This window comes from Suncus etruscus, chromosome 7, assembly GCF_024139225.1.
Source record: "Suncus etruscus isolate mSunEtr1 chromosome 7, mSunEtr1.pri.cur, whole genome shotgun sequence".
Classification (NCBI taxonomy): Eukaryota; Metazoa; Chordata; class Mammalia; order Eulipotyphla; family Soricidae; genus Suncus; species Suncus etruscus.
This window is the reverse complement of record NC_064854.1, coordinates 58,526,096-58,596,362: the sequence shown is the minus strand read 5'-3', so window position 1 is coordinate 58,596,362 and position 70,267 is coordinate 58,526,096. Positions and strand designations below refer to the sequence as shown.

The 70,267-nt window shown below is 49.7% G+C and overlaps 3 protein-coding genes across 3 annotated transcripts in view; all 3 read right to left on the bottom strand.

The window, feature by feature from the left end:
• Positions 1–26,216: 26,216 nt before the first annotated feature.
• On the bottom strand, positions 26,217–40,284 carry TBX19 (T-box transcription factor 19; the record flags this gene model as incomplete). Its single annotated transcript, XM_049777595.1, has 8 exons — positions 26,217–26,493; positions 27,982–28,117; positions 29,920–30,099; positions 31,391–31,452; positions 32,069–32,130; positions 33,551–33,685; positions 35,548–35,812; positions 40,079–40,284. Coding segments are annotated over 8 exons (1,323 nt in total), but the record flags the coding sequence as incomplete, so codon positions are not given.
• An 8,028-nt stretch (positions 40,285–48,312) lies between these two features.
• On the bottom strand, positions 48,313–59,103 carry SFT2D2 (SFT2 domain containing 2). Its single transcript, XM_049776612.1, has 8 exons — positions 59,000–59,103; positions 55,099–55,185; positions 54,921–55,006; positions 53,592–53,673; positions 52,648–52,683; positions 52,513–52,571; positions 51,007–51,036; positions 48,313–48,611 (listed from the first exon to the last, which is right to left on the bottom strand). Exons 1-8 carry the CDS (start codon positions 59,060–59,062, stop codon positions 48,572–48,574), a joined length of 483 nt encoding a protein of 160 aa, XP_049632569.1. The 5' UTR covers positions 59,063–59,103; the 3' UTR covers positions 48,313–48,571.
• Positions 59,104–62,841: 3,738 nt separating this feature from the next.
• TIPRL (TOR signaling pathway regulator) overlaps positions 62,842–70,267 on the bottom strand; it is an 11,715-nt gene continuing 4,289 nt past the window's right edge. The window contains exons 3-7 of the mRNA XM_049776581.1: positions 69,984–70,083; positions 69,624–69,755; positions 65,704–65,799; positions 63,850–63,912; positions 62,842–63,156 (exon numbers count right to left, since the gene is read on the bottom strand). Of these exons, the coding sequence (XP_049632538.1) occupies positions 63,013–63,156; positions 63,850–63,912; positions 65,704–65,799; positions 69,624–69,755; positions 69,984–70,083 (535 nt within the window). The 3' untranslated portion in view covers positions 62,842–63,012. The remainder of the gene's footprint in view (positions 63,157–63,849; positions 63,913–65,703; positions 65,800–69,623; positions 69,756–69,983; positions 70,084–70,267) is intronic.

Below are 70,267 nucleotides of genomic sequence, written 5' to 3'. Positions count from 1 at the left end.
AGGATGTTTTCAATGCCTCCAAAACACTCCCCCCACACTGTTCCTAACTTCCATATATGGGTGGCTCCGTCCCCAGAAATTATGGGGTCCCATATTCTGCCTGAATTCCTGTGATTTTTCTCACCAGTGCCACACTACCCAAATGGCTAGCCATAGGGTTCCCAGGGCCTGGATTATTCTGGATTAAATCTGCACAAAACCCTGGATTTAAAAATGAGACTGCCAATGAACCAAATGCAGGGAGAGCACTTGCCTTGCAAGCAGTCAACCCAAGTTCAATCCCCTGCATCTCATTTGGTTCCTTGAGACTATCCAGGAGTGATTCCCGCTGGGTGTGACCCAAAAACAAACAAACAAAAAAACAAACAAACAAAAAAAAACAAGCCCTAATATAGCCTTTGGTTGTGCATCACCCTGAAACTTTCCCCCCCATATGCAGAGATACACTCACATACAGACACAAACTTACAACACCTGCTCACAAATATGCTGTACCCATTTACACATACCTGAGCAGACACATACAATCACTCACATATATAGGCCAATATGTACACGGAGGTTCACATACAAATAGACACTCACATCTCATATACATTCACATATAAACATATATGCACTGGCATGCACACACACACACATGTTCACACACAGCCCTGTGCTTCCCTGCCCTGGGTGCATTGCCTCGTCCTCAGAGGCATGGTGTGGTCGCCTGAAAGTTATATTTCGTCACTGCGGGTGAGAAGGACTTTCAAGCCCCATGGGGTTCACACTCAGTCTCACACTAACCCCTCTGGTTCCGGGGGGCTACGCTGAGTCACAGGAAATAACTTTCTCCAGTCCCTGTGAGTCCTGAGGGCTGGGGGGAGGCAGGACCAAGGGGCTGATTTTTCTCCCTCGTCATGGAGCAGAATGTCAAAGGGCCCCTATCGGGGCAGGGTCCTGCTCTCAAGAGTGGAAGGAGGGGAAACATGACATATCAAGGTGGGGCATTAGAAGGGACACTGGACAGAGATGTGAGTCTGGCTTCCGTCTCCATGCCCAGCACTTAAACCTTCAGGATTATCCCAGTAGGGCCTAAAGGGCAGAAGGGCCCAAAATTTGACTTTTTGGTGGCCTATGAGGAGGGGCCGAGAAAAGTCAGAGCACTGGATTCCTGAGCATGAGGGAGACCAACTTGGCATACTAGTATCCAGGCAATCTGGACCCTGAGATTGCGGGGGGACTTGCCAGGCCTGCAAAAGATCCCTATGGGTCTTTGCAGGCAGAGCAGAAGCCAGAGTCACCCCCCAACTCTAGCCCCTCTTCCTTATGTTGCCATTTCCTCCCTCCTGGCTCCTTTGCTCCAGTTTGTTCCATTCCAACTCTGGGGGAAGGACCGTGGAACAAACAGAACTGAAGGCTGGGGTAAGTGGGGTGCATTGGGATCCATCAAACAAGATGTTTAGGAAGGCAATAAAGGAGGAGTACACACACACACACACACACACACACACACACACACACACACGGGCAACAGTCCACACACACAGGCTCCACCAGAAAGGAAACAGCCACGAAGAATCAGCCAGCAAGTACCTGTCTGCAGTGTCTCTCACCTATCCTTGTGTGTGAAGTAGAAGCTAGGGAGGGGGACAGGTGAAAGAAGGTCCTAGAAAGTGGAAGGAGCCAGGCCACGAGTCGGCTAAACCCCCAAGACTCTGACGAGTGGATAACATGGGGTATCTAGTTTCGGGTCCCCAAAACAGCTGCTCCCACTAAGTGGATGTGCCTAAACAGGGTTGCTGGATGTGAGTTTCGACTTCACAGGCTGTCTAAGACAGGAACCTTCACTCTGACTGGTCTAGATGGGCAGGCTCCTCGCTGCTAGAACCTCAGAGGATCTTGGCGCCCCCACCCTGTCCGGGAGAAATGGGAGTTGGCAGAGGCAGACCCATGGATTTAGGGCTACACCAGGCAGGAGCTAAGCATCACTACTCCAGTGACGCTATTAATACCCGTACTAATGTACTCAGGAGCCACAGTTTTGAGGCTGATAAACACCTTCCCTCCATGTCAGGAGAAGGAAAATCTCGCTTTGCTTTCGAAAGACTGAGATCATCCCCTGCTCTTCATCCCAACCCTTAACCTCCCTTTCCTCTTGCCTGTGGCTCGAAGCCGGGGGGGGGGGGGGGGGGGGCTAACAGGAAGAAGCCATGTCACACCATACGGAAAACTTGTGGTTGCACCCCTCCAGAGCTGTGGAGGGCAGTGGTGGCTCAAGGGGAAGTGGTTCCAATGATGGGGGAGAGAGGGAAAGCAGAGGGTTTAAGCACTATGCAGCCTCTAACTTTCTCAGCCTCCCGCCTCCTACTCACAAACTGCTCTGTGCACAAGACCTCAGGGTGGGCTGGTGCTCTTGGGCTGATGGGGTTCAACCATCATCCCAGATGCCCTCCTGTGGTGACTGTAGTGTGGTGCTCAGTCCTGCAGCCACAGCCCAGGGTGCTCATGGGGAGCACTGCCTCCAAACCCCCCTGGACACCCTCCCACCCTCCTTAACTCTCCTGGCAGTTCCCAAGCTTCAGGAGAGGGAGAAGCTGCTCCCACCAGGGACCCCCTAGAATCAGCCCCCCAGCCCCCAAGTTCACAAAATGGACACATTTGGTGACTTAGGTATCCAGCCAGGCTGGTCTCCAAAGTCCATGACAGCTGGAACAAGGGGCTGAACACACACAGGCCACACACATGCATTTATGATGCACACACAAACAACATGCAGATATGCATGCAAGGCCACATGTGTATAATGCAGCCACACATGCACATAATGCAGATGTGCATGCACATGTACATGCAGTGCAGATCCACATGCAGGGCAGAGCCATTCATGCATGCACACACAGACACAGAAGATTCAGAGTCAGACACGCATGTAAAAATACACTGCAGATTCACCTACAGAATTAAATATACATGCACACACATTAGAGACTCACAACAGTCATATATGCATACATACACTGCAGACTCAGGACAGATCCATATGTGAGCACACTTTTCTAGTACCCCAGAGAAGACAGAAACTCATCAACATGCTTCTTGGCAAAGTTAGCATGTGGGTATTTGCTCCTGGCCTGGCACAGAACCAAAGAGCCTGGCATAGCACAGGGGCCTTGTGGGGCCTGGATTTATACCTCATTGAACTTACACCAACTCTTCCTCAGGTGCCCCCAAAAGGGGGATCTCAGAGAACCCCAGACAATCATGGGTGGCTGCAATCCAATGCAGAAGAGGGCACCTCGACACTCATAGCCCTCTCTGTGAACCCCACAGAGCAAACAGGGGACCCTCCTCACCTTCACATCAGCTAGAAGGGAGAAAGTGTCAATAAACACAAACAGACCTACTAGGAGGTGGTAGGAAGCCTTGCATGTCTGAAAACCCCAGTTTAAGCAGTACCACCTAGAGGAAATAACTGTAAACCAGCTCCTCTGGGCATAGGCAGGGCCTTGCCTGGGGCACCTGCAATGTCGGAGCCTTTTTGGATCTGCAGAAAGACTACTGAAGTTTTGTGCAAAGGACCTGACAGTGACTAGCCATTTTTCAGGAGGGGCAACCCAGATTGGACCATCTGCATATGGGGCCAGAGTCCAGCTCCAGCAGGAAAAGGCCGGCGGCCCGAGGCTGCAGAGCAACAAACTCTACTTTTCCTACCCAGCTCCCTATAATTATCTTTCCTGACACCCATCTGCTGCCCCCAGTCAGGAATGTCACAGACAAGAAGCAAAGAGGCAGAGGGGGTAGGTTTGTAGAAAAGATCTGGAGACAGAATCAGCCAGGGCTGGTTTTCGTTATATTTTGGGAGGAGGGCACCCAGAAATGCTCAGAGATTACCAGAGCATACCCAAAAATGCTCAAAGGTTACTCCTGTCTCTGCACTCAGGAATCACCTCTGGTAGTGCTCAGGGACCCTATGGAATGCTGGAGATCAAACGAAGGTCAGGCCACAACGCAAGGCAAATGCCCTCCCTACTGTGCTTTCTGTCAGGCCCCAGGGTCAGGGTGGTCTGGGGGGACTCCAAGACCTTCCCAGCATAATTGCCAAGCCCTGTGGTCTCCAGCCCCCACCCAGAAAAACAAGGAGGTGTGAGAAGGGGACCCTGCATCCTTCACTGAACCCCTTTCTATGAAAGCCCAGCCCTTAAAAAGCCCCAAAAGGGTCAGAGGAGAGAATGAGGGGGAGTCAGGAAAGTGACATTTGCAACAGACCCAAAGGCCTGGACCACAGAGCAGAAAATAGAGGTGCTGGTAGGAGAATGAGGGGCCCTGCAGCCTTCATAGCTCCCTCAGACCTCACTGCTGCCTGTTCAAGTGGTCCACACATGGCTGCACCCAGGAAAGTGGGGGGGGGGGGTTTACTGGACCCCCGCTGTTCTTGCTGGCCTAGCTGGGCAAGTGAAGCAGGAGGGGGGCCCTGCCCATACCACACACACAAACACACACCATCGGCAGGGTTGAGGCAGACAGGAACAAAAGCAGGGGAGCAGAAGGCACAAGAAAATTATTTTGCTCAGGTTAGCCTGGCCCTACCCTTAACATGAACAGAAAGTGGTTTATTTGCACGGTGACCAGGGAGGGGTGGCAAGAGGGTTAGAAATGCCCCAAGGACCCAGGCTTTTCTGGGTCTGTTGGGTTGAGGTTTCCAGACACGAAACTCCCTTAATTTAAAAAATTTTTTTTTTTTTTTTTTGTGGTTTTTTGGGTTCACACCCGGCAGTGCTCAGGGGTTATTCCTGGCTCCAGGCTCAGAAATTGCTCCTGGCAGGCACAGGGGACCATATGGGACGCCGGGATTCGAACTGATGACCTCCTGCATGAAAGGCAAACGCCTTACCTCCATGCTATCTCTCCTGCCCCCTAAAAAAATTTTTAATAAATTCTTTAACTGAATCAACATGATACAATTACAAAAGTGTTTCATGATTGAGTTTTAGTCATATAGTGTCCAACACCCTTCACTAGTGCATATTTCTTTCCTATCAGCATCCCTAGTTTCCCTCTCATCCTTCCCCCTGCCAGCTCCTAAGGCAGACATTTCTCTCTCTCACTCTCTCTCCTTTTCTCTCTCTCTCTCCTTCTCTCTCTCTCTCTTTTTCTCTCCCTCTCTCTCACTCTTTCTCTCTTTCTTTATAGACACTGGTTTACAATATTGTTACTGAATGGGGTATTAATACAATATCACTTTCCCTCTTTTCAGCACCCAGTTCTTGTCCAGACTGATCATTTGGAACTCTCATTGTCAATAGTGGTCCTTTCTCTGTCCTAACTGTACTTCTTATTCTTTGTGGCAAAGCTTCCTACCATTTACTAGTCCTCCTGGCCCTCGTCTCTGGATACAATATGAATATTCCTCAAAAAAAAAAAGTGAGCTTCCATATGACCCAGCAGTCCTGCTCCAGAATTATCCTAGGAGCCCCAAAAATGCAATGCAGAAAAGCCCTCTGCACTCTTGTGTTCATTGCAGCATTATTCACAATAGCCATAATCTTGAAGCAACTAAGTGCCTGAAACAGGCAAGTGGATAAAGAAATTGTGGTATATATACACTAATAGAACATTATGCAGTAGTTAGGTAAAATGAAGTCATGAAATTCACTTACTTGTGCATGGATATGAGCGAAATGAGTCAAAGGGGAGAGGGTAAATCTAGAATGATCACACTCATTTTGTGAGATATAAAAAAAAATATGGTATTAATATCCTTGATTTAAATTTTAAACAAAGTGGACCTTAGGCATAATCCAGCAGGTAGGGCACTTGCCTTGCATGCAGTCAACCCAGATTCAATCCTCAGCATTGCATAGGATTCCCCCAGCCTACCAGGGCATGATCCTTAAGCAGAGAGCCAGGAGTAAGCCCTGAGCACTGCCAGGTGAAACCCAAGCCCCTTCCCCTCAAAAAAAAAAAAGTCATCAAACCTAAATGACCTAATTAACCATGTAGACTAAGAGAGGCAAGTGAGACCCATTATCCCACAAAAGCCAAAAATGGGAAGCTCCAAGTTTTGCTCTATTTTCTGGGTCCACCAAGAAATTCTGAATTTTCTCATTTGCACGGAGACATGTGGAGAGGCAAGGAGAGCACTAAAGAAGGTCTGGGGCACCACCAAATGCCCACCACTCCCCAATCTCCTTGACTCCAGCCCCTCAAACTCCACGACTCAGTCGACCCAGTATAGAAGGTAAGATGAGGACTGGGCAGGCCAATGAGTGCGGATTCTCCACCAGAGAAGAATGAACCAACGGATCCCTCCTCTGAGTTTATTTTCCCTCCCAATAAGATGTTTCTCTCTAGCCCCTTGCATGTCCCCTTTTGTCTGACTTAACCCTCCCTCAGTGCTTGGCTGAGGTTGGGCTTCTCTGCCCTTACCACAATAACCGCCCTGGAGTGGCTCAGAGGGTGTGGGAGCAAGCAGAAGGCATCAGATAAAGGAAGCAACTAAAATCACAGATGGGACAGATGTGCCATCCTCCAAGACCTAGTCGACCCAGACAGCATCACCTTGATTTACAAGTCCTTCCAGCGCTGCCTTCAATAAAAAACATGGCCCTCCAATGGCAGCAAAACACTCTGTGAATCTCCCTCCCATTTGTCATGTGTGTCCCCTCACCCCACCCCCAGCAGTTGTAGGAGTTGAGTGCAGCAAGAACCTGATTTCACAGAGCCAGAGAGAGGCCAAGTGATTTCTCAAGGTGATTTCACCAAGTAATTTTTCAAATCGCTATGAGTGATTTGGGGTGGGAGTTGGAGGGCAAGGGGGGGCTCTAGTCTGTTTCCCTGCAATTCGTCATTGTATTCAAAGCAACAAAAATCCCCCACCAGCTTAGAGGCCCCAGTGTGCATACCCCCAACCAGTGCAGAGGTATTTGTATGCAAAGTATATGCAAATAGAAGGTATATATAAATTGTGTATGCAAATCACAAAGCAGCACATCTTGTCTTTTCTTACTCAGCATGAAGCTCCCAACTCCAGCAGAAAAATTATGTCCAGACGGATGCGTTACGAAATGGCACACACTGGCATCCTGACAGATCTAGATTTATTACACATTTGAAAGGGGAGGGAGAGACCATTTGGCTGCAGCCTTAGAAATAACCCTTGAGGGGGCCAGAGAGATAGCATGGAGGCAGGGCATTTGCCTCCATGCAGAAGGACAGTGGTTCAAATCCTGACATCCCCGATTTCTGAGCACAGAGCCAGGAGTAACCCCTGAGTGCAGCTGGATGTGATTACCCCCCCCCAAAAAAAAATAACTCTTGAGGACTAGAGAAGTGGTTATGGGGCATAGCACAGGCCTTGCAAGGAAAGAGGCCCTGCCTTCCATCCCTGGCACTGTCTGAGACCAAGAGTACTGGCAAGGTAGACCTTATAAAAAATATTTTTGAGAGGCGGAGCGATGGCACAAGTGATAAGGCATCTTATCACTGCCTTGCCAGCGCTAGCCTAGGATGAACCACTGGTTCGATCTCCCGGCATCCCATATGGTCCTCCAAACCAGGAGCGATTTCTGAGCTCATGGCCAGGAGTAACCCCTGAGCATCACAGGTTGTGACCTAAAAACAAAAAATAAAAACGTTTTGGATGCTGGAGTGATAGCACAGAGGTAGGGTGTTTGGCCTTGCATGCTGCTGATCTGGAACAGACCTGGGTTCTATCACTAGTATTCCCATATGTTCCCCCGAGCCTGCCAGGAGTGATTTCTGAGTGAAGTCAGGAGTAACCCGAGTGCCACCTGGTGTGGCCCAAAAACCAAAAAATAAAAGTTTTTGCTTTTGTGTGGTGAGTGTGTGTGTGTGTGTGTGTGTGCGGTTTTTGGGTCACACCCGCAGTGCTCAGGGGAAAACTCCTGGCTCCATGCTCAGAAATTGCTCCTGGCAGGCACGGGGGACCATATGGGAAGCCGGATTCGAACTGATGACCTTCTGCATGAAAGGGCAAACGCCTTACCTCCATGCTATCTCTCCGGCCCCCCAAAAAAAAAAAGTTTTTGTAGGGGCTGGACTGATAACACCGTGGAGAGGGTGCCTGTCTAACACACTGCAGACCAGATTTCATCTCCAGTATTCCATAGGGTCCCCTGAGCCTGCCAGGAGTAATTTCTGAGTGAAGAGCCAGGAGTAACTCTTGAGCACTGCCACGTGTGGAAGAAGGAGGAGGAAGAGGAAGAGGAGGAGGAGAACAAGAAGAAGGAGGAGGAGAAGGAGAAGGAGGAGGAGAAGGAGGAGGAACAGGAGGAGGAGGAACAGGAGGAGGAGGAAGAGGAAGAGGAGGAGGAGAAGAAAAAGAAGAAGGAGGAGGAGAAGGAGGAGGAGGAGGAGAAAGAGAAGGAGGAACAGGAGGAACAGGAGGAGAAAGAAGAGGAAGAGAAGGAGGAGAAGAAGAAGGAGGAGGAGAAAAGGAGGAGAGGAGAGGAGGAGGAACAGGAGAATGAGGAACAGGAGGAGGAAGAGGAACAGGAGGAGGAGGAAAAGGTGAATAAGAAGAAAGAAGGGGTGGAGGAAGAGGAGGAGGAGAAAGTGGAAAGAGGGGAGGAGGAGGAGGAGAAGAAGAAGAAGAAGAAGAAGAAGAAGAAGAGAAGAAGAAGAAAGAAGAAGAAGAAGAAGAAGAAGAAGAAGAAGAGGAGGAGGAGGGGAGGAGGAGAAAAGAGAAGGAGGGGCCTGGAGAGATAGCTCAGCGGCGTTTGCCTTGCAAGCAGCCGATCCAGGACCTAAGGTGGTTGGTTCGAATCCCGGTGTCCCATATGGTCCCCTGTGCCTGCCAGGAGCTATTTCTGAGCAGACAGCCAGGAGTAACCCCTGAGCACTGCCGGGTGTGGCCCAAAAACCAAAAAAAAAAAAAAAAAAAGAAAAGAGAAGGAGGAGAAAGTTGTAGTAGTAGTAGTAGTAGTAGTAGTAGTAGTAGTAGTAGTAGTAGTAGTAGTAGTAGTAGTAGTAGTAAGGGGCTAATTTACATTCTCAGCCCTGGATTCCTGCTGGATCTGTGGGTCTGAGGGCTCTGAAGCCCCAAACCCTATTTGGAACAAGAGCTTAGAAAGATTGTGTGGTGCTTGCTAAAGAGGGTTGGCAAGAAGTAGGGCTGGAGTCCAGAACCTTCTCTAAGTCTGTCAGACAATAGGATGTTCCTGGCATGCTGAGTGGATGGAGTCAGGCCACAAGCCTCCCTGACTCCCACATATACCTCCCCCATTTTATCCTGCCTGGGGTAACCCAATCAAATCCCCAAACCCGGAAAAATCCTCTTGCCACACACACCCATTCTTTCTTCTAGAATTTTTTCTGCATTCAGCAGCAGTCTTAGCATCCCAAAGTCATGCACCTAAGTGAGGAGTCCACCTTGCCCCATGACTGCATACCATACCACCACTCCACATCACATTGTGGAAAAACAGCTCTGTTCACATAGAAGGGTTTTTGGGTGCTTTCCCCAGCTCCCCAGCTCTTCTAGGACCCAGAAATAACAAACCCACCAGATGTACAACTGGTCACTGTGGAGCAACAAGCAACCACAGGGCTTCCGGGTACTGGGCACTACTGAAAGGCTCCCTTCCGAGAATTGGCCGGGCAGCACCGAACCACCATTTCCTGCTCAATAGACCAAAGGACCAACATGGTTGGGCAGTACCTGAAGATGCCATGACGTGGGACTGGAGTCCACCTATCTACAAGAAGCATGCAAGAGCCAGAGTTTGGAGCTTTCCAGTGGGAGCCATGACAAGTATGTGACCGGCCTGGTGCTGGATGCTGGGGAAAACCCAGATAAGTCCATTCTCACTGGACTCTGGCCAGGAGGCTTCCATGGACTTAGGACTCGTGGAAGAATGAGTAGGGTGTGAGGGGGCCCATGTGAGGCTTGGTGAATCCAAAAGAAACATCCACTGATCCAACCCACTCAACAACAATTTCTCCTTTTGGGTCACACTCAGCAGTGCTCAGGGACAACTGAGGTGCTCAGGTGACTCCTGGCTCTCCACTCAGGGAAACATATGCAGTGCCAGGGATCAAACCTGTGTTTGTTGTGTGTAAGCCAAGTGCCCTACTGTACTATCAGTACTATATTGATAGTATATATATATATATATATATGTAAGCCAAGTGCCCTACTGTACTATCAGTACTATATTGATAGTATATATATATACATATATATATATATATATATATATATATATATATATACTATCAATACTGTCCTATCCAGGCTCCTCTAAATTTATTTTTTTGGGAGTCTACACCTGGTGATGTTCAGGGGTTCCTCCTTACTCTTCACTCAGGGATCACTCCTGGTGGTCTTGGGGAGTATATTGGGTGTCAGGGGTCTAACCATCCTAGGTTCAACCTAGGGTCAACCACATGCAAAGCAAGCACCTTCCATGCTGTACTAGCTCTCTGGCCCTTCTGAATTCTATTTTTAAAAGTTAGTTCTTCAGTCTTACTTAGTAGAAAATGCAACCCCAAACCCAAATTGTTGTGTGAGGGTACAAGGTAAGAGTTAGTTTTTCTGCAAAATTGACTTGCTGGCTTCTCTGTCCTGCCTGGGTTTATCCTTCCAGGGAAGAGTTAGTGATAAGAGTAGAGAAGGCCCCACCCAGACCGCAGAGAAAGTTAATCTTCCTCACTGTCTGCTCAGAGAAAGAGAAAGTGCTGCAAGGGCCTGTTGGCTTAGAAAGGGGGGGGGGGGAGGTTCGGCTGCGGGGTTCCTCACCACCCGGCCACTTCCGGGCCCACAGGAAATGGAGCTCAGGCGACAGCCTGCTACAGTGTTGGCAAGAGGGCCTCTGCATCGCATGCCCTATGCCTCGGGTTCCATCCCAGCAAGAAGAAACAATACGGGAGGAAGTGGGGTGTTCGGCTGGCAGTCCCTCCACATTGAGCCAACCAGGCCATGCTCAGTGCACAAATGGAGGGAGATGATGTTGAGCTTGGTAGCAAGAGTCCACTGTAGGGTGGAGAGGCAGCAGGCCCCCTGGCTGCCACTTTGGTAGCAGAACCCTGGCTCAATTAGCTTCCCAACGCCACGGACCCCATCACTGACCATATGGTTCTGCTTCCCCCCCTCACCCCAGCTTCCACTCCCTGACTTTCCAATTTCCCAATCCCCCCCCACCCCATGGTTCCTGGCACCCTCAGAACCACCCCTGCCTCTGAGACACCAGCAGGACTCAGAGCTCAGCAACTTCCTCCCCTCTGTTCCTGCTGTTCTAGGAGGTAGCCACACACCTCTGTGGACTCAGAAAAGACCACATGGAGACTAGTGTCCCCTGGGGTCGCTAGCACAATTACAGCCCACTGCTCCAGAGGGATCAGTTCCCCCTTACTTTCCCCCATGCACCCCAGTATGGATGGGGCAAGCACACACAGGTACTCAGTGCAGGCAGACAGACAGAAGGGAGAACTGCTGCAGAGAGGACAGACACTCTGGTCCCCCGCCCGAAAATACAGCATAGGCTCTGTTCCAGTCCCCGTTGGCCCCCCACATCTGCCTGGGGAATGAGAACTGCAGAGAATCCGCAGGCCTGAGTGAGTGGCTCCTGCCAAGTCCCGCCCACTGCAGAACCAGGCTGAAGAGCTAAGGCCATTACTCCCTGTCTGCACCAGCTGGCCCCCCAAATCCCAGTCCTGCATAGAATCAGCCACATTTCTTCCAGCTTCCTCCTCAGGACAATCTGGGGCATAGTCAAGACAAATCCTGCACTTCTGAATCTGCAGAGCAGCCCCCTTAAACTCAGGCACCAAACACCCCAGAGCAGGGCGTGCTGTTTGGGTATTGGTGCCCTGAGTCTCGGAGAACGGACCTGGTGACCCAGAAGAAAATTCATTGACCCTCGGGTTGGAGCCTGCCAATCTGCCTCCCCTTTTCAGAGCTGCTTCCCTGATCTCCATGAATTGCCTCCCAGGATCTAGTCCATGAGGGCCCCCTCCATCAAGGCCTGAGTCCATCCTCCTCAGAAGCAACAACTTGCTGGGGACACAGCTTCCCAGGCACCCATCAGCCTGGTTCCGCAGTGATGATAGGCCCCAGGTTCTCTTTCCAAGGAATCTGAAGAAAAATTGGTATTTTGGGGTGGTATAGGAGTGAAAAATCCCACGCTGGACCAAAGCTGCCACTTTCCACCAAAGAAGATGGCCCAGGCACCTCAGGAACTAGGAGTAATTCTCCAGCATAGCTAGGTGACCCCTCACCCCCAAGGAAACCCCCCCATCTGCAGTGAGTTGGAGAGTCAAGACAGCATTGCTCAAGCTCGCACAAAGTGGGCTCAATACCCACAAAGGGGCACTGAAAACTGGAGACAATGCTGTTCTCACAAGGGGAGCATCCTTCCCCCCTCCTATCCCTGTGCTTGGCTGAGTCATTAAAATGTGAGTACTGGAGATTCAGTTGCAAGGGGACAGACCGAGAGAAGGACTGGGGAGCTGGCTAGGAATCTGCATTTCTGAGGGCCTGGAGGGGGTCCTAAATTAGATCTAAGCCAAGTTGGAGAAGGGTCCCTCCCCAGTCTGCAAATCCTCTGAGCCAGCCTCCATTGGTCTCCTAGCAACATGCATCAAAGACCAGAACCTACCTGCCAGGCTAGGCAGTTTTGAAAATTCTCTCTTCTGGCGAGCAGAGAGAGCTTGCTTTCTAAATTCTGTAGGAGGAACAGATTGCTTTAGAGGGGAAAAAAAAAAACAAAAAACAAAAAACAAAAAGATCATTTGGGCCCCAACAGAATAGGAGGAGAAGGCAGTTAGGGGCCCTAAACTGAGCAGCATAGAACGGTAGATGGAGTGACCTTGGGAAACTCAGGGTACCCAGAGGATTCTTGCAGGCATCCAGCACTGAGGGAGAGTAAGGGAGAAGAACTCTACTACAGAGCTCTGCTACTCTGGAGCAGCAGAAGGCACCTCCATAGACTCCTGGGGTTTTGGGATACGCAGAGGTCAAGGACTAGGGCAGAGAGATAGGACAGATGAGCGATAGGACAGCTGGCAGGGTGTTTGCCCTGCATGTTGTCTCCCAGGCCTGATACCCAACACACCACCATATGGGTTCCTGAGTAACTCCAGGAGCAAATCCTACCCAGAGCATAGCTGTGTGACCCAAAACAACAAAAGACAGGGCAAAAGCCACAGTCTCCTGCACCTATTTTATTTCCATGTCTGTTTCACTCCTGGTCTATTTCACTTCCATGTCTATTTTATTTCTATATCATTTCTGTGTCTATTTCAGTCCTGGTCTATTTCATATCCGTGTCTATTACTCCAGGTCTATCTCATTTCTGTATCTATTTAATTTCCATGTTTATTTCACGCCTGGGTGTATTTCACTTCTGGCCATGTTGTTTCTGGGTCCTCTTGCATACGTGGTCTCGAGTCCATAAGTGAAAGCAGCCCTGCCCACCCCAGGGGTTTTTGTATGCCCGAGTACACAGACCCTTCTTCTGGCACCTAGACTTCTCAGTCCCCTGTATAAATGAGTGCCAGGCTGCAAAGCAATAGGATAATAGGGAAGATGCTTGCCTGGTACGTAGCTGAGTCAGGTTCGATTCCTGTCACACCATTTGGTACCAAGTTCCACCAGTGTGATATCAAGTGATACAGCGCTTCAGGCTTATGTCATGACTGAGTATATCTATGCTCTGAATCAATCTTCAGTCAAGAGTACCCTAAACTATTTCACACTCTCAAGTCCCAGCATGGTCCTCCCCTAATTTTATTTATGTATTTGGGTTTTTTGTTGTTGTTTTTTGGGGGGAGGGTCACACCCTGCAGCGCTCAGGGGTTACTCCTGGCTTTATGCTCAGAAATCGCCCCTGAAAGGCACGGGGGACTATATGGGATGCCGGGATTCGAACCACCGTCCTTCTGCATGGAAGGCAAATGCCTTACCTCCATACTCTCTCTCCAGTCCCATATTTATGTATTTGTTTATTTAGCTTTTGGGGCAACACCCAGCGATGTTCAGGGGTGACTCCTGGCTCTACACTCAGGATCTGCACCACCCCTGGCAGTGCGCTGGAGACACTATGGGATGCCAGAGATCAAACCCAAATTGGTCATTTGCAAGGCAAGTGTCCTCCCCACTGTCATATCGATCTGGCCTCCCCTCCCCAAAATTTTTAATAGTAAAATCAAGGGGTGGGAAATCATTGCAGGGAACTCTAACAGAAGAGTTGATTAGCTTGTTTGATGGGAAGGAGGGATGAGGCCCCTAAGTGATGCTCAGGAAACCTAAGAACTCCCCCCTATTACTCAGATTATAAGGCCAATGGTCACACATGAGGGCCAGCCATAAGGTACACATCTGCTCAGACACTGTTTGGAAGGGAAATCCTGCATGAAATCACCCCCAGAAGTGTTCTGGGGGGTGAGCTGTGAGGAGAGGAGACAGTCTCAGGAGGTATTTGGTGCAAGGACCAAACAGTTTGGTGCAAGGTATACAATGTCACCCGGTACTACAGACCAGCAGGTGCTGTTGCTTCATGTCCCAGAGAAGAGAAAAATGTGGACAGAAGGTCCACAGAAGGGAAACGGGATAACAGAGGGATCCCCATCCAAACCAAGAGATCAATATTCCTGGACAGCCTTCCTGGAGAGAGGCGAGCATCGTGGGTCATTTCTGAGCCAGACCTTGACCTTGTTCACAGTAAAACAGAGACAAGGAATGTCTTGATATCTGCTCTCCTGAGACTTCCTCACAGGGGCTGGAGACCACTGCTGGTGCTCAGGGACCCCATAGTGCCAGGGCCCAGTGCATGCCAGCCGTGGACTCCAATTCTTCGCACATCATCCTCCAACCCTGCTGAATTGTTTTAAATCTAGAAAAAAAATTGTAAATGAAAGACACACTTAGCACAACATTCCCAGAAAAAGTGCTATTGTATTCGCTGAGGACAACTTAAAACGCAGCATTCAGAAGACAGGCCAATGGTTAATGTCATTTTTTGCTGCGTCTTGCTACTTCATTCCTTCTGGAGTGTCTGTTCCAAAGAGACTGTTTTGTTTTTACTTCACACCTGAAAGTGAAATTTTTGCTCCTCGACAAATCAAGTTACTGAGAAAGATGATAGAGATGACAAGAGCACCACCCATGTCCCAAGGAAGAGAAAGTGGAGGGTGGGTGGTGAGTGTTGGGGGAGAGAGATTGAGGCGGGGAGGAAGGTGGGGGAGAGAGGAAGAATAGGGAGGTGAGTAGTGTGATGGGGAGGGCAGGAGGAGGGAGAGGGAAAGAGAGAAGGGAGGAGAGGGGGAGGAGAGAAGAAGGGGAAGAGGGTGGGGAGAAAGTAGAAAGAAGACAGGGGAGGGAGTAAAGGAGGAGAGGAAGTGAGAAGCGGGGAAGAGGGAGAACAGAGGAGGAGGAAATGGAGGGAGAAGAGGGAAGGATAGGGAAGGATGGAGGAGGAGGAAGGGGAAAGGGAGAGGAGGAAGGAGGGAGGAGGAGGAAGGGCGAGAGGAAGGGGAAGAGAGAAGGGAGGAGCAGGAAGCTTCACACCCCTAAGGGATCCAGTAGCTGAGTCCCAGGCTCGCTCCCAGGGCTCTGTCTGAGCCTGGTAGCCGCCTCCCCCTTGCAAGCACTTCCAGCGGGAGGCGCTGTCTGAACAGTCTCGTGTGCATGGGCCTGCGGGTTGGGGGGCAGATCTGATCACTCCACACCCCTCTGGGCCTTTTTAGAGGCTGGAAAAACGCTTTCGACCAGCACCAGCGAGAGTGGGGTGGAGGGTCAAAAGGGGTTCCACACAGGCGTCCATCCCTGTATCCATGGAAGAGACCCCGTTCTGGGACCTTATCCTGTGGCCTCGAAAAGCTTCGAAAGCTTCACCCCCAAAGCCGGGGAAGACTGTGGGGGTGAGTTGGGGGCGCAGCAAGTTGAGACAGATGTTAGTCCGCCCCCCTCCCAGCAGAGAAGAGAAGGGGTGACTTCCAACGTCTCAGATTTCACGTGACTATTCAAAGCCCCTCTCGCGAAACGGACTCCGCTGAAACGCCAGAGGACGTTTGGGGGGCACAGGCTTCTGCTCCCCTTCAAGCGTGTACACAAGGGCAGGACACAGATGAGACAGCCTGGTCTATCCCCAGCCAAGCCCTATTTGTGGGGTCCCTAGGGCACAAGGGGGCTATGGGGGGTGTTTGTGAGGTCAAGGGTGGGAGGGACCCCGGGAGGTGGGTGTGGGGAAAGCTGCAGCCCGGGGAGGGAGACTAAGGGGGTGCGGGCTGGAGCGGGTGGAAAATTCCTGCTGTCTCACCGATATGCCGCATGACGCAGGCTGGTTGCCGAGGCAACGGCATTTTCCTCCCACTGCTGATCGATCTCCTCAGCACCCGCGTCCTATAGTGGACGGAGGGGCGCAGCGCCTCGCATTGGATGGAACAGGGAACAGAGCATCCTATTGGTCGGAGCGAGGCGCATAGCCGAAGGGCACCCAGCCCTACCTACAGTCTGCATTTCAAGTCTTCAGAGCCTGCCTGATAAATGGCCTCGGCTCTGTGTCCACGACACACACGTACATGCCCAACCATGCGTACATACACACACAGGCTCTCCACAAGCCAACTCTCCTTCATGGCACCCGAACTCCCCATCAAGAGGTCCCCAAGCCCCCTTTAGAGCAGGACCCCTGTCCTGTTGCTGTCACTTTTGCCTTTCAGGCCAGCTCCAAGGACAAGCTTGCAGAATGCGAAGATCGGGAGAGCTCCTTAGTGGAGAGGGGAGGGGGAGTGAGCTGGGGTTTCCTCCTTGATAACACCTGGGGGTGGGAAATGCAAACATTTCTGTCCCTGAGAACTTGAGCAGGAAAGGAGCAAGCCCTGGCCGGATGGCAGTGTGGCTGGGAGATGACTAGCCCCCAAGGGTACCTCCTGGTTTGTCACTACCCTTCTCTGGAACCCCAGGAATGGCCAAATAGCCAGAGACAAAGTAGCCTTGCAGGTCAGCTAACCTGGATTCAAACCCCCCTCCCAGCACTACACTCTACACACAATGTCCTTCAAGCACCACCAGGTGTGGCCCCAAACTAAAGACCAGAAGGTTCAATTGGTGATGAGTAAAAAGCACTCATAAACGTTGGGGCTACTAACCCGGCCCTTAGTTACCAGAGCTTAGCAGGAAAGTATGAGGAGGCCTAAGGTCATGCTCAGTGGGATTTTCTGAGGCTTTAATGGGGCCCACACAGCTGTGAGGAGCATGGTCAAAGGCCCTTGGACGGAAGGCCAGCAGCATGATGCACCATGTCTTAGCACAACTCAGTATGACTCAGAACTTCACCTGCTGTCCCAATCCTCTGTCTCTCCAGCTGCTGCCTCACCTCTCTCTAGCCCTAAAGAAATAACGGACAATAAGACTTATGAGGTGCTGGAGTGTACTCAGCTCTCTGTATCTGTACTGCCCCTTCCAGCCCCCACACACACCCTCACCCCATGCCTTCACCCATCCCCTATGGTTCAACAGTCTCTACCCACTTTCAAGACAGTAGAACTAGCGTGCTCCTGCATAGGACTAGACACTGCGCCTTAAGACACTTAAGGTGCTTTCTTGCCTGGTTTTCAGCTGATCCCCCATGCCACTGAGGGCCCGCCTGTGCCCTGCCAGGAGTGATCTCTGAGTGCAGAGTCCAGAGTAAGTCCTGATCACTGCCAGGTGTTGCCCTGGGGACCAAAAACAACTAAAGAAAAAATTTCTTTCTAAAATGTGAATAGGGGCTGGAGCAATAGGAAATCAGGAGAGGTGCTTGCCTTATATGCGCACCCCCTGGTTTGCCACATGATCCCAGGCATCTCATAGAGTTCCCTAAGCCCACCAGGAGTGATACCTGTGCTCAGAGCCAAAAGTAAGCTGTGAGCACTGCCAGAGTGGCCCCAGAAAAAAAAATTAAAGAACAAATTCCTTTCTAAAATGTGACTCTGGCCCCATTCTAGCCTGCTAAAGAACCTTCTGAGGTGCCTCACTAGGTCCAAAAAAGCAGTGTTCCCTGCTCAGACTTTCTTTCTAGAACCTTCTAGAAGCTTCCAGCTTTCTTCCTTTCCAACCTCCCTGAACAGTCCCCTTGCTCCTGCCCATGTGGTGCCCTTCCACTCTCAGCTCTCACCCAGCTTTCCCACCCACACACCCCAAAATCTACGCCCATTACAGCCTTTCCTATACATCTCCCCAAACTCCCTCTACAAGGAATTGTGGGGTTGATGTTTTGGGGGACTATGCCCTGCACAGACAGGGATGGGAATCCAAACATAACTAAGCCATGGCTAAGAAATAAGTGTTTCTTTTTCGTTTGTTTTTGTTTTGAGGTCACACCCAGCAGTGTTCAAAGGTTACTCCCAGTACGAGATAGCATGGAGGTAAGGCGTTTGCCTTTCGGTTTGAATCCCGGCGCCCCATATGGTCCCCCGTGCCTGCCAGGAGCAATTTCTGAGCCTGGAGCCAGGAATAACCCTGAGCACTGACGGGTGTGACCCAAAAATCACCAAAAAAAAAAAAAAAAGAAATTAGGGGCCGGGCAGTGGCGCTGGAGGTAAGGTGCCTGCCTTGCCTGCGCTAGCCTAGGACGGACCGCGGTTCGATCCCCCGCGTCCCATATGGTCCCCCAAGAAGCCAGGAGCAACTTCTGAGCGCATAGCCAGAAGTAACCCCTGAGCGTCACAGGGTGTGGCCCAAAAACCAAAAAAAAAAAAAAAAAAAAAAAAGAAATTAATCCTGGAAAAAGAAAAAGAAAGAAAGAAAGAAAGAAAGAGAAGAAAGAAGAAAGAAAAGAAAGAAAGAAAGAAAGAAAAAGAAAGAAAGAAAGAAAGAAGAAAGAAAGAAAGAAAGAAAGAAAGAAAGAAAGAAAGAAAAGAAAGAAAGAAGAAAGAAAGAAAGAAAGAAGAAAAAAAGAAGAAAGAAAGAAAGAAAGAAAGAAAGAAGAAAGAAAAAAGAAAGAAAGAAAGAAATTACTCCTGGCAGGCTCTGGGGACACATGGGGTGCCAGGGATCAAACATGGATCAACAGCATCGTATGCAGGGCAAACACCTTCATCTCTGTGATATCACTCTGGCCCCCAGGAATCAGCATGTCTTGGCTCTCTGCTCCATGGTGGTCAACTGGTGGGTTAATGATTATAGGCCAGATGTAGCTGACACGGGGGACACCTGGATGAATAAACAACAGAAACCCATAGAGGCCCAGTGTGGGCTATGGCTTCTGTTGCTTTTTTTCTCTTGAACACCTTCCAGCAAACAAATCCAACTAAAGAGGCTGCAAAATACTTCTGCCTGTTTTATCTGGACCTGGTGGCCATCCACTGAAAAAGTCAATATCCAGGCTAACAGATAAACAAGACTTTTGGACCTAAAGCACCAGCTCAGAGAGACCCCAGGACAGGAGCCTGTGGCCAGACTGGAACCTGGGATGATCCACACAGGGTTTGTTCACCAAACATAGCCTGAAAAAACAGCCAGAGTGCAGATGGTGGCTATGCCTTCACTGGGTCCAACCTGAAACTACCTCTGTGGACTATTTTACCTCTAATCAGCCTGAGATTTGGGCTTGGAGCTTTTTGTTTTTAGGTCACACCTAGCAGTACTCAGGGCTTGTTTACTCCTGGCTCTGTGCTTAGAAATCACTCTTGGCAGTGCTGGGGTGGTAGTGGTGGTGGGAGGAAACCCTATGGATGCCAGGAATAGAACCCAGGTTGACCACATGCAAAGCAAACACCCTCCCCACTGTACCCAGCCTCTCTGATCTTATTCTACAAAACCATCCTTACAGTCCCCTGCAGAAAGGACTCTGGAGTTGGGGGTAGAAGAGAACCAGGATCCTCACCCTAAAATCCTCCTTAGAGAGATGAAAGAGCATCGGGGATAAAGAGCAAAGGAGTGAAGGTTTTGTCCTGGCCCCACACTGTCCTTGAACACCAGGAGTGACCCCCCCAAATGACAATCATAAAAAAGAAGAAAAATTCCAAACTGCTGGAGGAGAGTTATATGAGAGTGACTGTAATGATAGCATAATTGGAGGACCTTCGCCTTGTATGTGGCTAACCTGGGTTCAATCCCACAGTCAGAAGTGAACCTGAGTGCAGAGCCAGGAGTAAGCCCTGAGCATCACCAGATATTGTTCAAAAACAGAGAGAAGCATAAAAACAAAACAAAACAAAACAAAAACAGGAGATTGTGGAATACCCCCTTTTGCACCCGTGAAAAGACAGGTATGGGGCGTTTGTCTTGTACGAGGGCGACCCGGGACCCATCCGGGTTCGATCCCCAGCACTCCATATGGTCCCCTGAGCCTGTCAAAATGCGATTTCTGAGCGCAGAGCCAAGAGTAACCCTTGACCGCCTCCGGCTGTGGCCCCAAAACACCACTCCCCAAAAAGAAAAGGCTCTGCTAGTGCCCCGGGACTCGGTCTTCTTGCAGGGGGCAGGCCAGGATCTAGGAGCTGCCTGTTAAGCACCGGGCCGCTCCCACACACCCTCCAATACAATGGGGTTAATGAAGTGGCCGGATGGCACTGCCGGGAAGTGGTGCGCTCGCTGAGCGTGATCCACCTGGCACCAAGACATTGCACCCCATCTTCCCCCGCCGAATCTGGGAGTCAACCAGTTCTATTTAAAGCTGTCCAGCCTCAGGGTGTATGTGGGAGGGGGGGGTGGTGCAGGCCGAAGGAGTGGGCACGAGATCGGGGTGCAGGCTGCTGTGGAGCTGAGAAATTGGGGAGGGGTTAGTTCTGACCTGCCCAGCTCCCCATCCACTGCAAGACTTTCAGAAAGCTTCCAACCTAGGGGCCCGGAGAGATAGCACAGCGGCTTTTGCCTTGCAAGCAGCAAATCCAGGACCAAAGGTGGTTGGTTCGAATCCCGGTGTCCCATATGGTCCCCCGTGCCTGCCAGGAGCTATTTCTGAGCAGACAGCCAGGAGTAACCCCTGAGCACCGCCAGGTGTGGCCCAAAAACCAAAAAAAAAAAGAAAAGAAAAGAAAAGAAAAAAGAAAGAAAGAAAGCTTCCAACCTGGAGCAGGGCTTATGGGGAGGGGAGTGATCCTGCGTCAAGGCTTTACACGAGGTGAAAATGAAGACCTCATTTTCACCCCCATTTCCTTTTTCCAGAGTATAAGGTTTGGGGGGCTCAGGGAGAGAATTGGGGAGTCCCCCACACACGTCCTCTTTGCCCTCCCGGGGGTTGTCTCCACCGCCAGCGCATTGCAGGCCTGGATCCTAGCGCCCCGTGCATGACTCAGTAGCTTTTGGGGGGGAACCAGCAGCGAGATGCTTTTTTAGCTACCCGGGCCCCGGGTGCGGGAGGCGTTGCCAGGCAACACGCGCCGCTGCTGACGTCACCCGCCGGAGCTCCGCAGGGCTGAGTGTGAAGTCTGATTCATCGCCCCCTGCACCCCGTCCGGCTCCGCCCACCGTGCCACCTCCGCCTGCTCTATGGAAAGGGGGGGTGCTTTCCACGCCCCTCAAGCCCCAGCGGGGTCTGTTTCGTCCTCTAGGGGTGCAAGATGCGGTACCACCGGGCCGGCGTCCGTTTGCAAAGCTTACAGAAAAAAAAGTTCCAGAGCGTGGAGCTGGCTGAGAGGCTGGGAAGGGGGAGTGAGCCTAGGCGTAACCCCCTCTTGCCGCAAAGCCCCCCCAGTCTGTGAAAGGATGGTGACTGGGACACTGGCTCCACCCCAGGGACAGACCTTACAGCTGCATAAGAAAAGAATTTCCAGCCTGGCCCGAACCCCCTCATCTAGATGTCTCCTAGTGCAGGCGGCTAAAAGAAATGCACCCCCCTCCCTTCCTCTCTTCCTGGTACCCAAGGCCATTTTGACTAAAAATTTCATGCAATCCTCTCTCTCTCTCTCTCTCTCTCTCTCTCTCTGAAATTCTGTTCTCCACCAGTCTTCCCCCCTTTATTATTTAAATTTTAATTGTTAAACAAATTTGGGGGGGGCTACAGCCGTGATACTCAGGGCTTACTCCATTCTCAGCTCAGGGGACCATATGGGATGTCAGGGAATGAGCCCAGGTCAGCCACATGTAAAGGAGATGCCCTCCATTTTACTATTAATTCAGCCCTAACTGTTTACAAAATTTTATTGATTTTCTGTGGGTTACAATGCTATTATTAATAATGGTTTCTCGTGCACATGTTTCCACTAATGAGGGATGTGGTATTGGAATTATGGATTTTTCCCCCTTTAAAAAAGCCACTTAGAACAATTTTATTAAAAAGAAAAAAAAAGCGGGACTGGAGAGATAGCATGGAGATAAGGTGTTTGCATTGCATGCAGGATGGTGGTTCGAATCCTGGCATCCCATATGGTCCCCCGAGTCTGCCAGGAGCGACTTCTGAGTGCAGAGCCAGGAGTAACCCCTGAGCGCTGCTGGGTGTGACCCAATAAAAAAAAGAGAGAGAGAGAAAGAAAATGCCCTTAAACAATGAAGACCCCTCAGGAGACGCCAGAGCATTCATAAAATCCACGGGTTTTGAGATCATCTCAAGTACCATATTTATAACGCTTACGCGGCTGGGTTTGAAGAAGCAGGGTAGTGACGAAGAAGTAATAAATCAAGCTAGCCAGGAAAGGATGATCATGGCATCGTGGCCATTTGTCTTGTGTTCTCTCCCTGAGCCAAAAAGCCAGAACTCCTCTTTCTTTATTAAAACCAGTCCCTAGGGTCAGAGTGATAGCGGTAGGGTGGCTTTTGCCTTGCAAGCTGCCAACCCTGGACAGACCTGGGTTCGATCTCCGGCATCCCATATGGTCCCGTGAGCCTACCAGGAGCGATTTCTGAGCACAGAACCAGGAGTAACTCCTGAGCCGTGCTAGGTAAGGCCCCAAAAACAAAATAAATAAATAAATAAATAAATAAATAAATAAAATAAAACCAATTCTCGGGCCTGGAGAGATAGCACAGCGATGTTTGCCTTGCAAGCAGCCGATCCAGGACCAAAGGTGGTTGGTTCGAATCCCGGTGTCCCATATGGTCCTCCGTGCCTGCCAGGAGCTATTTCTGAGCAGACAGCCAGGAGTAACCCCTGAGCAACTCCGGGTGTGGCCCAAAAACCAAAAAAAAAAAAAAAAAAAAAGATTGAATTACAGAAATCAAGCCTATAGGGCCCGGAGAGATAGCACAGCGGTGTTTGCCTTGCAAGCAGCCGATCCAGGACCAAAGGTGGTTGGTTCGAATCCCGGTGTCCCATATGGTCCCCCACCCCACCCCACCCCCCATGCCTGCCAGGAGCTATTTCTGAGCAGACAGCTAGGAGTAACCCCTGAGCAACTCCGGGTGTGGCCCAAAAACCAAAATAAATAAATAAATAAATAAATAATTTAAAAATAATAAAACCAATTCTCAATACCAGCAGTGTAAGGTAACCTCTTCTTTTGAGAAGTTAATCCCACCTGAATGATCAGACCCGCCCACACCTAGGAGTTTATTCAACTTGTCGAGGCCCAAGTCCCATCCAACCAAGAGACTCTTGACAAGGACCCTTACCATGGACCCAGGGGGATCTTGATTCTCACACTGGGGCATCATTCCCAGCCTGAGTTCAAAATTGTACAACACAAGCTGGCCCAAGTCAAGCAAGAGAAAATATATCTCTGTGCAAGCCCCACGCTTCTTCTCTCAAGGCAAGGCTGCTTGGTTTTTCTTCTCCTGTGATTTATCGAATCATCTTCTGGTCAACCTTATTTGCATGTTCAGGGGCAGAGAGGAATCTAGGGCGAGGGACTGTTACTTCCTGAAAGAGGAAAAACGGATATGGCAGGGAGCTCACCACACCTAGATGCATAAATTTCCCAGGAGATCTTTGATATGAGCAAAGGAGTGCACTCATTCTGTGAGGGCTGGGTGGAAACACAAGTGTAGGATTTGGGGGGCGGGGGAAGGTCAGCAGTGCTAGGGTTACTCCTAGTTCTTCACTCAGAAATTACTCCTAGCAAGATTGGGAGGCCCTTTGGGATGATGGGCATTTAACCCAGGTAGAACCCAAATCAGCAGATTGCAAGGCAAACACACTACCCATTGTGTTCCTGTTCTGGCTCCAGAAGTGTAGGTTTTCAATGTAGGAATTCACCACTTGCTGACTTCCATGCACTCAGGGAAGAAGGGGATGGGATTTTAGACCACCAGAAAACTCCTAAACACACCTAGGATGGGGCAAGTGTATCTCTGAGCCAGGGCTCCCAAAGAAATCCACCCCATCCTCAGGAGTCAAAGAGAAATGACTTGGGCATGTTCAGGGTCCTACTAACTATCCAGCTTCTTGCTGTAAGAACATCAATCCTTGTCATCTACTGACTCCTGAACAGGGGCTGAAGAGGGGACAGACAGGCAATAGCTTGAACATATCTTTCCCTTTCTGTATAGAATAATCTCTGTGGAATTATCCCATGCCATGGAAGCAAAACCCCTCATCTTGAGCCAGAACTTGGCACTGGTGCAGGCAAGAGCTTGGACCAATGCAGGCTGGTGTCTTGAAAGATGTGGCTGGCACTCTGAGACCATTTGTCTTCTAGGAGGACTGGGGGAGGCGGTGGCAAACAGAGATGGAGGATATCTGTTCTATATTCTGGGCTACAGCTGGGTATTTGGAAGCTGACCTGAGGTGGTCCCTTGCTGTGCCTCTTGATGAAGTGCAGGCTCTTCTGCCTGGGTAGCTCCATTTTGACAGCACCCTGGGGCTCCCTAAGCCTCTCTGAGCTCAGCCATGCACACACACACACTGCAGTGTGAGACCACTCACTGCAGCCTTGCAGTGTGAGACCAACTCAAAGTTGGTACCGCCCTTCCTGGACCCCTTGGCTGCCACACTGCTCCGAGCAGGGGCCACAGAAAACAACCCATTCTGTTCCTTGCACACTCCCAAACGCCAGGCCAGTGAGCGAAGGGCCACAGGCCAGCTCTGCCCAGCCTACTCCAGAGCATCCCTTAAGTATTCCAGGACTGCATGGTCTTCAGAGACGTTTCCAAAGGCCTGCTTGAGGGGTGACAGGTAGGGGAAGTCGTGCGTGTGTGTTAGTGTGTCTGTCCAGCAGAAGGCAAGCCAGACGACTCCAATCTTCGCCGGGGTATTGCGGAAAGCCGAGGGCCTAGTTGGACCATTCCTCTCCAAGAGCCAAAACTGCAGCATCATTGGGCGATGTGCACAGGGAGCCGCGGCTCTGCTACCACCTAGCGGCAGGCAAAGAGGTTGCTGCGGAGACGCGTTGGCTTCAGGTCTGAGTATGGGTTAGGGGCTAGGGCCCCTCCCACAAAGCACCTCGCACGCATTTGTGTACTTAGGTGTGCGCTTATGTCTGTCTTGCATGCATGTATGGGCATGCACGTACTTGCATGCATGTTTTGTGTTGCATTTTACACGTGTTTGTGTGTTTCCTGTACATGCACATCTGCATGGTTCTGTGTATGGCATGTGCATGTGCTTGTGTGTGTCTGTCTGTCTGCCCAGGTCACCCCTTCCTGAGAGCTGTCAATGAGACCAGTGAGCTTGGCTCAGCTATGGATCCCTACAGCCACGGTGGGCAGTGTCCAGATCCTAAGTGTTTATTGACCCCCAAGGGGCAGCAGGGTGGAGACAACAGGCAGAACCCCAGGGAATCAGATGTAGTGGGTGAGGACACACAGGTGACAGGAGACTGACAAAGGAAAGGACTCTGCAAGATCAAAGCTGGGTGTGAGAGGGAATGAACCCTGCGCAGGAGGCCAGTATGGGAAGATGGAACAGGCTTGGGCAGAGGCAGGAGGACCCAACTGGACTGGAATCTGGGGTTCAGAGCAGGGCCTGAGGGACCTAAACTAGGGCGAGGTGGAGGCCAGTCAGACATCAGCCAGGAAAAGCAGCTTCATTTGGGTGTGCAGGATCCCTGGAAGGTGTTGGAGGGATTGGGCCACACTCACTCGGTCCCTAAGCGTGTGCTGGCCTCTGGCCTTGCTTGGGTCTTTGCCCTGCAGCCTGTCTCTTGAAGGTTTAGGGGCTCCCTAAGGCCAGCGAGCAGAGCTACAGGCCAACTCCATACCATCTTCCATGGCAGCAGGGCCTTCTGGAACCATCCAAGAGAAAGGGGCAGGACGCCATAAACCTGGGTCCCTGTAGGTGGGGAACTATAAGAAAGGGGGACAGCCTTGTACCCAAGGGGTGAACCCCACTGCACAGGGAGGGGGCTCTGCAAGTGGGGGAAAGGGTCTAAGTACTACACCTAGAAGCTTTCATGCACCTTTCCTGAGGGCATCCCTAACTCTCCAAGGACGGAGAGTGGCACCCAGACCCGCCCGTGCCCCCACAGCCAGAGAAAGGGTGCGTAGCCACAGCAGTCCAGGTGGACACGGCAAAGCTGGTCAGCGAGGGCTCCCCGAGAACATCCAGGCCGGCTGAGGGGGAAGCCTGCGTTGAGAGGGGAGAGCCCATGGTGGAACTGCCCAGCAGAAAGGCACCAGGGGGGCTAGCATGTGTCTCAGGGCCCCCTGGACCCCCGCTGCTGTTGCTGAGAGTCCACAGGCAGGAGTAGGGGCTGTGGAGAGAAGAGGGGAGAAAGTGTCAGGGACCAGGGACACTCCAGGGATGTGGGTCTCTGCAGAGAAGCACCAGGAGGTGTCCCACAGGGTGGTCCTTTTCCTGGGGGCTGCCATAGGCAGTAAGGATTTGGGATCCATGAATTCCAGCATGCAGCTGCTTGAGAAAGGGCCTGGTAGCAAACTTCACTGTCTCTCTCTGGCCCAGTTACCTGCTTCTTTATACACCCAGAGACTCATTGATCCATCTTTTTATATATCTGTTTACTTTTTTGTGGGGAGTGTGGACTATTTTTGGTGATGCTCAGGACTAACTCCTGGCTCTATGCTCATAATTTATTCCTGGCTGCGCTTAAGAAGCCTATAGGATGCTGGGGATTGAACCCAGATTGGCCAGGTGTAAGGTAAGATAGGCTCCCTCCCTGCTGTACTGTCTCTTGGGCCCTGCATTTTATTTTATTTTTGGTTTTTGGGTCACACACGGCAGCGCTCAGGAGTTACTCCTGGCTCTATGCTCAGAAATTGCTCCTGGCATGCTTGGGGGACCATAGGGAATGTCAGGATTCAAACCACCCTCCTTCTGCATGCAAGGCAAATGCCCTACCTCCATGCTATCTCTCTGGCCCCTATTTTATTTTATTTTGATATCTTTATTGGGCCCTGTGTCTTAAACAGCCTTGAGGGGTTACTCTAGGCTAGGGTCCTCCAATTTCCAGCTCCCCCACCCCCACCCCATGCTTTTTTTTTGCTTTGTTTGGAGGCCACACCCAATGATGCTCAGGGCTTACTCCTGTCTCTACACTCAGGAACCACTCATGACAGGTTTAGAGAGACAACATGGTAGGGGATTTAAACTGAGTTGGCAGCCGCACACACACACACACACACACACACACTGCAGTTCTGTGGCTCTACCTCTCCCCCCAGTGCTTTTCTGCACCTTCCCCAGAGGCCACTATTGAGTGGACGTCACGCTTGACATTTAGCTCAGTGGCTGACATTTGCAATGTTTCTGCTTATAGAACATCTCAACTTTTTTCTATTCTCCCATTGATGCTCATCAAAACCCAGCACTGGGGCTCAGAGAGAACTGCCCTATTAGACCTGGGGGAGGAAGAGTTTGGACTCTTACCAGAAACATTGTTCTGACCCTTATCAAAGCATAATGAGTACAAATGAGTATTTGGAGAGACCTCACAGGGGTAAGGCGTTTGCTTGCACACAGCTGACCCAAGTGTCATCCCCAGCATCCTAGAGGATCCCCTGGAGCATCACCAGAAGTAGCCCCTGAACTCAGAGCCAGAAACAGCTCCAAGCACCACCGGTGTGGCCCAATCACCAAAAAAATAAATAAAGGAGGAGAAAACTCTGAGAAAGAACCAAGAGGCACAGAGATTCCTGGTCATTCTCTTCAGAAGCAGATTACACTCGGGCCAAGGTGGAGGGTGAATCCCCAGCCCCCCACGCGATTGCTGATGAGGTCTCACCTGGGCCCCCCACTGATGGGGCCACTGGGGTGGGGGGCAGGCAGGAGGCCAACGTGGGGTGTGGAGGTTAAGTGGGTCCAGGTGTCTGACCCAGGGAACACCTGCAGGTTGTTGCCAGAACTTTCCATCAGGTTCACTGCGGGGATATAATCAATCCTGTTAGTGACAGTTCATACCAGGGTGCAGGGTGTGCCCTAGGACCCGGCCTTGTGTATCTGGAGTTGCTCCAGATTGCCATTAATCTCATGTGTCTGGGCCCCACATCCCAAGCACCCATAGGAGGAGCCATTGCAGCATCCCTCAGAAACCAGCCACAGGGCCACCAGGGAGGGTCTCAAGAAATGGGCACCGCTTACTTCTGAGTTATTCACAAGGCAGCTTGAAACCCCCCCCCAAGCATTTCTGTGTCTGAGTTCTTAAACATCAGGACTGAGCTCCAAGAACGGTGGAGGGAACTCTTGAGGGGGGAGGGCAGAATGAAAGAGGAGGGGAGGGAAGAAGAGGGGAGGCCAAGAAGGAGGGAAGAGGGTAGGAAGAAGAGGAGAAAGGAGGTAGGGAGAGAGAAGGGGAGGAAGGTGAAATGAGGGAAGGAAGGGGGGAAGAAAAGGAAGAGAGGAGGGAGGGAGGGGAAGAGGAGGATAGAGGAAGGAGAAGCAGAGGGGAAAGAGGAGGGAGGTGAGTAGGGAGACTGCTTCTGCTGTTTCTCCAGCCTTAGTTCTGGTACCTTCCACCTTTGCCCCTCCCCTGCACTCCAGGATCCCTGAAGTAATACCCAACACTGTCACCTCCCCCTTCACCCGAGTCCCTTGCAGTGTCCCTTCTGGGTCAGAGAGCCAGTTCCTCCTTCCTTCTCCACCCCCTGCCCTGCTTGTTTCTAGATTTCTCCCTGGGGACCTCATTAAAGTCTGTCTCTGGGCAGGGCCCACCTCCACCTTCTGGCCCTTAGGGGCACACCCAGCACAGCTCTAGGGTGCGGATCACCCCACATACACAGCCAGCTGACCTTGGGGAGAGTATGACATCCAGACATGACCCTAACTGGCCCCTGACCCCCCAACCCTGAAATCTGCTCAGCCTCTCCCAGAGCAGCAGCCATGTGCAGGGAGGGGCAGGGGTCAGAAGCCACCATCACTATGTAGAGGTCAGCTTGGGGGCCTTACCACCCTCTCATCTGACCTGAGCATCAGACCTTCCAACAGGGGCAGGGTGCTGTGGGCACAGTCACCCCTCAACAGAGCTGCTGCATGAACGAGGGGAGATGCTCTAGGCTCCTGCTTCCCCTGGGGTAGAAGCCAGGAATTGGGGCTCTTGGGACACTCATAAGGCAGCGGTGACTAAGGCTGAGCCTGATGCAGCATCCCCAGAGCCAGAATGTCTCTCACAGGCTCCAGCCTCAGAGCAGCCCACTGAAGGCTCAGAACCCCAAGACCAGGCCTCTCTAGGAATCAGAGATAGGAAAATGGGAAGGACACTTGCCTTGCATATGGCCAACCCAGGTTCAATCCTGTATCCCAGAGGGTTCTCTGAGCCCCACCAGGAGTGATCCCTGAGTGTGAGTGCTGAGCCAGGAGTAAGCCTGAGCATCACAGGGTGTGGCCCCAAAATAAAACAAACCAAAAATGAAAATAACACATTGGGACTAGAGAGATAGTGTAAGGGTTAAGGTGCTTGCCTTGCACATGGTCAATCCCAGTTCAATCTCTGGCACCCCATAGGGTCCCCTGGGCCCCTATTTGATATATAATCAAGGCAAGAGGTTCTGTCTCTGGCACTTCTCATGTTTCTCTCTCTGTCTCTCTCTCTGTCTCTCTCTGTTTCTCTCTCTCTCTCTCTCTCTCTCTCTCTCTCTCTCTCTCTCTCTCTCTCTCTCTCACACACACACACACACACACACACACAGGCACGCACACGCACAGGGGTCCACTGGTAGGCACAGACCTGAGGGACCCTGATTTCGGGGCATGTAAGCAGATGGATAGGGCACAGGCCGGCGTCCACGGTGATGATCACAGCTGTGGGAGCTGTGGGGGGCAGACAGGGGCAGCGGACCCGGATACTGGTAAGAGGCACCTCCTGCTCCGCATACACCTTCAGGGTTGGAAAAGATCCAGCCTCCCACTGGGATAGAAAGAGGTGGAGGGTTGGTGCATGTCCGTGCCTAGCCACCCACCTCTGCATGCTGTGTGGGGCCCTGCTGCCGCCCCCTTCCACGGGAGCCAGCAGGGGTCTAATCTACGGGACAGGAAGAGAAGGTCAGAGTTAAGAGCACAGGAATATGTGACACATGGCTGCATGTGAGGTTGTCTGAAGTAGGAATTCTCAGGAAAACTAAAAAAATCCAAAGAAGGGGATGCTGGGCCCGGAGAGATAGCACAGCAGCGTTTGCCTTGCAAGCAGCCGATCCAGGACCAAAGGTGGTTGGTTCGAATCCCGGTGTCCCATATGGTCCCCCGTGCCTGCCAGGAGCTATTTCTGAGCAGACAGCCAGGAGTAACCCCTGAGCACCGCCGGGTGTGGCCCAAAAACAAAAAACAAAAACAAAAACAAAAAAAAAAAAAAAAACAAAGAAGGGGATGCTTTGCCTTCGTTTAGTGAAGCTCAAAGGGGAAGAACTTGATCCTGCTATGCAAGGTCCTGGATTCGATCCATGGCTCCAATATGCTCCTCACCCCAGATACATGGGAAGTAGCCCACACTTTTCAAAAGTCCATATAAGAGGGTCCATGGGTGACCTAAGGACAGGGCTTGTTTCTGCAGTGAGGCAGACAGAACCGAATTTTCCATTTCTGGATACCAGAGAGCAGGCCTTCTCTCTTACTTCCAGAGAGAAATCCTGAGGTTCAGCTTCAGCCCTCAAAGAGGATCCTGGAAGTCAGCAGCCAAAGAGCATGCTGACCCAGCCTTCCTGTACCACCAGCATGTTCCAGAACATTATGAAAGACTCAGGGTGTGGTCATTTCAGTGCAATGTGGGGGACGGTACCTGACCATATTTTAGCATCTTTTCATGGTAAGAAAACAAAACAAAACAAACCAACAAAGGGGAAATCAGGAGATGTTTGAGTCTCCAGCATGGCTCTTTCTGAGAATTCTGGCAAAGACAAAAGCTTGTTCTGGGTTGGAGAAATCATCTTTTGGGTATGGAGAGAAATGTTGCTAGGGACGGGCATACTTGAATTTGTGTATCCCAGTGGACAAAAAAACTAGGTGGGAGGCAGGGAGGTGACTTAAAAGGGCCAAAACTCATAGGAGAACTCCAGCTTCAACTCCCGTTTCAGGACCTCACGACCCTCTGAGCACTATTAAGGATAGATTTTCCCCATTTCCCACCAAAAAATAGTCTTTTGCAATGAGGCCCCTTCTCACATTCTCCTAGACTTCCTCCCCAGGGTCCCCCCCCACCATCTCACAGTGAGAGTAGGTCACATGCTGGCTCTCTGACATTACTTCTGGAAGCTCCTTCAGATGGTTTCTGGGAAAGAAATCAAGATACACCAGGATTGTGAGTTTATTCCTTGAGTCCAGCAGAAAACAGACTCAATTTCTATCTTTCCTGGGATAAGAAAACCAGTCTCAGGCCAAAGTGTTAGGGCAGTGAGGAGGGCATTTGCCTTGCTTGTGGCTGACCTGGATTTGATCCCCAGCACCTCATAAGGTCCCTGACCACTTTCAGGAGTGATTCCTGAATGCAGAGCCAGAAGTAACCCCTGAGCACTGTCAGGTGTGATCCCTGAATACAGAATCAGGAGTGACCCCTGAGCATCACCAAGTGTGGCCCAAAACCAAACAAACCAGGAAAGAAAATCAAAATTATTTTCTCCAAGTTCCTCCAAGCCACATTCTTCCTCCCAGAACTTTCTAGACTCCTAATCTTGCTATTTGAGTGGCTCATGGACCATATTTCTTGGTGTCAGCTGATTCAATGTGTCATGGGGACTGGGCTCTGGGGCATCCTGGGAGGGATCCTCCCTCCCACATTTACAAAGGAAAAAGAAAGAACCAGGCATGTGTCCCTTCCAACCATGGTAAGTCTCACACTGGCAAGAGCCTGCCCGACGGTTTCCGTTTCTCTGAACATTCTCTCTCACCTTTCCTTGGCATCGAGGAAAGCTTTGGCGAAGGGGTTGTACTTGATCTTAAGCGCAGTGATCTGAGGCAATAGACACAAGAATAGTTAGTGGGAGTTTGTGTGTGTGTGTGTGTGTGTGTGTGTGTGTGTGTGTGTGTGTGTGTGTGTCCATGCTACATTTCCATGTTGTTCTGCTTTGGAGCTAAACCCTGGGGTGCTGGGGGTGGGTGAGTTTAGGGAACTACTTCTGGCTCAGTGCTTGGGGATCTCTCCTGGAGGTTCTCAGGGGGTGGGGTTGAAACCCAAGTTTCTTACACACAAAACTCACTCAGCACCTTCAATTATTTCTCTGGCCCTGAAAAACATGTTAAGTACCTTGGGGCTGGATTGATAGATAGAACATCAAGGAGGGCATTTGCTTTGCAGCCGGCCCTGGTTCAATCTCCAGCATCCATATGATCCCCTGAACCTGCCAGGAGTGATTCCTTAGCACAGAACCAGAAGTCATCTCTGAGCACCCCTGTGTGTGGCCCAAAAAACAAAAACAAAACAAAGAAAAAAAATGTTATGTGCCACCAAAATGAATTCCAGCGAACCCCAGGACCTTGGATCTCTCCAGGTGCTCTGCTGGTCGCAAGCTAGGACCTGAGACCAAGGAGGGGTTCCTTACCCTATACTCTGCCAGTATCGAGTCTAAGGAGCACCACACACACCCTGCGCACTTCAAAGGTTTGGCTGACCTGCCCACATGTTCCTTAGACACTCCACTTGGGCAGGGAGAGACTTAAATATAAAATATTCCCCTCCCGGAAAGCACTCACACCAGTCCTGCTTTGGGGGTGTCGGCCCAGCACTGGGCAACTCTGAGGAAATCCGGCCCCACGCAGACACTTCCTGGTCTCTGTCTGATTGGCTTGTTTGTTTGGTTTTCTTTGGGGGCCACCCCTAGCAGTGCTCAAGGGTAACTCCTGGCTCTGCACTCAGCAGTCACTCCTGATGGTTCTCAGGAGACTGTATGGGATGTCGGGGATGGACCTGGGTGAGGCATGTTGTCCGGAAACCACATTCCCTGCTGTTCTTGGGTCCCTCTGCCTGGTTTTGGATGATGTACAGGAAAAGGAGTGCTGGTGAGCTTGGCACAGAGGCTCTGAGAGCATCATACACTTCCTCTGCTATGTGAGCTGATTCCTGCAGACCTCCTCCTGGACCACAGTTCTCTCTGAGTGACGCACCACTCACACAGATGGACATGCTTGTAGAGACACACAGCATGCATAAGACATGTCTGAAGGCAAACATGCATGTAGCATGCATCTGTGAACACGGGCACACATGCATGTGCAAATATATGGGATCACGCATTGCACCTGTACATATATGTAGATGCATGCATGTGTATAAACACATGTGTGTCCATGTACTTGATATTTTATAGAGCCTATACGTGTGTGTGTGTGTGTACATGTAAACTCATGCCCTGCCCGCACACCCAAGCGCCCACCTCCTCGTTCTGATATGCCGTCACAGCGATGAACTGGGTTTCCGGGAAGGAGCAATTCATGACCATCCGATGGGTGCCCCCTACTCGAACCACGTGGACTTGGGGCTCGTATTTGTGCAGGGAATTCAGCATGATCTTGGGAAGGGAGAGAGGAGAATCCAGCTTGGAGAAATTCTCTGACTTGTCCCCCCTTTAAGGAAGGACACACTGGACTTCCAGGTGGGCTGGATACCCCTGCCTCTGAGAAATGAGGTGGGAGGACAGTTTCTGCCCCAAGGTCCCCAATACTAGAAGGTGCCTGAGGCCCAGTGCCTGAGAGTGTTCCTTTTTCTGCCCCAATCCTGGCTTCTTCTTCCCCCTCTGTTTTCTGCACAAGAATGTAGATTTGGGAGCCAGAAAGATAGTACAGTGGGTAGAGCACTTGCCTTGCATATTCCCAAGGTTTTATGCCAGCATTTCATATGGTCCTCCAGGCTCTGACAGGAGTGGTCCCTGAGCACAGAGTCAGGAATAAGCCCTGAACACTGCTGTGTGTGGCACAGAAACAAAGCAAAACAAAAAGAATGTGGACTTGAAAGGCTAGAGCGATAGTACAGCAGGGAAGGTGTTGCTTTGCACGCAGCTGACCTGAGTTCAATCCCAGCATCCCATATGGCCCCCTGAGCATCTCCAGAAGTGATCCCTGAATACAGAGCCAGAAGTCAGCCCTGAACACAGACATGTGTGGCCCAAAACAACAACATCAAAACAGGGTACAGATTTCAGCCTGTGACACCTCAAGTTTGTCTTCCTGGGAGGCCTTAATGACCACTCAGCACCCATAAGGCAGTGCGTGCCCTGAAGGTCTTCCAGAAGAGCTCGGGGGTCTCACAGAGGCTCTGTGCCCAGTCTCGGCTGAATCTATCCACAGTGACAGTTCCAATTCAGAATGGGGACTGTCACTTATCATTTATTGTGGTGACAGGAGGGACAGAGTCAGGATCCCCAGAACAGCTTGTTCCATTCCTTGAGCCCCAAGTTCTTGTAAAATAAGGACACAGAGATTGACTCCACAGACTCACTGGCTGAGCAAGCCAGAAATGCATCAGCTGCCAGCCAAGCTGAATGCTCATTGTAGGGGGCTGGGTGTCATCCTGACACTCCCAAATCTTTTGCATCTTTTAACATCACTAACAACCTTCCACAGGGCACCTGGAGTCCAAAGCCAGCTGGAGAGAACAGGAAAGAAAAGAAGTCCTCCACCCCCGCCAATAATCTAGTTTCCTCTGAAGCCACAAAACCTCCTGCTTGAAGGTTTGTTTGGATGTTTCTTTGCCTTTTTTTTCCTTTTTAATTCTGAAAGCCCAAAGCTGATTCAATATACTATTGATAATTATCATACTACCCAAGTGGAAGTAGCAATTATTTCATTTGGGAACAGCTTTTTATGAAGGTATTTGCTTATTGCCAACATCCCATTTATCCCAATAAAGGAGAGAGGTAGTAAATAACCAAATCTGGATGCCCCCCAGCATCTTCCCCCTCCAGAGGGCTGGGAGGAAGCTCTGGGTACAAGACCGAACTCTGAAAGGGCTGGTGATGAGGGGAGCCAAATGTTCTCTCTCTCTCTCTCTCTCTCTCTCTCTCTCTGTCTCTCTCTCCTCTCCTCTCCTCTCCTCTCCTCTCCTCTCCTCTCCTCTCTTCTCTCTCCTCCTTTCCTTCCCCCATGTACTCATGTACTCTCTCTCTCTTTTCTCTCCTCTCCTCTCTCTCCCCCCTCTTCCCCCCCCCCCACTAAATGAGGAAGTCCATTAAAACTAAAAAGCCTCAATTAAGACCTGTTTATTCCTGTTTACATTTGGGGGAGTTAATGGGCTTCTGGGTGGAGAAGTGGCCAGCGAGGACCCCACTAATGGAGTAAATGCACCCTTGCTTTTTTGCTTAATCTTGGCTAGGGGGTATGATGGGAAGAACCTTGGGGTCCCCGGCCCACTGCCCTCTGTCCATGCCCTACCTACCTGCCCACCTCCATTCAGCTTGTTGGTCAGTTTCACCTTGCTGAAGGAAATGGGGGCCTTCATCCAGTGTGCCCCAAAGTTGGGGGAGTCTGGGTGGATGTAGACGCAGCTGTGGCTAGATACCTCAGGCTTGCCTGCAGGCACCCACTCCCCGTTGACATATTTCCAGCGGTGACTGTCCGTGGGGACAAAGTCCAGCAAGAGCGAGTACATGGCATTGGGATCCAGCCCCGTGACACTGACCTTGAGGACTGGAAACATTCGTCTACAGAAAGAGGCAGAGGGGCTGTAGTGAGAACACAGTGGAGAGGGTTCTTGCCTTGGACATGGTGGACCTGGGTTCGATCCTAGGCATCCCATAGGGTCCCTGAGCCCCACTAGAAAGTGAGCCTTGACCACTCCCTCAAAGAAACAGTAAGATAATGTTATACATGCCAAGATAATAAGATAATGTATTATTGGGGCTGGAGCGATAGTGCAGTGGGTGTTTGCCTTGCACACAAACCCGGGTTCGATTCCCAGCATCCTATAAGGTGTCCTGAGCACTACCAGTAGTGATTCCTTAGTACAGAGTCAGGAATAAGCCCTGATCATCACCAAGTATGACCCCCCTAAAAATGTAATAAATCACAAAATAACAGTATTAAATTGGATTTTATGATGGTTTCAGAAACTTCTGTCATTTAATTTTTATTATCTTTACTAGCTATGTCTTTACTATGTCTTTACTGGGTGACTGTATTCATTTTTCTTTCCCATATAGTCACTTTGATTTTGGGGAGGAGAGGGTATTGAGCCACACCTAGCAATGCTCAGGGCTTACTCCTGGCTCTCTACTCAGGAATCACTCCTGGTGGGGGGCTCAGGGGACCCTATGGGAAGCCACATTCTGAACCTGGGTTGGCAGTGTGCAAAGCAAACACTTAGCCATTGTACTAATACTCCAGCACCAATAATATATTATTTTGGCATGTTTTCTTATCGTTTCATTTTGGGGAGTGCTCAGGGCTTATTTCTGGTGGAGCTTGGGGGACCCTATGGGATGCCGAGATTGAACCCAGGTCCACCATATCCAAGACAAGTGTCCTCTCTGCTTGCCTCCCTACTGTACTATGCCTCTTACCCCCCCAATCTGGCCCCTCTGACAAATAAAGTTAATTAGTGTAAATCAGAAACCACCAAGAATGATGCATGAAAATTCTACCTATTTTTTTTAAACATAGAATGTCTGCTTTACCTTAAAAAGAAAGAAGTAAAAAAGACCCACAAATTCAACCTGGATGTGGGGGACATTGGATAGTAAAAGCATATTTTAGGATTGTTGTATAATCCCATATTATAAGACAGAATAAGGCGCTCTCTCTCTCTCTCTCTCTCTCTCTCTCTCTCTCTCTCTCTCTCTCTCTCTCTCTCTCCCCCTACTTCCCTCCCTCCCTCCCTCAAGAAAAAAAAAAAGACAGAATAAGAGTCATTGAACAACAAACTTTGATAAAATCTCGAAACATAGGTGGCCAGATATCTCCACAGGCTGAGCAGCTACTATGCAAAGAGCATGGCTGGAAGGGACTCCTAAAGAGAATGGGGGACACCCAAAATCAAACAATAAATCAATAGAAATTAAAATTAATTTTGTCATTCTCCCTAACAAACAGACTCAAAACGGGTAACTAAGATCAGGCATTGGGAAAGAGACACCATTACAAACCAGATATTAAAAGCAATACATCTCTCATGTGGAATGAAAAGACAGATTTTGAGAAAAAGAACCAACCTGATACAGGTAAAAATTCTTTCTAGAACATATCATGAGTCCTTAAAACACTTTTATTTGGGGGAGAATTTCCTGCACAATCACCACCATGTTTTAAATGTGTTGTTCTGAGTATTCCGTGTACCTAAGTGTTGTACCAAGAACAATTTGAGAATAAAAAACTTTGGGGCCAGAGAGATAGTACAGTGGTGTTTCCCTTGCAAGCAGCCAATCCAGGACCTAAGGTGGTTGGTTCGAATCCCGGCATCCCAAGAGGTCCCCGTGCCTGACAGGAGCTATTTCTGAGCACTGACGGGTGTGGCCCAAAAAACAAACAAACAAACAAAAAACAAAAATAAAAATAAAAGTTTTAAGTAACATACAAATGGGTGGGGGGAAGGCTTGGGTTGCATCCAGGGGTGCTTAGGATTGATCCTAGCTTGGTAATGCTTAGGAAACTCTGTAGTATGGGTGCCAGAGAGACTTCTCACCTATGTCATCTCTCTAATCCCCACAGCATAATTTTTAGTTTGTTTTGTTTTGGGGCCATGCCTGGCCATGCTCAGGGCTTACTCCTGGCTCTGCAGTCAGGAATCACTCCTGGTGGGACTCAGGGGACCATATGGATGTCAGGGATCGAACTCAGGTCAGCTGTGTGCAAGGATGTACCCTCCCTACTATTCTATCACTCCAGTGTGCAAAGGCACAATTTTTTTTTAAAGGCAAGTTTTTTTTTTTGTTTTTTGTTTTGTTTTGTTTTGTTTTTTTGTCTTTTGGGTCACAGCCAGTAGCACTCAGGGGTTACTCCTGGCTCTATGATCAAAAATCGCTCCTGGCAGGCTCAGGGGACCATATGGGATGCCGGGATTTGAACCACTGACCTTCTGCATGCAAGGCCTTACCTCTATGCTATCTCTCCAGCCCCTAAGGGCACAATTTTTAAAAGGTTTGTTTCATCTAATAGTTTCATTTTATAGTTTTGGGCAAAATAGTAACTGGTGATAACACAGGGAAGAAAGTGTTTGCCTTGCATGTGGTCAACCAGGTTTCAATCCTCAAGCGTCTTATACGGTCCCCTGAGCTCTCCAGGAGTAATTTCTGAGCACAGAGTCAGGAGTAACCACTGAGCTATGCAGGGTATGGCCCCAAAACAAAATAAACAAACAGAAACACAATAAACTGGTATAAAATCTGAGAATATGTGGTGAAACTTGGTTCTTTAAAACTTCAAAGACCTGGGCCCGGAGAGATAGCACAGCGGCGTTTGCCTTGCAAGCAGCCTATCCAGGACCATAGGTGGTTGGTTCGAATCCCAGTATCCCATATGGTCCCCCATGCCTGCCAGGAGCTATTTCTGAGCAGACAGCCAGTAGTAACCCCTGAACAATGCCGGATGTGGCCCAAAAACCAAAAAAAAAAAAAAAAAAGAACTTCAAAGACCTGTACTGCATTCTCTTCCCAGAATGACCAAAACCCCAAGGCCTCTCTAATTGTGCACTTTACCAAAAGACAGGAAAGTGGGCCTGTCCAGCAGCCCCCAGAACCACCATCCTACCACTAGCATCTCTCAGGACACAGCATGCCAGAAATTCTCTAGCCTCCACTCATCCTTAGTGAGCAGAACATCCCTTGGGGTCATGGCACTTGAGTATTCCAACACACCAGACCTCCAAGGGGCTCAGTGGGACCAGCTGGGGCCAGTTGGGTTGAGCTGGGGTGACATCAGCCAAAGTGACTTCCAAATCCAGGGCTCTCTACTTCTGTGATGGCTAGAATAGCCCCTCAACACCAGAACTGAATGGAATCAAACATCTACCAATCCATTTCACCCTGAATTTGTCCCAGGACAAAATAGGTCCCTTGTCTTGCTTTTCGTTTGGAGTTTTGCTTTTGAGGAACCCACTGTGAGCACAGTGATTCTCAGGGCTGACTTCTGGTTCTGCACTCTGGTATCACTCCCAGTGATGCTCAGGGATGCTGGAGATTGAACCCTGGTTGGTCACTTGCAAAGCAAGTGCCCTTCCCACTCTCAGTCCCCAAAAGTAGGTCCCTTGGGACCAGAGCAATAGCACAGTGGGGAGAGCATTTGCTTTGCACACAGCCAACTCGGGTTCCATCTCCAGCATCTTATATGGTGCCCCAAGCCTGCCAGGAGTAATTTTTGAGTGCAGAGTCGGGAGTAATCCCTGAGCACTGCTTGGTGTGATCCAACACTCCCCCCTCAAATAGATTCCTTTCCTTCTCTCTGAGGTTTACTAATATTTCTTTAACCCTTGTACACACATGAAGGTACTCACACATGAATACATGCATGCACATGTTCTCTCTCTCTCTCTCTCTCTCTCTCTCTCTCTCTCTCTCTCTCTCCCTCCCTCCCTCCCTCCCTCCCTCCCTCCCTCCCTCCAAACTGGCCCTTTGATAACTGCTGTTCAACTCATCAGAGATTTCTGGCAAAGTTGCCAAGACATTAGGGAGACCCACACCCGAGTTCAAAGAAAGTTTATGCTTGCCTCTTCCACATCCTCAGCAGTGAGTCATCCAAAAGTCACCCCCAATTTCGGACAGAGGGCCAGTCCTTCTCAACCCCAGCTCCAAGTCTTTTCCCAACATTTCTGCATTTGCAATTACATGCAAGATGTGAGGGGTTCAAACCCCCACCCACCCACATATTTAGTCTCTGGGGCTCCCAGGGACATGAAATATGTGCTCTAGAAGGAATCAGACCCAAACAGTCTCCCAGGAAAGCCAGAATCCTCCCCTCCCCATGCTTGGCTGACCCACCTGCCATTCTTGGTGACGATCATCTCATTGGTGACATCCTTGAATCGCTGCCAGAGGGGGGCATCCTCTAGGACGATGCGCAGTTGCTTCTCCAGGGGGTCGCCCTTGTCCCTGCCCGCCCGGAGCTCGCTCTCCACCACGTGCAACAGGCGGGACATGGTGCCCTCGTCGGGCTGGGGAGCTCCCGGCTCACTCATGGCCACGGGTCACTCGGACTTGGCGGCCACACGCTTCTGCTCCCCTATACCACCTTTCTTCCTCGCCCTCGCTGACTTCTCCCTGTCCAGCTGGACAGACACTGGGAGCTGGTGAGAAGACACCCAGGGTCTTGCCTAAGCTCTGAGCATGACGCTAGTGAAGTCTCCAAATTATCCCACCAACCTGTTAAGCCTCGGCCGGGAGGGGACTGGGGGGGGGGTGCAAAGCCAGCTTTTAATTAGTCCTGGATCAGGTGGGCGGCAGCCCGGCTCCCCCATTGGCTGGGCCCTGGCCGGTGTTTGAGGGGGGTACTCCATCCAAATAATCAAGCTTTTATCTTGTACCTGAAGAGGTCTAATCGCTGGGCTGAGGACCATTTTCCTGTTAATTAAAATGGTTCCGGGGCCCAGATTCAACAATCAGGAAAAGCATGTTTGTGTCGGAAACGTGGCCCAAACACCTCTCCTCACCCCGCCCCCCCCTCCGCCCTGGTGTCTGATGCCTTAACGATATTTGGGCCAAAACCAGACTTTTGTGATACTGCTGAGTGCCCCAATGCCCTGCCAAGTGCATCAATGTACCCACAGGTCCAGAGAAGAGCATTTGGCCACATGTGCATCTCCTGAGCCTTAGGCCAGGAGTCCCCTGAGAAAAAGGGGAGACAAGACAGAGGAGGCCACCTGTATGCTTTACTCCCTCGTCAGAAGGAGAGAAAATGCAAGGATGCGGGCAGAGCCATGCACAATGGGGAGGGAGGGACCTTGCTTGGGACAAGGCCGACCTGGGTTCATTCCTTAGCATCCCATAAGGTCCTCCTAACACCACCAGGAGTGATTTCTAAGTGCAGAGCCAGGAGTAAGCCCTGAGCATCACTGGGTGTGGTTCAAAGACATAGCAAAACAAAAAAGAAAAGAAAAAAGAAAAAGAAAGATCAAGGATTAGGCTGCGGAGACAGCTTCATCATCAGCAAGGCAGGTCCCCCCAAACCATCATGCCACAGTGACCTCTGAACACTGCAGGGCAAAACCAGAAATAACCATTTATGAAAGGGAAGAAGTGGCCAAACCCTGTCAGAAAGAGTTTCAAGGCAAGTGGCACAGGACAAATGTGTAGAGGGGATGGGAGGGTTGCCCATTTGACGGTTATAGAGAAGAAACTCTCAACCACGGGATTCAGAGCTTTTGATTTCAGGCCTGCTGGGGAAAGCCAGGCAAAGTGAGGAAGCAGAGTTGGAAGACTCTTGTGAGATGTAGGGTTTGGGGGGTATCCCGGGTGGCACTCCTAATCTCTTGGGAGAAATGTGGGTTTGATTTTACAGGAGGAAGGAAATGATTGGACAGTCTTGAGATGGGAAATGGTGGTAATTTGGTTTGTGAGTTTGTTTTTTTTGTTTGTTTGTTTTTTGGTTTTTGGGCCACATCCGGTGACTCTCAGGGGTTACTTCTGGCTCTGTGCTCAGAAATAGCTCCTGGCTTGGGAGATCATCTGGGATGCAGGAGATTGAAACCAGATCCATCCTGGGTTCAAGGCAAATGCTTTACCACTGCACTATCGCTCTGGCCCCTTTTTTGTGCTTTTCTTTTTTTTTTTTTTTTTCTTTTATTTTATTTTGGGGGCCATATCCAGCTTACCTAGGGATTACTCCTGGCTCTGCACTCAGGGATCACTCCTGCTAAGTTCAGGGGGCCCTATGGGATTCTGGGGTTCAAACCCCAGTCAACCACATGCAAGGTAAGCACCTTATCCACTGTACCATCCTTTCTGGAGCCTAAAAATAAAACTTTAAAAAATATATGAAAAGGTAATTTGAGAGCCGGAGAGATAGCATGAAGGTAATGCATTTGCCTTGCAAGCAGAAGGATGGTGGTTGGAATCCAGGCATCCTATATGGTCCCCCGAGCCTGCCAGAAGCGATTTCTGAGTGTAGAGCCAGGAATAACCCCTGAGTGTTGCTGGGTGTGACCCAAAAACAGAAACAAACAAAAAAAAAAAGGTAGTTCATAGCAGCATTTATTGATATGACCAAGAGCTGGAAAAATCTCAAGTGCCCAAGAGGGAAAATTAGTTTCTGGGGGACTTTATATTCCATCTGCCCTGGGCGATCACACTACCATAGGAGACCTACTCTGGCCTTGGATACAACTTGGATGGAACCAAAGGGGGTCATGTTTAATGAAATAATCAGGGGCCAAATGTGACTTAACCTCATTCCTCCATGAAAGATAAAGAGAATAAAATGAGGAAATGGTGGGGGTCAAAGAAATAGCACAGCAGTAGGGTGTTTGCCTTGCACATATGGTCCCCATAGCCAGCCAGAGCGATTTCTGAGCACAGAGCCAGGAGTAACCCCTGAGAGCTGCCAAGTGTGACCCCAAAACCAAAAAAAAAAAAAAAAAAAAGAGGGAATGGTCCAGAGCAATGGCACAGCAGGGAGGGTGTTTTCCTTGCTTGTTGGCTGATCTGGGTTCAATCCCTGCATCCCATATGGTTTCCCAAATACCACCAGGAATGATTCCTGAACACAGAGCCAGGAGTAACCTCTGCACACTGCCAGGTGTGCCCCCCCCCAAAATAAAAACCCAAAGTGAAAAAGAAAAAAACAAAAAAATGGACAGTAGACAATAAAGAACCAGCCCCTGGACTCTGACCACAGAGGTGAAGTGCCTGCATGTGGGGTGATGGGGGAGGCTAGAAGTGACAAAAACAGAGAAGAGCGTCATTGGCATGATGTGTGTGTATGGGGGAATACAGGTAAGTGGTCCACAAAAGCATTAACATAAACTCTATGTTTATGTTTACCATGTTGCCAAAATAACAAGAACATTTTTGTTGTTGTTGTTGTTTGGGTCACACACTGCAATGCTCAGAGGTTACTCCTGGCTCTACACTCAGAAATCACTCCTGGCAGGCTTGGGGAACCATATGGGTTGTCGGGATTCGAACCACCGTCCTTCTGCATGCAAAGGAAATGCTTTACCTCCATGCTGTTTCTCCGACCCCAATAACAAGAACATTTTAAAATTAGATAGGGTCTAGAGAGATAGGTAAGGTAAGCCTTGCATGCAGCTAACCAGCATTCAATCTCCGACATCCCGTAGAGTACCCTGAGCACCTCCAGGAGTGATCCCTGAGTGCAGAGCTAGGAGTAACCCCTGAGCATTACCAGGTGTGGCCCCTGCTCCCCCAAAAGTAGTGTGTACTATGAAAATAAAACATATCAACAAAAAACTCAGGGACCAGAGAGATAGGGTAGTGGGTAGGGCACTTGCCTGGCATGCAGACAATTGGGATAGATTCCTGGCACTGCAGAGGTTCCCTGGGCCCTACCAGGAGTGATCCCCAAGCACAGAGCCAGGAGTCAGCCCTGATCACTGCCAAGTGTAGTCCCCACTCCAGCCAGTGATGGGGCCAACCTACCACCAAAAAAAGAGAAGGGGAGCTGTGAAGTTTGCAGAAAGGCCCTTTCTCTAAGAGCAAGAGACCCTGAGCAAGAAGACAGCTACCTGGCAGGGGTGGGGTGCTGCTAGCCAAGAAGGGGAGCACCAGCCCAGCTGAGAACCCTTCGATCTTCTGAACTGGGAGGACTGGGTCTCCTGGCAGGGATTGAGGGAGGGGATTGAAGGAGTGAGGGGGGCCAAGCCCTGGTCACAATCTTGGCCAAAGCTGCAGGCTGTATGCAGGGCGGGAGGGAAGCAGGTAGCCAGCGGTGAGAGTCCTCATGACATCTGATAGCTCTGTTCTCTGGGTAGAAAGAGCAGCAACGAGGAGGGGGGGAAATGACGAGGTGCCCAGCACACATAGGCAGGACCCCAGCCTACACACCTCATCCCTGCCCACACCTGACACCCTCACACACACACACACACACACACACACACACACACACACACACACACACACACAGTCCTGGGCTGGCAGGAAATGAAGGTGAGTCCAACACCTGACACCCTCACACACACACACACACACACACACACACACACACACACACACAGTCCTGGGCTGGCAGGAAATGAAGGTGAGTCCAAGACAGGCGTAATGAAAGGGAACAAAAAGACAGCTGCTCTCTGCTCTCATTTCATCACCGGCCATAGCCCTGGGGATTACTGGCTTTGGGGTGATTTCAGGAGGATTATTCTTTCATTAGAGTTGGGGGTCACTTGCAAAACAAGGTCAGGACAGCCAGTGAAACCACCCTCTCAGGACACTGCCTTTCTATGCAGAGAAGGTTCACGGTAACCAAAGCATGAGGAGCCAAAACCCAGAGAAGCTAGGTTTCCACAGAAACACCTCCTGGCCCAGATCTTTGCAATGTGTCCAGATGCTTAAGAATGCAGCCCTAGGGGGCTGGAACACAATGATAAGCACAACGGTAAGGGTAAGGTGTTTGCCTTGCACGCGACCAACCCGGATGGATTCAGGTTCAATCCCCAGCATCCCATATGGTTCCCCATGCCTGCCAAGAGTGATTTCTGAGTGCAGAACCAGGAGTAACCCCTGAGGGCTGCTAGGTGTAGCCCAAAACCCAAAACTCCCCCCCTCCCAAAAAAAAGAATGCAGCCTATACCACAGGTAGGTCTCTGGCAACAAGGAGTGAGAAAAACAAAACAAAACAAAACAAAAAGGGGCCGGGCGGTGGCGCTGGAGGTAAGGTGCCTGCCTTGCCTGCGCTAGCCTAGGACGGACCGCGGTTCGATCCCCCGGCGTCCCATATGGTCCCCCAAGAAGCCAGGAGCAACTTCTGAGCGCATAGCCAGGAGTAACCCCTGAGCGTCACAGGGTGTGGTCCAAAAACCAAAAAAAAAAAAAAAAAAAAAAACAAAACAAAAAAACACTGAGTTAGGAACAAGACTTAACTCACAGTGAAAAGAAGATCCATAATCTTGAGATGTGAGGACAGGCCTTGTGGTACTGAATAAGTGCCACTTGGCAATGCACAGGGCTGACTTCTGGTTCTGTGCTCAGGGATCCTTCCAGAAGGTTCTTAGGGACCATATGTGGTCATGGGCTTGAACTGGAATGGGTCTCATGTGGGCAAACACCTTATCCCTTGTACTATTTCTCTATCCTTGAGTCTGTCTACTTTGTTTTATGGTTTTTGGGTCATACCCAGTATTGCTCTGGAATCACTCTTGTCATTGCTCAGGGACCATATGGAATACCGGTGATGAAACTCAAGTCAGCAGCGCGTCAGGAAAACCCCCTTGCTGAACTATCACTCCAGCTTTGAAGTCTGTTTAACTTTTTTTTTTTTTTTTTTTTTTTTGGTCTTTGGTTCACACCCAGCAGCACTCAGGGGTTACTCTGGCTCTGCACTCAGACATCGCTCCTGTCAGGCTCGGGGGACCATATGGGATGCCAGGATTCAAACCACTGTCCATCCTGGGTCAGCTGCATGCAAGGCAAACACCCTATCGCTATACTATCTCTCTGGCTCTTAATCGGTTTACTTTTATCAGCTGCTAAGAATTCATATCCAAAACAAGGTCTTTTGTGGGGGTGTTGGGGGCCACAACCAATGGTACTTAGGATACCATGGTACATACTTCTGGCTCTGTACCCAGAAATCACTTCAGGCAGACTTGGAAGACCATATGTGATGCCAGGTATCAAACCTGGGTCAGCCGTGTACAAGGTAAATGCCCTATGTGCTATGCTATAGCTCCAGCCCCATAAGGTCTTTTCTTGAGTTTATACAATCTTTGTGTGACTTCTGGAAAGATGAAAAACAATAGGATTTATTAAAGATCACAAAGCTTTTATTTAATAGAGAATAGGTATAGGTGTGTGATAACATGATTTGTGATAAGTTGTGGGGGGGGGACAGCTTAGTTAACAGTAAAATTTTTTTTTCTTTGAGTCAATAAAAAGGAAACAATATTTACTGTATAAAAGAGGTGTCTCAAGGTAGGAAAATCGCACAAAAGAATGCATTTTTAGCTACCAAAAATATATTTGCACTCAGTAACACACAGTCTGGCGTCTACTTAAAAACTGCCCTAGATTTTCACAAAGCAACATCCAATTCCAGCCAGCACCTAATTCTCAAGGCACAGAAGCTCCACAATCCCCAAGGCAAGGCATTTCTGACATCCTTAAACCCCAAGAACACTACCAGAATGTACAAAGGCACTGGAAAAGGTATTTTTTTTTTTTGTTTTTCTTCTCCTGTTCAAAGCAACAAGTCAAATACACAAAATTAAAAAAAAATTAACGGGGCCAGAGCAATAGCACAGCAGGTAGGGGGTTTGCCTTGCACACTGCTGACTAGGGTTCAGTCCTCAGCATCCCATATGGTCCCCGAGCTTCCAGAAATAATTTCTTTTTTTGTGTGTGTGTGGGGGGCGGGAGGTTGGGGTCACATCTGGCAGCGCTCAGCGGTTACTCCTGACTCTACACTCAGAAATCGCTCCTGGTAGGCTCAGGGGATCTGAGGGCCCAAAAGGAGAGAGAGGAGAGACAGGGAAGAGAGGAGGGAGAGAGAGAAGGGAGAGAGGGAAGAGAGGAGGGAAAGAGAGGAGGGAGAGAGAGAAGGGAGAGAGGGAAAAGAGGAGGGAGAGAAAGAAGAGAGAGGGGGAGAGAGGAGAGAGAAGAGGAAGAGAGAGAGAGAGAGAGAGAGAGAGAGAGAGAGAGAGAGAGCAGCTTTTGTGAGAGCAAATGCAGCGCCGCCTACTGGTGGGAGCAGGCACAGACACTCTGGGAGGCCCCTTGTTTCATCCAGCCTCTTGGGGCCTGGCTCAAGATAGTAGCCAGGACAGGGGTCTGTGGAGAATGGGGACAGGAGACACAATCAAGGTCAAGATCACTGAGCAGGGGCCAGAGCGATGGTGCAGAGGTAGGACATTTGCCTTGCATGCGGCTGACCCAGGATGGACCACGGTTCGATGCCCCAAGCCAGGAGTAATCCCTGAGCGTCACCAGGAGCATCACCGGGTGTGGTTAAAAAAAAAAAAAAAAAAAAAAAGATCGGGGCAGGGAAGGTGGCGCTAGAGGTAAGGTGTTTGCCTTGCAAGTGCGAGTATAGGACAGACTGCGGTTCGATCTCCTGGCATCCCATATGGTCCCCCAAGCCAGGAGCGATTTCTGAGCGCATAGCCAGGAGTTACCCCTGAGCGTCAAACGGGTGTGGTCCAAAAACCAAAAAAAAAAAAAAAAAAAAGATGACTGAGCAGCTCAGAATCTGGCCAAGCTCCTCACCCCACATGCCTTGCCCCAAGTTCCCACACACACACTTTGCCAGGGCAGTGGAAAATAAAACTGGCCAAGAAGTGAATATTTATAAATAATATAGAGGATAAACAGGCAGCACTGCCCAGTGCTGGGCAAGATCCAGAGGGCAAAGGCCCAAGGGGAAGTCAGAGGTGTGGCAGACTTAGCCACACCCCACAGGGTTAGTCAGACTCCGCAGGAGCCGGGAGGGAGCAGCAGCAGGGAGTGGGGACCTTCAGAGCAGGGCCCAGAATCAAGCTAACTAACCAGACAGGTGAGGCCAGAGACACAGGACACCCACAGGAGAGTGCGGGCCAGGTTAGATCCCCAGCACCCATATCATTCCCAAACCCCGGAGCCCAGCCAGGAGTGAGTCAGCTCTAAGGGCTGAGCCAGGAGTCAGCCCAGAGCATATCTGGAGGTGGTCCCCCAAAAAGCAACAACAGCTAGAGCTGAGGAGATAGAGTCCTACATAGGTCGGGCTCTGCATTCAGGGACAGGGTTTGTGCACTGCAGTGGTATCTCAAGCAGAAGCAGGGTAGCCCCTAAACCCAAACAAACCAAATCAGACCAAAAGCAACATAAGGTCACCTTGAAGGTCTCAAGGGAGAAAGAGAATCATGCCCCCGACTTCAAAGTGAAGGCAGTGAGAGACAGAGATGAGAGGCTGCATACCCCAGGGCAAACCCAGAGTCCCTGTTGAGTGCCCATAAACCTGGTGCCTTATGACTACAACTCCTGCAACCTCCAAGGCATTTCCTGTGACTTCCAGGATTCTCTGACATCCTCCAGCCCAGACATCTCTGAGCTGCAGAGAAACAGTTTTTATTCAAGAGAATTTCAGGGGGGCCTGTCCAAAAAGGAGATGGGGCATGAGGAACAGACTGTGCCCCCAAATACAAAGTGCACCCCTCTTACTGGGCAGCAATATCCAAGTTGCAAACCACGCTGAAAGTATTCAACATCCCTCACCCAAGTGTGGGGCAAATACATTGTTGGGAACACAAAGGCAAGTGTCTGAAAGGGGATATGTACAAGAGCCCAGAGTGTTCAGCTGCACCACACAGAAACAAAACTGGCCATGGGTCACTCGAGGCAGGCTGCAAAGCATTTCTTCACAGCGTCCCTGGGAAGAAAGAGTGCAAAGGTCAGCAAGGAGGGAGACTTCATAGGCTCCTTTCAACTCCCCAAGGAGGGGGGCGGCAAGTCATACGGGAGCTCGAGAGCACTGGGTCCCTGACCACTGGGCAAAGGATGAAAGTCCCCCCAGCCAAGTCACTATAACTCCTAAGTTCAGATTCTTTTTTCTTGTTTTTGGGCCATACCCAGAAATGCTCAGGGGTTACTCCTGCCTCTCCACTCAAGAATCACTCCTGGAGGTAGTCGGGACCATATGGAGTGCTGGGGAATTGAACTCAGGTCAGCTTCCGCAAGGCAAGCACCTTAATTGATGTACTATCGCTCAGGACACTCTTGGCATTTTTTTAAATCAAGGACCCTTTAGTTTGTTTTTGGTTCTCTTTTTTTTTTTTTTTTTTGGTTTTTGGGCCACACCCGGTAACGCTCAGGGGTTACTCCTGGCTATGCGCTCAGAAGTTGCTCCTGGCTTGGGGGACCATATGGGACACCGGGGGATCGAACCGCGGTCCGTCCAAGGCTAGCGCTGGCAAGGCAGGCACCTTACCTTTAGCGCCACCGCCCGGCCCCTGTTTTTGGTTCTCTTTTATGGGCCACATTCGGCGGTGCTCAGGGCTTACTTCTGGCTCTGTATTCAGGAATCATTCCTAATAGTGCTCAGGGGACCATATAGGGTTCTGAGAATAAAACTTGAGTCAGCCGCATACAAGCAAGTGCCCTCCCTACTGTACTATTGTTTCAGCTCTAGACCCATGTTTTAAATTTTTTTTTTTTTTTTTGGTTTTTGGGTCACACCCGGCAGTGCTCAGGGGTTACTCCTGGCTGTCTGCTCAGAAATAGCTCCTGGCAGGCACAGGGGACCATATGGGACACCGGGATTCGAACCAACCACCTTTGGTCCTGGATCGGCTGCTTGCAAGGCAAACGCCACTGTGCTATCTCTCCGGGCCCACCCCATGTTTTAATTTTAATTTATATATATATTTTTTGTTTCTTAGAACACACCCAGGGATGCTTAGGGATTACTCCTGGCTCTGCACTTAGGAATAACTCCTGTTGATGCGCAGAGATCCTATGGGATGTTGAGGATCAAATCCAAGTCAGCTGTGTGCAAGGCAAGTGCCCAACAACTATGCCCACCTATTGTTCCAGCTAGGAATTCCCTTTTTTTGAGGGGTCACACCCAGTTGGCACTCAGGGGTTACTCCTGGCTCTGTGCTCAGAAATCGCTCCTGGCAGGCATGGGGGACCATATAGGATGCTGGGATTCGAACCACCATCCCTCCTGGATTGGCTGCATGCAAGGGCAAACGCCCTACCACAGTGTTATCTCTCCGATCCCATGGAATCCCCATTCTTATATAGCTCTGGAGCTGATCCCAGCCCTGACTATGGTGAAACTGTTGGAGGCTGATTGTCCAGTCTGGCCAGTCCAATTGATGCTTGCTCGGGTTCCTGCACATTAGATCTTCCCTCTGCTCCTCTTCTCAGCCGTGTCCATACCTGTTAGCAAGGCCAGCTCAGACCTGCCCAGAGACTCTAACCAGCAGAGCTGGTTTCCACTCCTCAGGGCCCCAGAATCCCTGGGGCCCTAGCCTTAGGCCGGCTATTAGCAGGATGAGCAACTGCTACTGCCATCCAAAGAGGGATGGATAGACAGATGGAAAGACAGACAGGGATGTGAGCACATGCTGGAGTTGAGAGGCTGGCATGGATAGAAAAGAACTGGTGTCTCAGATGCAGGCTGAGGAGGCCCTTGGGGTTGTCAGATCCGAACTGCATATCCAGGAGCCTTAAGGGATGAGGGCTCCAGCCAGTACTTCAGAGCATCCTGGTCCAGTATCTTTCACTCTAAATTCTCTTCAAACACCCCCAGAGTCCAGGGAAGACATGGGACCCCAATTCTTGTTCAGAGATGTCAGTGATGGGAAAGGGCCAGAGTGATAGCACAGCTGGAATAGTGCTTGCCATGCATGGGGCTGACCCAGGTTTGATCCCCAGCATCTTACAGGTTCCCCTGAGCTTGCCAGGAGTGATAACTGAGTGCAGAGCCAGGAGTGAGCTTTGAGCAACACAGCATGTAGCCCCCCCCCAAACAAAAACCAAACAAAAGTTCAAGCAACAGAATGTCCCCTCACCCCCAAAATGTGCAGGACCCAGGTGGGCTGGGCAGTGAGGGGTGGGGCTGGGCTTAGTCAGTGCCTGGAGACATCAATGAGGACAGTGTGTGTGTGTGTGTGTGTGTGTGTGTGTGTGTGTGTGTGTGTGTGTGTGTGTGTGTGTGTGTGTGTGTGCGCGCGCGCGCGCGCAGGGGGTGGGAGGGAGAATGGGAGAATGGCAAAATCCCCTTGATGACAGGACCCTCCCCCCAGCATAGCACTCACCTGGCAAAGGGGATGAAGGACAGGCTATACCTGTAGGGGGCAAACAGAGTCCATCAGAGGGGCCACCAGGGAGGGGGAAGGAGGTACACAACATAGTGGCCCCCCCACACAGACTCACATACACACACTCTGGGACACAGACACACATGCACAATGTACACTCAAGTGCACAGCATGCAATTTGCACACATGGGTATCCCACATGTACACACATGCACTCGGTGACATGCTCACAGTACATGTGTACATATGCACTTCATGTACACAGGCACTCACACATATGTGCCAGTCCACATGCACATACCTTGTGCAATGTATGTCTAAACACAAGTCATGCTCACACAGGCTCATGTATACACCCACATCTACAACACACACGTCTGCATACCCATAACTGCCAGATATACACACAAGCCTAGCTGAAGTACCCAGTGTTGAGTGAGCCTACATGGCATGATGGACATGCACACACACACATACAAATATGGTACTTATACTGTATAACCAAGGCAAGCCTGGACTGTGGGCTCTGAGAGAAAAGGGGTGACAGATCCCAGACTCCAGGGTTTTTAATTTCTGCCCCCAGTGTGAGAGACTCAATGGCCCCCAAAATAGTGAACAGACTCAGGTTAGCGGCCCTTGGCCTACCCTGGCTTCCAGCGTGTGCCCTATGCCTTTTCCTTCTATTTATGAATTTTTTGTTATTGTGTCTGTTTTTTGGAACACACCCAGTGGCACTCAGGGGTTACTCCTGGCTCTGTGCTCAGAAATTGCTCCTGGCAGGCTCGGGGACCATATGGGATGCCAGGAATAGAATCTGAGTTGGTCACATGCAAGGCAAATGCCATCCTCATTGTGCTATTGCTTCAGCCCCTGAGTTTTGGTTTTGAAGTGGGGTCCCACCCTGAAGGACTCATGGGTTACTCCTGGCTCTCCATTTAAGGATAACTCCTGGCAATGCTCAGGAGACATATGGGGTGGCAGGGGTTGAACTTAAGTTGGCTACATGCAAGGCAAGTGCCATCCTCCCCACTGTCCTATAAAGCTGCCTGTGACTTTTTTTTTTTTTGATTGTTTTGGGTCACACCCGGCGGTGCTCAGGGGTTACTCCTGGCTGTCTGCTCAGAAATAGCTCCTGACAGGCACGGGGGACCATATGGGACAACCACCTTTGGTCCTGGATTGGCTGCTTGCAAGGCAAACGCTGCTGTGCTATCTCTCCGGGCCCGTGACTGTTTCTTTTTTTTTTTTTTTTTAAAAAAAAAAAGGAAATATAGCTGTAAACTGCCAGCCAAGCCATCTGGGCATGCAAATAGCAGCAAGCTTGGGGTTTCAGGTGCCAGAGCCTGGATGCCTGTGTGGGATATCTCAGTGTACCATGAAGAGCCCGCAAGGTGATCAGCAGGAAGGAGGGATACACGCTGGGTGGGAGGAAGAGGCTGGGCAAGCTTTCTGTGCCCCTGGGTGAGCAACTTCTAGAAAATTCGGGGCGGGGGCAGAGCTCACCATGTCAGCGCCAGTGACTGGAGGATGCAGAAGATGAGTGCCAGCCCCTTGTTGTGCCACTGCAAAGACAGCACAGGGTTACCCAGGGCCAGGTTAGATGCCCCTTCCCCCACATTCCCACAAACCGTGACTTACCCAGAAAGCCGAACACAGTGTGAGCGCGAAGCACAGCTACAGAGAAAGGAAGGGGAGTATGAGTGCCGTAGCTCCCCATGACCCATTCAGTCAATGTACCCCACAAATGTGCGTTCCACAGCAGCCACAACACCCCCAGTTCAAAGCATAGTTGACCCTGACAATCAATTGGGTGGGCAGAAGGACACAAATGCTGATGGAAGTAGGGGCCAATCTCTAGGAGATTGGTTAAGGTTTGATTCTCACCAGAGCTCCCAGACAGGAAAGGCAGTTCCCAGTCCCCTGTCCAATTAGGACATGGGAACAGTTCCAGTTGTTGAGAGACACAGGAAATAATTCATACAGTGATGAGGTACAAAAATGGGTTCAGGAAATCCAGTGCTCAAGCACAGAATTCAAACCACCCAAGCTTTCTACTCCTAAGAAGGAATACAGCTCAGTGAAAGAAGACCGAAGGATGAGCCCCTGCCTTCCTCAGACCCCTGCTTTTATTGACAAGAATCAGGCCCCACCCTAGGGTGGAAGAAGAATAAGGGATAATCCAATAAATCCAATAAGAATAAGGGATAATCCAATAAACTATCACCAGATCACACCCTAGGGTGGAATACAATTATTGATTAGGGTAGGATCAATAACCCAACACCCAGTATCCCATGAGGTCCCCAAGCCTATTAGGAATAGTTCCTGAGCACAGAGCCAGGAGTAACCCCTGAATGCCACAGGGTATAGCTCAAAACCCAAAACAAACAAACAAACAAAAATGCTCACAGAATAGGTCCTAAGGATTAAAGGGGTTCAGATCCCCACTCTGCCCTAGTTCTAAACCACACTGCCCCAGACCAAGTTCATCAGTGGATACCCTGCCACCCTGAAATCAGAGGGGAAAAAAGAAGGCAGGTTTAGGTGTCCCCAGAGCTCCAGTTTGAGGAAGCAGCACTTACCAGCACCATGATGGTGGCGATCAAGCGTGTGGGCTCGAACATTCGCTTTAGCTGTTTCAAGGGCCCCATGAGGAAGACGGTGCTAAAGAGACCCACAGGAGCAGGTAAGACTGGAGCCAAAATGCCCTGTTGCATCCCCAGAATGCCTCCCACGAGTCCTGTCCAGCCACACAGTCACAGGAACAATAGTAGAGCTTCACAGGGCCCAAGAGAGCACAGTGGGGAGGGTGCTTGCCTTGAACACAGTAAACACAGGCTCGATCCACTCCATATGGTCCCCTGAGACCATCAAGAGTCATTCCCAAGTATAGAGCCAGGAGTGATCCCTAAGTACCACTTGTTGTGGGCCCCAAATAAACTAACAAAAAAACTTAAAGTGGGGCCAGAGTGATAGCACAGCAATAAGACATTTGCCTTGCACACGGCCAACCTGGGACTAACCCAGGTTTGATCCCTAACATTCCATATGGTCCCATGAGCCTGCCAGGACCAACTTCTGAATGCAGGGCCAGGAGTAACCAAGTGGTACCAGGTTTGGCCCCCACAAAGAAAAAACAAAAACAAAAACAAACCCTAAAGTGCTTTACTTTTCAAAGTATTGCATTTGAGGGCCATTTTGGAGTAAGGGTCCTTGTGTTTTGTTTTAGGGGTCACCTCTGTGGTACTCAGGGCTCACTCTGGGAGATGGTCAAGAGACTGTGTGTGACGCCAGGGATCAAACCTGGTCAGCTGTGTTCAGGGTGAGCACCTTAATCCTAATACTCTCACTCCAGCGAGAGTCTTATTTAACCCCTCAATAGCTAGCCACTAGGATTCTAGGTACGGGGAGGAGGGGAGGGGTTCAGGAGCTGGATGGTTTGTTGGACAGTCCAGAAAAACTGCTGGCCACATGGCCAAGCCTGGAGCAGGGAAAAGCACCCTCCTCTCTGGGGTGCCACAGAACATTCTGCGCCCCTGATCCAGGAAATTGACCATGACCATGTAGCCCAAGGAAGCCCCACTTGGGGCAGTCCACAATCAGGTCTGGAGAATCAGTGATCCATGAGCAGAATCCACTCGCTGCTGTCTGGCTCCTTGCTAGATCCTGGCATCACCTGCAAGCTCTCATTCGTGGTGAGTTGGTTTTTTTTTTTTTGGTGCGTTTGGTCTTTTTTGGAATCACACCCCAGTGCTCAAGGCTCTGAGCGCCAACATTGCTCCTGGATCACCAGGATGGAACTGGGGACACCAGGGCCTTCTCCCCAGCCTTTTCTGTTAGTCCAGCATGGGGAAGGACTCGAATGCTCCTGCCCCTTAGATGGTGAGCCCCAGCTGGATGTTCCCCCTCACCTGCAGATGGACGCCATGTTGCCAAAGGTGTAGAATACAGCAAAGAGTGTGAGGCCCTTTCGGGGCAGCCAGAGGAACAGAGTCCCCTGTAAGGGCAAGTAAAGGGGGGTTTGCATATGAGGAGCCCCAGCCTCCCACCCTCACCCCCCAGAAGAACAGAGTAGAGTGAGTGTCTCACCAGCAGGGAACAGAGGATCCCCAGCACAAAGCAGATGGCAAAGCCCTTAATCCGGGTGCTCCAGCTCAGGGTGGATGCATCGATGACCTGCAGAGGGACAGGTGTTGCATGACTCCTAGGGTGCATGTCAGAACGAGACATTGCAGGGACTGACCCCTCTGGAGCAAGGCAGGACATGCACCATTTACAGTTCCACAATCCCCACGTATATTAGGGGGCTCCGGGCTCATCCCACCCTAGCCTGCAAGACACATACTTCTTTGGTGACTGGTTAGACGTGGCCAAGGGCTTCTGTCAACTCCTGTGAGTTGTTTTAGGGCCAGGAGGGAGGAACCAAGCTGGGAAGAGCAGAACCAGCCCTACCTTAGGGAAGAGAGGGACAGAGAAAGGACCCACATACCTCCTAAGCACTATAGCTGGGACCCTCAATGGTCAAATGTCTTAAATAGGACCCCCAACCATGATGTGCTGTGGGATAACATGCCCCCCAGCTAAGGAGACTTAGTAAGCACAAGGGATCCCAGGCCACAGAGTGGAAGAAGGCCAAGACTTCCAGAAAATTCTGCTGGTAATGGAACAATAGTATCTGGGAGTCCTCAGAGACAGGTGTGATCCCTAAGCACAGGGCCAGGAATGATCCCTGAATGCAGAGCCAGGATTGAGTCCTGATAGCCATCAGGAGTGATCCCTGAGCACAGAGCCAAGAGTGACCCCTGAGCATACATCCAGGAGTGATCTCTGTGCACAGACTCAGGAGTGAGCCCTAAGCACACCAGTTGTTGCTTTAAAACAAACTGCTGGAACAAGAGAGTCTGTGAGGGGCTTCCTAGGGCTGCTCTCTGGCCAAGGACCCTTCTTATATCCACTCTACCCTACCCTGAGCTGCCCCCAGCCTGCAACATTCTAACCAGAAGTTTCCAGAAAGCAGCCAGAGGCTGCTGGGCAATGCAGGGAAAGGTACCCTCTCCTGTTGTAGATGAAACTTAGGGCACGTACCCTCTCCTGTTGTAGATGAAACTTAGGGCACGTTGCCCAAAGGGGTTCTCCTGCCCCCTGACATTCAAACCCATGAAAGAAGGTTCCTGCTACAGTTACACTTGTAAAAGAGCAGCATGGTGGGGCTGCAGAGAAAGACTCTGGGAGGTCAGGGTGCATCTAGGGGCTACCAGTCCCATGCCAGGGACACCAGACTCTCCACACAGGCCATGGAGCTCCACCTGCTCCTGACAGTGGGCTGGGACCACCAACCTCATGATGGAGCTGCAACCCAGCTGCTCTTTTGCTGTGAAAGAGCCAAAGTAGCTGCCATTGCAGGGGCAAAAGACTGGGCATGTGGGAACGAGGTCAGAGCTTGGGGACCTGCTAGGATGGAACCCACACCCTGGGGAATTGTAAGGGCAACAAAAGCACTAAGGATCCAGGTAAGCCCTGGCAGGGGCACATCAGAGCCTGAGGAGGGGTGCGGACCCACATTCTGGCTGAGGGTCCCCCCACATTCCTGGCCCGGAGAGACTACACCATCAGGCTAAGTCTCTATCTTGATGTGTTTATTAGTTTGGGGGACACACCCAACTGTGCTCTGGATTTATTCCTGGCTTTGCACTCAGAACTCAAGCATATGTGGTTCTGGGGATCGGACAGTGAACATGGGAAAACACTACAGGCTTCATCTCTTCTGCTCTCTCGATTTCTTGTTCTCTCTCTTCTGCACTCTCTCAAAGGGTCTTCAGGGGACTATGTGCTGGCAGGGATTGAACTGAGAAGGGCCGTATATGCAAGGCAACCAGAACCTTAAACTCCTATAGAATCTCTCCAGCCCATTCTTATCTCTCCAGCCCATTCTTCTAACCAGGTGCAATGAATGATAAACATGCTTTACCAATTTATGAGAACAAACTCAGTTGTTAAAACAAAGCATAGCTTATAAAAATCCCGAGTGCATTATTTTGGGAAGTTAAAATCACTGGCCAGTACAGGGAATACAATGTGGAGAAAATCTGTTGACAAGATGATTTCGTGTACAAAAGTCTCTTTCACTCCTGGCTGGGAGGGGATAGTAGGGCTCTGGCCAAAAAAGCAGCAATGCCAAGAATTGTTTGCAGAACCAGGGCCAGAAACCAGGAGGAAATAATGCTTTATTCCTGAACTTTCCTGCCAACCTTCTTTCAGAGCAGCCCGGTCCCTGGAAATCTTGCAAGAAAACAGAAAATAAAAAGCCTGAACTTTTGAGAGATGCCCAGGAAATTCCCAAATTCAAAGTGTATTTCCGGAGACCGAGGTACTAGCTAGAAAAATCATAAGGCTTTCTGCTACCAGACTGCAACTTTTACAATTACCTTGTTGTTGCAAGAGGAAGAGAATGAGAGAGAGAACTAGTTATACTTTGGTGTTTACAATAAAGAATAACAAATTTGAGAGTTTCTTTCTTTCTTTTTTCTTTTGGTTTTTGGGTCACACCCGGCAGCACTCAGGGCTCTACGCTCAGAAATAGCTCCTGGCAGGCTTGGGAACCATATGTGATGCTGGGATTTGAACCACCGTCCTTCAGCGTCTAAGGCAACCGCCCTACAGCTGTGCTATCTCTCCAGTCCCTTTAAAAAAAAAATTTGGGGGGGGGGTGGGGTGTCACACCGGCAGCGCTCAGGGTTACTCCTGGCTCTACGCTCAGAAATTGCTCCTGGCATGCTCAGGGGACCACATGGGATGCCGGGATTCAAACCGAACCACCGTTCTTCTGCATGAAAGGTAAACGCCCTACCTCCAAGCCATCTCTCGGGCCCAACTTTGAGAGTTTTAAGGGTGTTTCCAAAGTTGAATGGGACAAATCGGCCAGTGAAACCAGGCAAAACCAGAGGCACAATTAGTACCAAATATCTACCAGGAGCCCTGACAGGAAAGGTCAGAATCGGGCCAATGACCAGCCTAGCACAGAGGGGGGATGACAGCCCCAATCGGAGATCACTTAAGTGCTAAACTGCTCAGGTTGGCTGGCCACGCTCCTGAGTTATTTCCTTTTGTAGCTTTTTTTTTTTTTTCTTGTTTGCTTCTGCGCTCAGAAATTACTCTTGACAGGCTCAGAAACCATATGCGATAATGGCAGTGGAACCCAGGTCCTAGGTTATTTTCTAAACCAATCAGAGGGCCTCGGATAGGACTGTGATTGGGGGATGTCTCGATCTGGAATTCCAACCTCGATCCCTTCTAGAAAGGGTAAGTTTTATTTAGCTAATAAGGACCGTGCACTTACCTACGTTTTCTTAAGCCCAGGCTGAGGGTTTCGCTTGGGAATGCAAAACAGAAAAAATGAAGAACAGATGAGAAATAAAGTGCAGAGGAACCCGGGAATGCTGACCAGATAGATAACAAAGGTAGCGATTGGAAAATAAATAAAATAAAATACGAAGGAAACAAATATACAGGCTGAACCTGGACACCTGTAACACAGGGCTGCTCCCGGCAGAGTTTTCTGGGACTATATATATTTTTGAAGCCTCAGAGAAGGGGAAGGAGATCCCAGAGTTAGACCAAAGCTCAGCAGAGTTCAAAGTGGTTGTGTTAAAGCAGCGGCGGAATCAAGTTCCAGGGAGAAAAACTTGGATCGCTCGTGGGGCTGTCGGCATCCATCCAGTCAAAACCCTCCTTTTCCAAAGGGGGGAAACTGGGGCTCGCGCTAGGCACCCAGGAGGACGCTTAGAAAGAACAGGAAAACAGCCGCGGGAAAGTATCAACACCGGATGGCTCACGGTGGAGACCAGACGGCTTGCAAACCAGAAGTGTGCCCAGATACCACCCCGCCGCCCTTCGCAGGAGCCGGTGCCTTTGGGGTGTGGCCGAGGCGCCCCTTCCAAGCCAGGGACCAGACAGGGCAGGGGCGGGGAGGCTCCCGGAGGACAGGGCTCACCTCGGACAAGGCGCCGCGGTCCTCCGTGTCCTGCCCGCTCAGCACCTTCTTGAGCTTGTCCATGCCGCGCGCCGGGCCCGGGGACGACTGGAGCGCCCGACGCTCGTCCGCCGCGCGGCTCTTCCGGGTACAGGCCCCGCCCCGCCCGCCAGCACCGCCCAGCTTCACTTTAGAGCAGGGGTCTCAAACTCAATTTACCTGGGGCCGCAGGAGGCAAAATCCGGGTGAGGCAGGGCCGCATAAGGGATTTCGCTCACCGAATATTCGCAATCAAAAATCGCACTAGTAAGAAAAAATCGCAGGGCCCGGAGAGATAGCGCAGCGGCGTTTGCCTTGCAAGCAGCCGATCCAGGACCAAAGGTGGTTGGTTCGAATCCCGGTGTCCCATATGGTCCCCCGTGCCTGCCAGGAGCTATTTCTGAGCAGACAGCCAGGAGAAACCCCTGAGCACCGCCGGGTGTGGCCCAAAAACCAAAAAACAAAACAAAACAAAAAAATAAAACAAAAAAATCGCATTAAACATTTGCATACCCCGAACGGAACTGCGATTCTTTTCTTACTAATGCGATTTTTTATTGCGATTATTCGGTAAGCGAATAATCGCAAATACTGCGATATTTGAAGGCCTGCCGCGGGCCACAAAATGTTGTAGGAGGGCCGCAAACGGCCCGCGGGCCGCGAGTTTGAGACCCTGCTTTAGAAGAATGTGGTCGAGCCCCAGGCTGTCAGGAAGTCACTCGACAAAGTCTTGGGTTTCTCCTCCAGTCTTAGGACAAGCATCTAAATGGCCCTGAGGACAGGACGGTCCCAACCCAGAGCCTTCATACAGTGGAGAGGGCGTTGGCCTCGCATGTTTACCAGGCAGAGTTTCATCTGACACTCCAGGTGGACCCCCTGAACACAGCGGGTTCTGGCTCCAACCAAAATTCAAAATACCAGGGTCTCTGAGGTTATGCTCAGGGTCCTGAGTTGGATCCACAGCTTGGCATGAGTCTCCTGGCATCGCTGGGTGTAGACTTCTAGTGATTGTAGACCAGGTGATCCCTGACACCATGAGGCCCAAACAGAGCCCACTGTTCCAGAATGTGCCCCTGAGCACTGTTTGTGAGTACCCCTCCCAGAAAAGGTGCTGGGAGAGTGCCCTGCAACACTGAAAGCTGGGCCCTGGGGGCCGGAGAGATAGCATGGAGGTAAGCCGTTTGCCTTGCATGCAGAAGGGCGGTAGTTCAAATCCTGACATCCCATATGGTCTCCCGAGCCTGCCAGGAACGATTTCTGAGCATAGAGCCAGGAGTAACCCTTGAGTGTCGCCAGGTGTGACCCAAAAAGACAAAAAAAAAAAAAAAAAAAGCTGGGTCCTGGATCCAGCAGGCACCTGAACCTGATATGAGGCACGAGGACACTGTGCCCATTTTAAAGGTTTTCAGTTCAGCTTTGGAGAAATCACAGGAAACGAAGTAGTGGAACAAGATGAACACTTGTTGATTTTATTCCCTCTTACAAAAAGATATTTGGAACAATAAATATCAAATGCATGCATCTATGTATGAAGGGGTCAGATTTTATTGACTTCTCCCCACAGAAGATAACGAATTCTTGGAAATGGGTTCACTTTTACCTCCACTGAAAAAAAAATTTTTGTTTTTTTGGCTACACCTGGTGATGCACAGGGTTTACTCCTGGTTATGCGCTCAGAAATCACTCCTGGCTTGGGGGTGGTTCATCCTAGGTCAGCCTCGGGCAAGGCAACTGCTCCACAACTCGCACCACCACTCCAGCCCCTATTCTTTAACCTAGGAGACGTTGGTTTGATCCCTGGCATCTTCCATATGGTCCCCCAAGCCAGGAGCAATTTCTGAGTGTATAGCCAGGAGTAAGCCCTGAGCATCACCAGGTGTAGTCCCAAAACCAAAAAAATAATAATAAAGTTTCTTTGAAACCTCTATAATGTTTTAGTTATCTATGAGTGACTTGGGAACTAAGACATTTGAATCAAGTTTATGTGTTTATATATATGTATATATATGAATACAAACTTCCAGATAATGAATATTCTTTCACACTTTTTTGTCTTAAAATTTTATAAGTAATGTGTTTGTTCAAATATGCATGGGAAATAAATAAGGTGAATTGAGGTATGATTTATATACATTCCAGTCCTAAAAAACATTTGTTATTTATAATATACAGGCTGTATATTTTCTCAAAGCCAACAAAAATCTTGATGTTTCTAAAACTTGTAGCTAATGTTGCAGAAGCCCACCCAGCACTGAACCATCCGTGAGCACATTTGGCTCATAAAATTAGCTCAACAAAGTCATCAGTTGGAGTAATCATGATTTTCCTCATCATGTCTGCCTCATGAAAATTTGGGGGCTTTATATTTTGTTTTGGGGCCAAACCCAGTGGTGTTCAAGGATTACTCCTGGCTCTGCACTCAGGAATCACTCCTGTAGGTGCTTAAGAGACCCAATGGGGTACTGGGGTCATAACCCAGGTCAGCAGTGTGCAAAGGCAAATGCTGTCCTTGCTGTCCTATTGCTCTAGCCTCTGCTTCATAAAAATGTATCCTCAGGTAATTACCTAAGGAACCTAGCTAATTCTTGCACACTAGGTAATCTTGAGTGATATATGCATCATGTGGAAATATGTGCAACTGTTTTTTTCAAGTCAGAAAAAGGCTGGGTGTGGTGTGGCTCACTGGCTCAGTGCCTGAAGACAAGGAAAGAGAAAGAGAGGCTTTTTTTTGTAAAAAAAATTATAATTAAAATATTCATTTGAGGGACTTGAGCGGGTCATGTGGCCAATGCACGTCTAATTGTGAGGCGCAGGTCTGCCAAGTGCAGCCATAGGGACACTAGGCACCATGACAAGGAACAAAAACCACAAATCCGTCTCCAGCAGTTCCTGACTCGCTCTCCACCAACCACCTTCCCCTGACTCCAGAGCACTTAGAAAGGCAAACAGGATGGCCAAAGATGGAAGACCCATCCTAGTCACTAAACGGTTAGTGAAACTTCCTTTGCTTGTCTTCTTTACCACCTATGTCTTGAACAAATTACTTTCTACTCAATTCTATGCAATATTAAAGACAGAGAGTTCAAAAAGAAAAAAAGGGGGCTTATATATTTAAAAACAAGCCCTTTTCTCTTCCACAGCTACAACTCAAATAATTTAAACAGAAAACGTAGATGCTTTAATAACTAGTCTCATAATTGCTTAAAAGAGAGAGAGTGAGAGAGACAGAGACAGAGAGAGAGAGAGAGAGGAAGGGAGGGAGGGAGGAAAGGAAGAAGGGAGAAAGAGAAGAAAATAAGTTTATATTTGGGGCTGGGGTTTAGGGGAATACCCAGTAATGCCAGGGTTCACTCCTGGCAGTGCTTTGGGCTATCAGGGATTGACCCTAGGTCAGCTGTGCACCAGGTAAAGCATTCTACTCCTGGAGTATCTTGGACCCTCAATACGAATATTCAGACATCACAGGCCAGGTGCTGTCTTGCTCACTTGCTACAGCACTGGGAGGGTGGAAAATCATTTCCTGCCCCAATCCTCAGGTCAAAGAGCTGAGGCACTCAAACAATATGAGTTTTGGGGTCCACGGAGGAGATGTGCTTTGTCCTTCAAAACCCAGAGTAAAATTAAGGTGGAACCGCTACCTCACTGATTCTCTTATGTGTGACGTGGGAGTTACATTTCTTAGCAGCAACCAGCACAGTTCAGGAGCCTAAGGGGAGAAGAGAGGGTTGTGATGGCCACAGCTTGTGGCCCCCTCTGTAGCTGCGTCCCAGTTAAGCTGTGACTACAGGTACTGGAAGTAGTCAGGACAGACAGATACACCACGGTGCTGTGGGGCCTGCCTACAACAAACCTTTTATTTCATTATTTTCCTTTAAGGCTACAGGAACTCGGCATAAACAAAGCCGCTGAACCTCCTTGGAAAAATATTGTCCCATCAAGTTGGGGGTGCAAGCTGGGGGTCCCAGGCTCAGGCCGCATCCTCGCTGCCTCATCTGCTAATTCAGCAGAGTCTTTTCCTGTGAGTCTGCAGGGTTTGAATCAATTCGTTCAGGAAACAAGAGCTTCTCACTGATGGCCTCCTTTATGGGCAAATACTGTGAGATCTCATTGGGTTCTGTGAAGAGGGCCGGCGAAACATGCTGAAAGCACAAACAGTGGCATGAATGAAAAGATCCCACATGCATGCTCGAAGCATGCAGGCCCCATCAATGCACTCGTGACCTTAGGTAAATGTTTCAGCTCAAGTAGTCACAGGGCAGGCCCTAAATTACGAGGGAAGGACATAGAAGATGACTCAGGGCCCAGCTGGATGCCCCAGACAGTCTTACTTACTACAGAAAGAGCTCAGAGATCACAGGGGCTGGAGGTCCTGATTACAGATGGTTCGAGGAGCTCAATAAGGTTAATTCAATGCCCTTTCTCTCTTGCTCCTTTACCTTGGATGCCAGCCCTCAGGTAGCTACTGGAATGGTCTGTAGTGGACTCTTGAGTAACTCTTCAAACCACACCAACCCTCCACAAGATGCCAGGATGTAGGCTGAGGGGTTCAGTTCACACCCACCCCGCATGCACATGCCATGTAAAAGCACAGGCAAAAGGACTGCCGCCTCCCCGAAAACCTGGTCAAAAATCAAACATGAACCAGTGTCCGAACACTGATATGTAGACTGTAGACTCAAGGTCCAGGGGTCAGAGGAAGGGTTAGGGCTCCGCAGTTGGCTGGTCCAGTTGGCTCTCGTGCAACCCCCATAGTCCTCTGGGTCCTGCCAGGAGGTATCCCTGAGCATAGAGCCAAACAGTACCCCCTAAAAAAATGTACGAAGATACTGTACCATTAAATTGGCAATTCTGCTCTCTCTCGATGTATATTCCCGCAACATATAGGTCTTGTCAGCCTGGCGTGAGAGAAATTAAAGGCTAAGGTGAGTTCACACACAGCTATGGACCCTTGGTTAGAGAGAAGTGCAAGCAGTTTACAAAAAAACGGGGAAATTCACAGAATACTGCATGCAGGCATAAAAGAGCCCAATCACTTTTTCCCAGATCAGAACAGACCCCAAAACCTGCACGTTCCAGTGGCCTCAGACATAGGCATAAACAGTCAACCCACACCATGGGAGAGAAACAAGGCAGAGAGTTCACACTGTTCCTGGTGATAGGATAAAACACCAGGCCACAGGTCCAACCAGGTTTGAGCACCGGTAACCCCAATCCCTGGGCATAGAGCCTCAAGTAAGCCCTGAGCACCATAGGGGTGGCCTCAAAAATAAAATAAAATAAAAACAATAAAGACCTTTTATTTAGTGTTATCAGTTATTTGAATATATATATGATTGAGAGAGAACACCTAGCAGCGCTCAGGGGTTACTCCTGGCTCTGTGCTTAGAAATCACTCCTGGCAGGCTTGGGAGACCATAAAAAATGCTGGGGATCAAACTCAGGTTGGCAGCATGCAAGGCAAACACCCTTTCCACTGTGCTATCATTCTGGCCCTTCATATTTCTCTCTCTTTTTTTTTTAAATTTTTGGCCACACCTGGCATGCCCAGAAGTTATTCTTGGTTCTGAACTCCTGAATCACTACTGGCAGTCCTCAGAGAATCACATGGGATGCTGGGATTAAACCCAGATCAAGTACATGTAAGATAAGCACCCTCCCCACTGTACAATAGCTCCAGCCCTAACTATAAGATTTTTAAATTAGGGTTTAGAATGCAGTTTATGGGGCCAGAGAAATAGCACAGCAGTAGGGGTTTTGCCTTGCATGCAGCAGACCCAGAATAACATCCCATATGGTCCCCCAAGATTACCAGGAACGATTTCTGAGCACAGAGCCAGGAGTAACCCTGAGCACAGAGCCAGGAGTAACCCTGAGCACTGTTGGGTGTGACCCAAAACCCAAAACAAAAAAAACAAACAAAACAAAAAAAAAAGAATGCAGTTTATTGCATTTTCTGTAATATAGTCAATATCAAGTGGAATCACAAGAGTATCTATTCCCTTAATCTTTCAAACAGAATAATGTTCATTATAAAAAAATGACATTTAGGGCCCGGGAAGGTGGCGCTACACGTTAGGTGTCTGCCTTGCAAGCGGATGGACCGCGGTTCGATCCCCCGGTGTCCCATATGGTCCCCCAAGCCAGGGGTGATTTCTGAGCGCATAGCCAGGAGTAACCCCTGAGCGTCAAACGGGTGTGGCCCAAAAACCAAAAAAAAAAAAAAAAAAAAAAATGACATTTAAATATAAAAAGTGTAAATCAGCAGCGATCACTGTTTCAGTAGCTAATACTATCTTTAACACCTAAAAAAATCTTCACACACCAAACATGTCCTATTCGTTTTCCAAACTCAACAATGATGTAGCTGAAGAGACATGATGTGGGTTTGATTCCTGGCATCTTATAAGGCCCTCTGAACCCCACTAGGAAGGGGTTCTAAGAAGGTTCTAAGCTAGCTCATTCTGCAGTCATTTGGAGGATTTGGTAATGAGCCATTTGGTCATGATCACTGAGCACTGAGTAAGAAGTAAGTCCTGAGTATAGTCAGGTGTGGGTCCCCCAACCCCTGCCAAACAAACAAACAAACAAACAAAACAGGAAATGCTTAATGTCAAACTTGCTGGCTGACAAGAAAGAAGGAGAAGTGGCTGTTGCATGACGGTGTCCGGGTTCCACAAAGAACATACCTCGTGGTATAGCCTAGTGTCGTTCATCCGGATAAGCACCCCATCGATGCGCAGAAAAAATCGCAGCAGCAGGAAAAAGCTAGAAGGCATAACTCTCTGGGGGGAAAAGAAGACACTGATATTTTAATCACATCTTATTAGTCTTAAATTATTTTTTACTCCTAGGGATATACCATAGGAACACAAAAATACAATACAAAAATCCCTTCCTTGGGCCCGGAGAGACAGCACAGCAAGACAGACTTGCAAGCAGCCAATCCAGGACCAAAGGTGGTGGTTTAAATCCCGGTGTCCCATATGGTCCCCCGTGCCTGCCAGGAGCTATTTCTGAGCAGACAGCCAGGAGTAACCCCTGAGCACCTCCGGGTGTGGCCCAAAAACCAAAAAAAAAAAAAAAAAAAATCCCTTCCTTACACCTATATTCATTGCAGCACTATTTACCATAGCAAGACTCTGGAAACAACCAAGATGCCCTTCAACAGATGAATGGCTAAAGAAACTGTGGTACATATACACAATGGAATATTATGCAGCCGTCAGGAGAGATGAAGTCATGAACTTTTCCTATACATGGATGTACATGGAATCTATTATGCTGAGTGAAATAAGTCAGAGGGAGAGAGACACAAAATTAGTCTCACTCATCTATGGGTTTTAAGAAAAAAAAAAAAGACGGGCCCAGAGAGATAGCACAGCTGTGTTTGCCTTGCAAGCAGTCAATCCAGCACCAAAGGTGGTTGGTTCGAATCCCAGTGTCCCATATGGTCCCCCGTGCCTGCCAGGAGCTATTTCTGAGCAGACAACCAGGAGTAACCCCTGAGCACCGCCGGGTGTGGCCCAAAAACCAAAAAAAAGAAAAGAAAAGAAAAGAAAAAAAAGACATTCTTGCAATAATTTTCAGAGAAAAAAGAGAGGAGGGCTGGAAGTTCCAGCTCACTTCATGAAGCTCACCACAAAGAGTGATGAGTGCAGTTAGAGAAATAACTATATTGAGAACTATCCTAATAATGAGAATGAATGAGGGAAGCAGAAAGCCTATCTGGAGTACAGGTGGGGGTGGGGTAGGGAGGAGGGAGATTTGGGTCATTGGGGATGGGAATGTTGAACTGGTGAAGGGGGGTTTTCTTTACATGATTGAAACCCAACCAGAATCATGTTTATAATCAAGGTATTTAAATAAAGATATTTAAAAAAAAGGAAGTGGGGCCAGTGAGGTGGCGCTAGAGGTAAGGTGTCTGCCTTGCAAGCACTAGCCAAGGAAGGACCTCGGTTCGATCCCCCGGCATCCCATATGGTCCCCCAAGCCAGGGTCAATTTCTGAGCACTTAGCCAGGAGTAACCCCTGAGCATCAAATGGGTGTGGCCGAAAATCCAAAAAATAAATAAATAAAGTATTGCACATAAACTGCAATATTTATGTCATTCTATTATAGCTTTACAATTAATGTTCTTTTTTATACTGATGGGAAGATGAACACAGAAATATTTTATTTATGTCAATGACTTTCAATGGACTTAGATTAAATGAGTTTGTATAAGGAAAAAAAAAAGAAATTATGTTTTGGGGCCGGAGAGATAGCACAGTGGTAGGGCATTTGCCTTAGACACAGAAGGACAGTGGTTCGAATCCCAGCATCCCATATGGTCCCGAGCCTGGTAGGAGCGATTTCTGAGTATAGAGCCAGGAGTAACCCCTGGGGGGGGGGGGGCGACAGAGAGAGCACAGCGGTAGGGCATTTGCCTCAGAAGGACAGTGGTTTGAATCCTGACATCCCATATGGTCTCCAGAGCCTGCCGGGGGTGATTTCTAAGCATAGAGCCAGGAGTGGCCCCTGAATACTGCTGGATGTGACCCAAAAACCAAAATAATAATTATAATAATAATAATAAATTTATGTTTATGTTAACTTGAGTGACAGCACAATGGGTAGGGAATTTACCTTGCATGCGGCTGACCTAGGTTCCATCCTTGGCACCCCATAGGGTACCCTGAGAACTACCAGAAGTGATCCTTAGCCTGCTGGATATGGCCCCAGTTACACACACACCCTAGAGACACACACACACACACAGGTTAATTAGCAGCATACAAGTCTGTACCATCTGCCCCTAGTCAGCCTTTTTTTTTTTTTTTTTGTGGTTTTTGGGTCACACCCAGCAGTGCTCAGGGATTATTCCTGGCTCCAGGCTCAGAAATTGCTCCTGGCAGGCACGGGAGACCATATGGGACGCCGGGATTCGAACCGATGACCTCCTGCATGAAAGGCAAACGCCTTACCTCCATGCTATCTCTCCGGCCCCCCTAGTCAGCCTTTAAAGTTTAAAACCTTCTCTTTTGGGGGGCTGGTTGGGTTTTTGGGTCATACCCGCAGCACTCAGGAGTTACCCCTGGCTCTGCGCTCAGAAATCGCTCCTGGCAGGCTTGGAGACCATATGAGATGCCGGGAATTGAACCCAGGTCTGTCCCAGGTCGGCCACATGCAAGGCAAAAGCACTACCACTGTGCGCTCTCTCTCAGGCCCTAAAAACCTTCTTGATTTATTTAACAACCTAGTCTTAGACTCTTACAATAGAAAAGTACTTTTCCTAGATTAAAATATACTAAAGTTCAAAAGACTCAATATGTATCCTAGTAAGATGAAAAGTTTCATTTTTATTTTAATAAACAGCTACAGTAACCAACAGTAATCTGGACTTAGTTTTTTTTGTTTTGTTTTGGGTTGTTTGCTTTCTTTTTTCTCTCTGCTCTCCCACTCCACTGTTTTTATTTCTGTTTTGAGGTCCACACCCTCAGAGCTTACTCCAAGCTCTGTACTCAGGGATCACTCCTGGCAGGCTTGAGGGACCATATGGGGTCTCAGAAATCAAACCTGGGTTGGCTGTGTGCAAGTCAAACAACTTCCTCACTGTGCTATTATTGTTCTTGTCTCCTAACCTGGACTTTCTTTTGGTTTTTGGGCCACACCCGGCGGTGCTCAGGGGTTACTCCTGGCTGTCTGCTCAGAAATAGCTCCTGGCAGGCACGGGGGACCATATGGGACACCGGGATTCGAACCAACCACCTTTGGTCCTGGATCGGCTGCTTGCAAGGCAAATGCCGCTGTGCTATCTCTCTGGGCCCCCTAACCTGGACTTTCACCTCTATCACTGAGCTTTTATTTCTTTCTCAGTACATTTTTGTAGTGGGGCAGACAGCAATGCCCACCTGTGTTAGGGAGCAGAACGGTGTCTTCAGAGCATCACCAAGACTTCCTAGAGAGGGATGAGTAAGAACGAAAAGGAAACATACCAAATCCCAGGCATGGGAGTGCCTGCAGACCTTCACGGAAACAAGGCACCTGGGGCTCCTCATTCGGTTAAAGAACTGGCCACCAGCAACAGAGGCTGCTGGAGGTTCTAAGAAGGTTCTAGGCTAGCTCATTCTACAGTCATTTATAGGATTTAGTCATGAGCCACCCTAAGATGTGGTGGGTGACTGTGGCCCAGCCCTGGCCACAACCCCATTTCACTTGAGAGATTTTTAAATAAGCCCAGGAACACAAGGACATAGAATAAAACAAAAGTTAGCCATTTACAGATCATAAGGAATTTCCAACTCTAACATTTCCAGTCATAAGGAAACTAAGCTTACAATGAACTCCAAAAACTTTTCATGAACTCCCAACCAAATTCAGTTCCAAGACTCCACGGGGTGAACAGTCGGTGTGAGGGGTGCAGGCCAAGTCCCCTGTGGAATTTCACCGACAGTGAGACCAGACGTAAGGCCCAGTGGGAAGATGGGGAGGAGGGCAGGCAGGAGGACAGTGAGGAAGGTGAAGAGGACAGGGACAATAAGGAGGTGAAGGCTGGAAAGTATGGAGGGATGACGGGCAGGAACACAGGGAGGACGACGAATGCCTAGCACAGACCCTCACACTCACAATTTTCACACTCAGGCTGGACACGCCATGGTCATGAAGCTCATCTTCAAACAGGAGAACTTCTTCAAAAAACTTGATCTGTTCTCTGGCTTTTAGCTTCTCTGTGTCAATGTGATCCGTTGTAGAGACAACCTGAAGGAAGAAGAACCTCAAATATTCCAAGGTGGCATGAGTGGGGGTTAAGTGCCTACCTCTACCTCACTCTTGGCCCACCTGAGCTCTATTCCCTCCCCCAACGCCATGTGGTTCCCTCATCCCCAGCCTCACCAAAAGTGATCCCTGAGTACAGAGCCAGGAGTCAGCAACAGAGCCAGGAGTCAGGAGCAACAACAACAACAAAAAAATCAACAATAAACTGACCTTTAGCTTGAGCGCCTCTCCCAGGAGTGTGCCCTTATAGTCAGTGGTGTAGGTCCAATCATATGGCTTCGCCACCTCCTTGGAGTGTTCTCCCTCCGACCTCAAAGAGCCAGAGGGGAGGTTGTGGTGAGGGGTGACAAACAGAGATGCCCACACCTCACTCTATTCTCTAACATAGATAGGGTCCCTGAATGCAGCCCACCCAGCACCGAGCTTTAGTGTGTCCTGCCGTGCTGAACCTGCCCGATCCCTGAGAACCTGAGTTAGCAATGTCTACTTTCCTG

Bases quoted from the DNA above. Each gene is read 5' to 3' on its own strand.
- SFT2D2 (XM_049776612.1), bottom strand. From the start codon at position 59,062: ATGGACAAGCTCAAGAAGGTGCTGAGCGGGCAGGACACGGAGGACCGC. The intron at 55,007-55,098 runs GTGAGACACTCA...TTGCCCTTACAG, and splicing joins GGATCCTCTGTTCCCTGCTG to GGGACTCTGTTCCTCTGGCT. The intron at 53,674-54,920 runs GTGAGGGGGAAC...GGGTCTCTTTAG, and splicing joins AACATGGCGTCCATCTGCAG to CACCGTCTTCCTCATGGGGC.